Below are 72,089 nucleotides of genomic sequence, written 5' to 3' on the forward strand. Positions count from 1 at the left end.
ACTCTGAGATTTTGAAGCCCTGGGGCTTCTGTTACTCTACCAGCAGCTTTTTTCAGCTTTTTTTATTCTGTTTTTTCATCTTTTTTAGTAAAGCATACCAATTACTTCCAAAATGACGGGATAAGACAGTTATGCAGCGGTGTAAGAGCACTGTTCTCCATGAATCACTGTGAATACATTTTCTCTAGACAAAGAATTTTTGTTTTCTGACTTTGTCATTGTTTCTTTAGAAAGCCTTTTATTCATGTCCTCTCCTAAACTTCTACAGATATCCAGTAAAGCAACAGAATCACCTCACAAGATAATTTAGATACTTCTTTTTATGAAAATCTTGAGATTAAAATTATTCACATATACATAAATACCTATTTCATATCATACTTTTTAATGTACAGTTAAGTAAAACAAAACATTCCCACCTGCAGGGTGGTGAATTCCAGTTTTCTTAAACCCTATCCCAAAACTGAGCAGGATTATTCCTTTAAATAGCTTCATTTGCACAGAGAGGCCTTCTCTAACTCCCCAGTGTTGGTTTACTCCCCTTGCTACTAGCTCCCATGACATCCTAGGCTTATATTTACCTAATCACAACACTTAGCACACTTAGTAGTATCACTTGACCAATTGTGTGTATTCCTTGCTCTATTGTGAGTTTCATGAAGGTCTGAGTCAGGTTCTTCTTGTTTACCCCAACACCAAACACAAAGCTTGATACATGGTGGACACTAAAGAAAATATCTGCTGCATTTCAGTGGTTATCTAATGACTATGTGTAGGTACAAACTGACATCCTCCAGGTTTATTTAACTCTTGAAATAAGATATTTCAGAGTTGTGAACAGGAAATAAGATGACCTCTGAAGGCCTGGCTCTCAGAAGTCTAGTACTAATTATTTTGTAAGAACCTAGGCAATATTAAAAATAAGCAAAAACAAAACCCAAAATTGGAGAGGACTTTCCCGATATACTTTTCTCACTTAGAAGTTTTCCTTTAGCATACAACAATAACTGTTTACTATGTACCATTTCTTTTACCACTTAATTAATGATTTTCAGTTATAGATTTTGTTCAGTTTTGAGAGACGGGAAAAATGTGAATGGAAGACAATTGTAAATATATTAATTTCTTTTCTGTTTAGTGCATGTAAAAAAATTATCATTAGTGTAAAGAATAGATATAGTTTATAAAATTTTTATCAGAAGAAAGTTGGCTTCTTCCTGGCTCATTAATTAAATGCTGCACAATCACTTAAAGGTTGTTGATTGGAAGTGTTCCAAATGGTTAGCCTACCAGGACACCCACATGCCTTAGTATAGTCATAGCCCTATAATAATAAGACAGTGTGTTTGAGTACCCACAGTTTGCAAGTCCATGGCTGATCCAAAAATTGTATCCTTTCACTCATTCTTGATTTAATAATACCTGTCATGACCTACACTTTGAAGTTGCTAGACACTTAATGAGTTTATATTTTAACTCATACTGTAATAATTTTTCTACAAAATATTTTTGCAAGTTTAAACATTTCAAGTGGTAAGTAGTTCATTTCGACAACAATCAAACTCTATTATCAAGAATGGATTTCTGTTTTTCAGTGTTCAGAAGTGATTATTAATTTTTTTGTCCATAAACATTAAACTCTAGTTCTTGGCAATTTTCCTGGAGACTTAGGAAGATAGGATCTTATGTGTCAAAATCTCTAAAGTATATAAATAAATCTCCAGGTCTAAAGGGGTAATTTCAATGAAATGTGATACCTTTATTCATGTGTGAACTCTTAGATGACACAAATTAAGTTGATTTGAGGTTTGCGCCATGTCAAGTCGTGTATTTAATAAATGCTTCCAGAGAATATGACTACTACTCTGATGTTGCCACAATTCTCAGTTTTTCACAACAGGACTGTATGCTTTTCTAGCTAATGTTTTCTTCCTGTGCCCACATATGTTTCAAGTTCATTTGTGTGTGTGTGTGTGTGTGTGTGTGTGTGTGTGTTGCTAAATATTTTTTATTCTTCATACTGAAAAATATATGGGGGTTTTGTTTTTTTCTATGACATCAGTCACCTGCAGGAGAGGTATTAATAATTTGGTGCAGAGTATAAATACTAAGTGTAGAACAACTGGGAAAGAGATATAGCAAATGGCACACATCACTGAATTTTAATTGACATCCTCTCCCCTGGCAGTACTTATAAGTTCCTATATGACCTTCACAGAGGGGTTTCATGTTAAAGCACTTAGAGGAGGCGGTGATCAGGTTAGCAGCAGAAGCTAAAAATGCACTTCTAAGTCTTGGAGCCTACTTATATTTGAGTTGCTGTTTGTTGTAGTTTTATAAACTAAAGCTGAATTATATGTGAATTACATTATATTTATTAATTATATATAATTTTATAGACCTTTTACAACTTATTGAAGCCTTATTGTGTATGTGTATAGTATCTCCTTTTTTCCACAATAATGTGCAAGAAGATATGGATGTTTGTGTATATACATTTTATATATATATATATATAACATAATTATATGTACATATTATATTTATAAAATTAACCCCATTTACAAATGAGAGAACTGACACTTAAAGACATCAAATGACTAACCTGAAGCCTCATAGCTATTAAGGCCTATACACAACAACTTGGATACTTAAAATCTTGGTTAAAGCCTACTTAAGTAAATATATAAGAATTAAGCAATATGGCAACAAATAGAACAAATCTATTGGCAAGTATTTGCTGAGTGCCTACTGTGTGCAAAGCAGTGTAGGAACCTCATTTTCTCATTGCTTAGTGGCACTTTCTAAACTCCTTGGCTGTTTTATAGTTGCATTTTCCATCATTATAAAGGCATGACCCTCTCCTGGGCTTCAAGCCAAATACTGAACAGCATGAGATAATGTGCAAACCTTATTCTTATCTGATAATTTATAAAAGCAAAATTGTCCATGAGAAAGATCTCTATAAATATGCTTTATATAAAATCATGTGTAAGATTTTACTTTTTGAGTTAAACCACTTGTTTTCACTTATATTTTAAGATTGTTGATCAATGTGGCCTACTTAGTCGTTACAGAAGCAGACATTTCTAGTGCCTGCTGTTCTCCCTGGGAAGGCTTGTCACTTTGCAGGAACCATATTATCTTTTTGAGGCCACCTGGGGATAGTTTATTAATTTGTTGGTTTACCAGTCTCTAATTATCCTGAAATACTTAATGCCATTTCCAAAGGTGCTACAGAGAACAGCACTGTAAGTCTGATACATGGTAATTTTCACTTTGTGATATATTTCCATGGGAAATTCTAAATGCATATCTAGAAGGGAGCCATGGCTAGGGTTCTTTCTCCTTCACTTAATATTCTCCACTGAAGACAGTTTGTTTCCCTTGCTCAGTGAAGAGAAGAAATAACACACGAGAGTTATTGGCAGCAAAATAGGAAAATAGCAACATCAGAAATATGACAATTAAGAGGCCTGTAATGGTGCATATGTGTCGTAAACTGCCAATTAACCTTGATTATAAGAAATGTAGTCAACTTCAGTTACGAATATTCCTCTTCCAGAAGATCTTGACAACCGTCAATGGTCAGTGCAGTGTCTAACTTGGCTTTTGTTTCATTGGACCACTGTGGGCAAACCTTTTTACTTCACTTCAGAATTCTCATCTGGAGGTTACAGAGAATGTTGTTTCTAGTTATTGAGTATAATCCATGTATCTGCTTATTTGTACATAATACAGAACACATGTATAAAGCAATTGGTGAATTCATGAAGAAACATATGGAATATATTCCAAGACTTTTAACCTGATGGTTCATAAGTGTGCTTCAGCATTTCCAGAAATAGTCAATGTTTTGATTTCCTTTACATCAAATTTATTTCAAGCTTATTTTTTCCATCAGCTTCAATAACTCAAAATTTAGCCTAAAAAGAGAAAAAATATAGTTTGCAAAATGCATATCCTGTGGTTCAAATGTTCTGATAGTATGAGGACCCTTGAAATCTCTTGACCTCACATTTATTTTCCACACTAGTCTGCTACCATTCACAGCCCAAGGTTAAAAAAAGAACTGTTTACATCCAAGTTTCCATGTCCTCTTTTCTCATTCACTCTTCAGACCACTCCAGTCTGGCTATACATCAACTCTGAACCAAAATAGGTTTGATCAAATAACATCTTTTGGTCCTCTTTATTGTTGATCTCTCAGCAGCATTTGACCTCATTGGCTACTTTCTCTTTTCCTTATCTTTTCTTCTTATCTATCTCATTTCTTCTTTCAGAATTCCCTGAAGGCTTGTATTCTTAAATATGACTGTTAAATGTCAGTTTCTCAAGACCAATAACTCCTGGATGTAAACGGGCGAGGCCCCGATTCTAAGTAGCAGGCTCAGAGATTCAAGAGCCTGCTTGATATCTCCAGTTGGGTATCTCATAGATGTCTCAAGTTTAACACATCTATAACTAAATAAACTATAATAAATAAAGTATACCTTTCTTTTCCCCTCACACACACCACACACACACATCTCACACATCACACACACACCACACCCCACCCCACAAACACACAACCACACACCACACACTCCTTCATAGCCAGCCTTCCTCTTGTGTTCTGTGTCTCCGTAAATGGTATCCCCCTTCAACCACTGCGTCAGAAAACAGGAAATTATGCTGGGCATCTATCTCTTTCTCATATTCTTTATCTAGTTATAAATTTAAATTTCCAAATCCTCCTTGATTTTGCCTATTTCCAGTTCCCACTGTCATAACCCAAGTTCAGGTTACTTTCTTCTCTTGCCTGGGTTAGGATCTGCAATGGCCGATCCTCACTGAACTCCCTGCATTAATCTAGCCACTGCATTGCAGCCAAAGTGAACTTTTGAAAACATAGATCTATCATGTCCCTGCCTTACTTAAAACTCTGTGTTGTTTTAATGTAACACAATTTAATTATATACTATAATTATTAGGATAATGATCAAGTGTTTAATACATCCCAAGATACCCTACAGAATATAATCCCTGCTACCTCTTCAGCTTTATTCTGTGTCATTCTTCTCCTACGTGCCTTTCAGGGTACCAGGTTCCTTTCTCTCTCAGGACTTTGGCATAGCCCATTCCCTCCATTTTGAAAGCTTTCTGCACCCATCGAACCCTATCTCATCTCCCTTCACCCAGTAAATAACTACATATTCTTTAAAGCTCAGTGAAAATGTTGGTTCCTCAGAAGCCTTCCTGACCATTCAGAATCCTCTTGTTATAAAGTTTCCTTGGCTGTCCTTTTCTGTTGTTGAATCTAACAAAAAGATTAAATAATGGCTTAGTTAACTACTTGTTTGAAGTTTTTCTCACCTGCTGTAATATATGCTCCATGGGATCAAGAACTGTATTTATATTGCTTGTTGCTGCACAATGCCCAAATAGTACCTTGCCATGAAAGCAGTTTCATTTATGTGTATTTAATGAATGATCAAACGAACAAGTAACAATTTAAATGATAACTGATATTAGGAATTTCTAAAACACTGGCACATAGTAGGCACTTAATAAATGTTTATAAATCAATCAATGAATGTTTAAAAGATACCATTTTTTGCTTAAATAAAGAATGCTCCTGGTAAATATTGAAACCTGGCCAGATTATTAACTATACCTTTTATTATCAAAATGATGTTTGTTACTTTTTGCTTTGGCAGAGGGAGTTTTCTATTCTCTTAAAAGCATACAATTCAGAGAAGAGAACGTGGAATGCTTGGATGCCATCATACTAAAGCTGATAGTTACCATGTTATATATAGGAAGTTTTTTCCTGTCAGAGTCTACGTATTTCAGATTTTTAAAAAATGGGGTGGAATAAAATTTTCTGCAAAATTTTAACTGATTTTGTCATTATATTATTCCAGATGTTTTAAACTCACAAGACTTTACTGACAAACTCAGTAACCTCTGCTGAATTGTAGTATTTTCTTTAGTTATGAATTCAGGCAATACACACACTAGTACTAGCTCTAATTTTGACTCCATTACCTGTAGAAATTAAAAGCTTTTCATATATTAGAGTTGCTGCAGACATCTCAAATATCATTTTAAGTAATCTGTACTTTGAAATTATGGGTAGTTACATTTTGTTACTTAATGTTCTAATAGAGACATAAAATGCTATATTACGAACTTAATCATTTAAAATATTGATGACTGTATATTGGTTCCTTTGAAATTCTATGTGTTTTTAAAATGAATTTTAAAACATTACTCTGGAACGAGGACTTTAGGTTTTACCAGATTGCCAAGGATTCCATATCATGAAATGTAAAGAACTCCTGCGTTATACTATTTTTTGAGTTGTGTCATTCATTGTGTTTAGTGTTCATTCAGAAAACAGTTCTTTAGCGGGGAGACTCCAGTCTTCAAAAGAAGGGTCAAAGTGAAAAAGAATGCCACAGGTCCTACATTCAAATTCAGTTGTTAAAATCTTGGTTTTTCAAACTGTTTTGTAAATTTCTTGCTTTAACATGTAGTATGTTCTTTTCCATCCCTATCCTGTTTGAACCCAAATTCTACTCGTTTCAGGTTTTGAAGTAGAGCTGGGTCCCTAAACACTTGCCACTTCACACCTCTCTGCATGCAAGTAATTCTTTGGGACTAAATTTTTCTCTTTCCCTGTAGGGAATAAATACATGTTTGCTGACGATGAGAAAGAATTAACCTCAGGCTTACTCTATTCTGGGCCGCATAAGCCTACGGTTCCGAATGGAAGGAGGCTGCAAGAAGCATTCTTACTATTTTGTCACACTAAGGGGGGAGGAGTTGGTCAGTGATTGCTAATGAAAATATAGTCTAACTCAGTATTTCCACCATGCTGTAATGGCTTTAAACAAACTAGCAATGAACTGTCTGTTTTAGTGAACTTTCTAGGTAATTGTTGGATTGTTTTTGTAAATGTAGAAACTTTGATCCATATTATTTTATTGATCAGATTATTTATAAATGCATTACATATCTCCTTGCTTTCCTAAAGTGTGTTTGTGGATGTATATACACATATATACACATCCACACACACACATATTTCTTGCCTGCATTCTAAAAATGATTTAATTGTGACCATAGTATTGCATTCTGTTGATTATGGTTCACTTTTCCTGACATTTTCAGATTACCTATAATGAGAGCAAATGTTGGTATCCCGAAGGACATTGGCTTTGAAGCAAGACATCTGGGCTTGATTTCTGGCTCTTCTGTTCAACAAGCAGTTCTGTGACCATGGGCAATTTATTTAGCCACAGCTCAGCTTACTCAACTGTAAAAAGAGGGTGTTAATACTGCCTCATTAATTGAATGAAATAGTAGATGTACATTGAGAGGTACATATCTGGTACCTAATAAATGGTAGTGACAGAATTAGTGTGTTGTAAAATTCTATCTTCAGGACAACTGAATACTTTGTGCTTTTTCCTGTATGAAAGATCTGTTCTAGGGTTCTTTTGTCTACTTTTAGTGGCTAGCATATCACTGCTGAAAGAGTAATTGTACTTTCTAGCTCCTTCCTTATTTTTGCCTTGTTTTTTTCTTCCTCTCTTTGTAATTTTGGTTCATAACTTTTAGTGTTATGATTACCAATTCTTGCATTCCATAGGCAGGGTTAGCCATTGCACATACTTTTTCCATTTGATCAATGAACTAATGAATTGTACTTTGAAGCATGCGATAATTTTTTCTCACATATCCTATTGTCTTTTGGGAAATTTTATGTTGTTCAGAGGCTTTTCTTTTTCTTTTCTGTTTGGTCTCTTTTGAGATTATGGGAACTACCATGAATAAACAAATGTAATCTGAGGCTGCTTTCCTGTGTGATGTCCCCTAGGCTCTGCAAGTCATACATCTGGGGGATGCCACTACTCCTGCTGTCCCTCTGTTCCTGTGTATGCTAGAGATTTGGGACATTTGTCAGTCTCCTGAGTTGTGCAACCTACTGTTCTTTTCCTGCTCATTAAGAGAGAAGCCCACAACTCTTCAGTTTGCTCCCCCAGGAATATAGTTCTCCAATCATATGAAACTGTCCTCTCCAAGGCAGAGAGCAGCCATAGGGTGAGGTTGGAGGCATGTTGGGTCCTGGTGGGGTTGAGTTCAACCTAAACTCTATGCTTGGATTGACTGAACATTCTGACACCCATCTCCATTAGATGTCTCTTACTCATTGTCTCACCATTTTCCTTGAGAGTCTCGCTGTCTTCCTGTCATTCCAAAGTCATAATTCCGTCATCCCAAGTCCATCAGAAAGATGCTACTTCTGGAATAGGTTCAAATGTATTTCCTGCGGGGCCCATATTTAAGAATATTTTGGGACAGGAAGTTCATCAAACACTCACTAATAGAAGGTTTCCTTCTCTTTCTCCCCTCCATCCCAAACAAACACAAAGTAAAATTCTAATAAAACCTTCACCTCTGGCTGAGTTAAAATATGCTGTTACAAAAGTAATTCTGACAGATCTTGATGTTTTCAACATTTAGATATTTTGAAGAAAGGTTTTAAAACTCATTTTCATCCTGTGTGAAGCTTTCGCCATACATTTTTCCTATTACCCTGTCTTTATGAATTTACATTTTTAAGTCAACTTTTTTGCCATCAAAAATGTACTTAAATTATAAATAGTATTTCTATATTCATGGATTTTTCTTTTCACTAGCAAGCAAAAAGTCAGGATATCTTAGCTGTGTAATCTAAAAATTTTAGGTAAATTTGTGAACATTAGAAATTGTACTTCACATGAAAATATAAGGTTCATGTGGTACTTTTTTGAATTTAAAAAATATTATGGTATAATTCTTTTTCTTTGAATTCATGAATTGATTGTATTGGTGTGTTTTTCATCAACAAGTTAATCTTAGGAGAATGGATTTTCTTTAAAAGGGCTGTGGTAAATCTAACTTCAATGTTCAAGTGACCCATAATGTGAAGGAGATAAGCACATGGAAGATGCATCAGTACACAGAACAGAGTTTAGTCACAGGAATAAATTTGATAGGAATCACATTCGGCTGTAACAGGAATTTACATGAGGAGCAATGTAGCGAGGTAAATTCTTCACTGAAGGGATCAAAATGTAAGGCAGACTTACATAGCTTCTAGGTTTGCTGCATTATGATTATGCTGTTGTTTCATCATTCACTCCTAGGGTTTATTTTGTGCCTCAATGTGAAAGAGAGATTTTGTTTGTTTGCTTTTTGTGGGTTTTTTCACCGTTATTTGTTGTAAGCTGTTTATTTCTTCATTAATGTTTCACAATTTCATTCAACAAACATTTATTCCATTTGGCTTTTTCCACAGCAAAATCTGGAAAAAACTGTGTTAGGTTCTGTGGAGAAACAGAAATGAATAAGGTATGAATTTGCACTATCTTCTAATCTACTAGGGTAAAGAGACATACAGACAACTAATTCACACAGAGTGGAAGGAAATGAGAGCTGTGGCATGTATGCAGAGGGACAGTATTAAAGTGGATGTGGAGAGGAATATGTCTATTTCATGAGTGAATTCTTGAAAAAGAGGTGGGATTTATGGTTGCTGGGCCTAGCATTCAATTAATAGCCTATGAATAATATGGATTGTTATTAGAGATTTATTTATTTTTGTGTTCAAGCATGTTAGGTGAAAAAAGTAATAAAAAATTTTAAAATCTAAAAATTGTGACAAGTGAAAATGCATATAAGCATCCATGTCACATTTCCTTTTCTTTGGGGAGCAATATTAAGTCAAGTCAGAGAACAGGGAAGTGGCTTTATCTGAAGGGTTCTTTTAGGAATCACTAACATTTGAGTTAAAAGTAGATAATTACTTCAAATAAATGTAGTTTAAATATAGTTTTCACCCCAATGACTGTGTTTAAATCTTAGGCAATCTAGTCAACAGAAACATGAAGTTTCACATTGCTAGACACAGTTAACCATTCCACAACTGCCCTTTCTTGCCGCTGTGTTTGCAGTTTTGAACAAAACTGATTAACTAAATCCAAAAGTTTTTTTGTTCGTTTTTTTTGTTTTTATTTATTTATTTTGAGAATAAGTCAAATGGATTTTAAATGGCTTAGGAAAAGATACTTATTTTTATTAGAGGGCTTACTTTCCTGTAAGAAATTCAGCAAGTTTTATGGCCTTATCAGGGGCATATTTAGAAATCAAACAGAGAAAAGGTTTTAACAAAACCATGTTTCACAGTATTTGTCTAAAACTTCCACATAACCATTAGCTCAGCTACCAAAGCTGGTGCCATTTTGTGATGGTGGAACTTTAATATGTGCCCCTATATCCCTCTTCTAATTGTTAGGCCTGAGAAATGTATTAATTGTCTTCATACTAAAAAAATATGCACAAAATGGTAAATCATGTGGCTAAATCCAGAAAAGAAAGCAACAAAAAATATAACTAGAGCCATTCCTCAACATTCTCTCTTCCTTTCCTCAATACTGCACAGTTTTAGCATATTTATTTCTGTACAAATTTTATAAATCGACATGCTTTTTTAGAGTCAGAGCTGTCTTTGTGTTCCTTGCAACAGGTAGCATGGTCCTTGCCTATAAAAGACGCTTGGTAACTATTAGACCGAACCACATAAATTGCTCTTTGTATAGAGTCAGAAATAATCAAACACTAGTGATATCAAATGGTTCAATCTAAATTTGTTGAGTGAATGAGGAAATCAGTGCATGAATTATTCTTCCAACTCATAGTCTATGGATTTTTATCACATAACATAGAGCTTTCACTGGATAATGCACCGTACTGAGCCTTGTCACTCTAGAACATTGCTCTCCAAGCTCCTTTGATGACACACCCTCATTAATAAAACATGTTTGAGATGACACATCCAAACATGTATTCTTATTATAATCTATATACTTACATTTTATTACAATGCTAAGGTATTCTTGCAATTCTATGCACCATCTATCAGTTCCCTGGTGTATGCATGCCCCATTTTGTAAACACCATTCGTAGTTGAGCTTTCTGGTTCTTGCAGAGAACTACAAGTATGTTATAACTGATCTTTAAAGTTAATAACGTGAATAATTTCATCTAAAAATATAACTTCTGTGTAAAAATTTAATGATGGATTCCAATCAAAGTGGGAGAAGGGATATTTCTCATATACAGACACATTAATTAAACAACAAAGGGAGCCCTCATGCGTCCTAGCAGATTCCCCCTTTTAGGATTCTATTTTAATTCAATTAAATATGGCCACTTTTTATTCAAGGTCATGTTGTTTTCAATTTGTATCTATTCAATCTTTCATAAATTACAATGTATTCTACCTAGGAGTTATGATTTATACCATTTATACTGCCTCATAAAATGTCTTTAATACTTTAGCCTACATTTATTTCTCCTTAAAAATTCTGGTGGCATATATTGTCTAATTCAAACAACTGCAGTTATTACCATATGCTGTTTTTGTTGGGAAATCTAAGGAAGAGACAGAGGCTTGAAGTGGATGATCTGCTAAGTTTAGTTCTAAGATTTGGTGCTTCTGAGTTTATGAGAAGGCTTTTAGGACTTGAATGTCACCTTCCTCAATCTATACAAGAAATAACCACATAACCAAAATTATTTTTCTATTTTTTTTAAAAAAGAAAATAAAAAATGGATGCTGGAGGACAGTTAGAGAAACTGAGCCTCTAATTCGTCCTTTAAATGTGGCTCCTTTATTCAGTGTAAGGATCAACATCACTCACCTGTCATTTAATTTGATACTCTACTCTTGGCAAGGGTTATTCTCCATTAGGCTCAGTGGGTGATATTGTCACTGTCCATATGATTAAATGACACTTAGTAATATGGATTTTCCAAGTTGTATAATATCTTCCTACTATGTCATCACTATCCCTACTTTATAGCCAGAACACAGGCAAATTTGGCTCTACAGTGAAGGGTTCAGATAGATAAATACGAGAAGGGGAGGTTTTAATTTGGCGCTAGTGTTGTTTAGCATTCATAAAAAATTGTTTTACTGCCCAGATGTTGGAAATTTATTAATTATCATATTGGCTCTTGGGCCTAGTTCTTGCAAGAACTATAGTAGGTGCCAGAAGCTAAATAACCTTTTGTCATCTGCTGAATAAAGGATTGTTTGTGCTCTCCAGTTGATGAATTATCTCTGTGCCTTGTCGTTATAAAAAGAAACTCATCTTGTTCACTGGCCTGGCAGGAGATGAGAAGGCCCTAGAGAGAGCACAGAGAATTTTTTCCTTTCACAAATCATATGTAGGATGTATGCTGTGAGTCCTGTCTGGAAATGAAAGTGAAAAGAACGCAGGACAAAACATAAAACTTTCATTGTTAGTAATAGTTGATATATTATAGATCATTACAGATTTATAGGATTAAACATCTGCTTTTACCCATACTAAATTATTTCAAACTAGAAATCAGTTGTAGCATAGACAAATGTACTTTTACGTGTGCTTTGGAAGTCAAGGGAAATTTAAAATTAAAATTATAATGAAGCTAAGATAATACCAATAATTTTATGTTATTATACTCGTTTATGACAGAGATTTATGGAAACATTTGATTTCAGAGCATATCATTGTGTATTGAAGAGAAAAAGCTAAGTTATTCCTTATAATCATTATGTTTCCACTAAATAGAACGGGTCAAAACCTGCAACTGGATTAATTGCTTTGCTGTTTTTTCTTTTTTAATTAGTGAATAAACTTTATTTTTTAGAGCAGTTTTGGGTTCACAGTAAAATTGAACACAAAGTGCAGAGTTCACATGTAACCCCTGTCCCCACATTGATAGTGGGTGATAGATTCACCCACTATCAATATCCCACACCACATGGTACATTTGCTGTTATAGGTGAACCTACACTAATACACCATTATCACTCAAAGTCCATAGTTTACATTAGGGTTCACTCTTGGTGTTGTGCATACTTTGGGTTTGAACAAATGTATAATGAACATGTATCCACCATTATGGTATCATACAGAATAAACTAAGCCCTCTGTGCTCTACCTATTCATCCCTTCATCCCCACCCCCAACCAATGGCAACCATTAATCTTTTTCCTTTCTTCAGAGTTTTGTCTTTTCCATATTATTGAAAACATACAATATGTAGCCTTTTCAGATTGGAATTTTTTCACTTAGTAATATGCACTTAAGTTTCCTATGGAGGACTCTCTTTTTAAGGCTTGATAGCTCATTGCTCCTTGTCTGGGTGTACCACAGTTTATTTTTCTATTCACCTACTGAAAGACATCTTAGTTGCTTCCAAGTTTTGGCAAGTATGAATAAAGCTGCTATAAACATCCATATACAGCTTTTTGTGTGGACATAACGTTTTAGTTTTGAGGGGTAAATACCAAGGAGCACAACTGTGGATCACATGGTAAGAGTATGTTTTGTTTTATAAGAAACTGCCAACTGCCTTGCAAAGTGGCTGTACGATATTGCATTCCTACCAGCAATGAATGAGGGTTCCTGTGGCTCCACATCCCCACCAGCATTTGGTGTTGTTGGTGTTTTCTAGTTAGCCTGTCTAGAAGCTTATCAATTTTTTATCTTTACAAATAATCAGCTTTTGGATTTGTTGATTTTCTCTTTACAATTTCTTTGATTTTGGCTATAATTTTTATTATTTCTTTTCTTCTGCTTACTTGGACTTAATTTGCTCTTTTTTTCTAGGTCTTAGGGGGGAAGCTTAGATTATTGATTTTTAGATCTTTCTTCTTTTTAAATATATGTGTTCAATGCTATAAATTTCCCTTTAAGCACTGCTTTTACTGCATCCCACAAATTCTGAGAAATTGTATTTTCATTTCCATTTAGTTCAAAATATTTTAAGATTTCCTTCTTTGACCCATGTATTATCTACAAATGTATTGTTTAATCCCCGAGTATTTTGGATTTTTCAGCTATCTTTCTGTTTTTGGTTTCTATTTTATCTTCATTGTGGGCTGAGAGCAGACCTTGTATATCTATTTTTCCAATGTGTGAAGGTGTGTTTATGGCACAGAATGTCATCTGCCTTGGTGATCGTGCCATCTGATCTTGAAAAAAAATGTGTAATCTGCTGTTGCTAGGTGAACTGGTCTATATATGCCAATTTATCTAATGAAGTGATGATACTGTTGAGTACAACTGTATCCTTACTGATTATCTACCTTCTGGATCTGTCCATTTCTAATAGAGGGGTGTTACAGTTTCCAACTATAATCGTGTCTTTATTTCTCCTTGTAGTTCTATCAGTTTTTGCCTCATTAATTTTGATGTTCTGTTGTTAGCACATACTCATTAAGAATTGTATGTCATTTTGAAGTATTGACACTTTTATCATTTTGCATGGCTCCTCTTTATTCCTTATCATTTTTCTTGCTCTTCCACTGTGAGCTTGTGGGCTTAAATGAAGTAATGAGGAGGGAATACAGGAGTTAGAACGAGAGCATTATGGAGGTTTTAGTTGGAGGAAGAAGGCACAAACTCTTTTCACCAATCTCACTTATTCCTCAACCAAATGCAATTATGAATTCTGCACACATAACTCATTTATGAAATTACTTGTTCCAAGTCCAATTAACTAATATTTAGTCCTTATCTTATTTGTTCCCTCAACTGTATTTGACACACACAGACTACTAGACTACTCTCTTCTTTTGAAATATTCTCTTCCTTTGCTTTCTGTGATACTGCAATCTCCTTATTCTCTAACTTTTCTTTCTACTCTTCTCTGTTTCAGATATTTCATTCTCTCTTACCCTGCAAACTGTGGTTCACTTTATGACATTACTTTAAAGCCTCTTCTCCCTTTGAGTACTTTCCTGGAACAGATGTGTCCACTTCTATGGCTTAAGTTTCAACTGTTATAGTTATGACTCCCACGTCTATACATCCAGCTTAGGTCAATCTCCGTAAGCTACAGACCAGCATATTCAAGTGCTTACTGGACAACTCCACTGGGAAGTCTTTCAGACACCCTGAACTCAATGTATAGAATACTGAATTCAAAGATTTTCTCCATAACTCTAGTCCTTTTTCTGTGTTCCTTAACCTAGTGAATGATATCAGTCCACCATACCATGTTGCTCTAGCAGAGAAATTTGGGATAATTCTTAGCTCCTCTTTCTCATCTCCAATATACAGTCAATCATCAAATCTTGTGTATTTGAACTCCATAAAATCTCTTGAATCTATTCAATTTCCCCTATCTTTTTAAATTTGTGTTATTATCATAGTTGAATGGAATTGCCACCATTAGCCCCTAATTGGTCTTCCTCTCTCCAGTCTTTCTACTTATCCATTCTTTATCAAACTCTTTTTTTTAACATCTTTATTGGAGTATAATTGCTTTACAATGGTGTGTTAGTTTCTGCTTTATAACAAAGTGAATCAGTTATACATATACATATGTTCCCATATCTCTTCCCTCTTGCGTCTCCCTCCCTCCCACCCTCCCTATCCCACCCCTCTAGGTGGTCACAAAGCACCGAGCTGATCTCCCTGTGCTGTGCGGCTGCTTCCCACTAGCTATCTATTTCACGTTTGGTAGTGTATATATGTCCATGCCACTCTCTCACTTTGTCACAGCTTACCCTTCCCCCTTCCCATACCCTCAAGTCCATTCTCTAGTAGGTCGGTGTCTTTATTCCTGTCTTACCCCTAGGTTCTTCATGACCTTTTTTTTTTCTTAGATTCCATATATATGTGTTAGCATACGGTATTTGTTTTTCTCTTTCTGACTTACTTCACTCTGTATGACAGACTCTAGGTCCATCCACCTCACTACAAATATCTCAATTTCATTTCTTTTTGTGGCTGAGTAATATTCCATTGTATATATGTGCCACATCTTCTTTATCCATTCATCCGATGATGGACACTTAGGTTGCTTCAATGTCCTGGCTATTGTAAATAGAGTTGCAATGAACATTTTGGTACATGACTCTTTTTGAATTATAGTTTTCTCAGGGTATATGCCCAGTAGTGGGATTGCTGGGTCACATGGTAGTTCTATTTTTAGTTTTTTAAGGAACTTCCATACTGTTCTCCATAGTGACTGTATCAATTTAATTTACATTCCCACCAACAGTGCAAGAGTGTTCCCTTTTCTCCACACCCTCTCCAGAGTTGTTGAAGTTTCAAACACTTGAAACTTCTTTCAAAAAAGGTAATGGGTTTGCTCTCCTGTCTAAATGTGCACTCAGGTTGTTTTCCTTGAATGGAAGTCATTCTCATGACCAATTCCCTTCTACTTTTCTTTCTTGTGTAGGTTAAATGTTGCTTTCTCTTGAAATCACTTTATGGACATCCAAAGTGTGTGTCCAATATGGTCTACAAGTTCCCATATGGTCCTGTATACTCTGTAGTGTAAGACTTACTGCACTGTTTCTTTACTGCCTGAAACTGCCTCCCTTGGCCTGCAAGCTCCTTGACACTCCTTGGCCTTTTTCACTATTATGCCTCTGGAATCTAACACAGTGTTTGACATGGAATAGGTAGTTAAAATTATTTTCTTAATGGAGGAATAAAAACTAAGGCAGAAGAGAGAAAACAATATAAACAATAGCAGGGATTTTTGTTTGTTTGTTTGCACTTTTGAAGTTCTTACCCATAAAGATTTCTGATATTTACCCAGAGAGAAAGGGGAGGCTACATTTGAAAATGCTTGGAAGGAAAGGAAGGAAGGGGAGCAGCTGGAAGATGCTTCTTAGGAAAGAGTTGGGAAAAGTATTGGAGAGAAGGGATATCTCTTACTTTAAATATTTAAAATAGATTTTATTTATCTCCATGAACTAATTTATACCTGTTTTACAAAATTCAAAAGTACAACAGGGTGTATAGTGAAAAGTTAATTTCCCATGTTTCCTGTCACCCAGCCATCCTTTTACTCACCCTGGGGACAATCACTGTGATTAGTTTTCTTCTTTTCCTTCTATGTACAGTCTATTTATTCCTAAACATCTATATATGTTTATATGTATGTTTTTAAAAATATATTTTATAGAGTCAGCAGCATAATATACACTTTTCTGTGCTTTGTTTCTGCTATTATCTATCATCTGTCTGTCTATCTAAAGTATCTATCTATCTATCTGTTTATTTATCATGTGCTTATCAGCATAACCTTATTCTTTTTAAACTTTCATAGAATTCCATAATATGGATGTGTCATATTTTCTTTAATCTGCTCCACACTATGGACAATTAGACTGTGCTCTGTCTTCTGCAGTGACAAAGAGCATCACAATGTATACCCTATACCAGCATCATTTTGCTTACATGAAATATAAATACTTAACATTAGAAATGTCAGATAAAAAGGTAGAAGTATTTTTAATCTTGAAGGACTTTACTAAGGTGCCTTCATTGGAAGCTGCATTAGTTACACTCCCACCAGCTGCATCTTCAGTTGCCTTTACAGGCACTGTCACCAATGCAATATGTTGCCAGGCAAGTTTATTTTTGCCAAACTAATGGGTTAAAATACATCTCATTTTAGTTTTAATTTAAATTTCTGCTAATATAACTGAGAATACAGTGTCCTTTTCTATGTTTAAAAGGCATATGTTGTTGATTTTTTTTCTTTTTGGTAAACAGTCCATATGCTTTGCTCATTATTTTCTTAGTGGGCTATGAGTATTGTGATGATTTATTTCAAAGTTCTATATCATTATAAATATTTATGTAGCCTATAATTATATTTAAATATTTATAATGGTAACTGTAATTATTATATATGTATGCGTATATATATATATATATATAGCTATAGTTACATATCACAGAGATATATGTGTGTGTGTGTGTGTGTGTGTGTGTGCATGAGTATGTGATACAAATAGAAAATATTTCCCCCATTTATCTTTTCTCTTCTGACTTTGTTCATGAAGTTGTTACCCCTTTGGAGAATCTTTTAGCACTGCGTAGTCAGACTTATCAGTTTTTCTTTTACTGCTCCTCAGTTTTGTGTAATTTGGGAAGTCATTCCTCATTTTAAATTATATTTTAAAAATTCTCGGCTGTTTTCTTTGAGTAATTAATTTAATTTTACATCTAAATCGTTAATTCAACAGAATTTTATTTCATTATAAAATATGAGGTCATATCCAACTTTTTTTTTTCAGATAGTTTCCCAGATTGTCACAGTGTTGTTCAATGTATGATGCATATTTTCTTCACTGCTTGGACATGTTATTCTTTTTATATGTGTCAATGATGATTTGCTCAGTTTTCATATGTGATTTATTTATAGGGTTTTTGTTTGATTCAGTTTGATTCTTCTCTCTTTCTACTTCTCCACCAGATCAATTTTTTAATTATTGAAGCCTTATCTAATATATTTTGATATCTAATAAATAGTCTTTCTCATTAATCTTTATTTTTTTACTACCTAGCCTTGATTGTTTATTGTTCTATGTGTTCTTTAGACTAGTTTGCCTAGTTTTTACAAAATCTGTTGAATATTATCATTAACGCATATTAAAATAGATTAACTTACAGATACTAACAACTTAATAATAATTTTGTGTCTTCTGCAAGAACATGGTTTTTATTTGTTTTAGTTCTTTTATGTTCCTCAGAGGATTAAAAAATTTTTCTTATATAGAATTTGCACATTTCTTATTAATTTATTCCTCGATCTTTGATATTTGATGCTATTTAAATGGAATATTTTCTTTCATTATTCAGCACGATTGGTTTTTATATGCATGTATGAAAGCTATAGATTTCTGCATATTAATTTTTCACTTACTCATTGATATCTTTGAATTTCCAGATAAAATAATTTAATATAATTAATATATTAATTTAATTAATGTAATATAATTAATTCAATTAATATAATATTAATTGATTAATATAATTAAATCAATTGATATTTGTTTAATATATCAATATCAAATAATATATTTTTCAACTCTCTTCCAATTTGTATTTCTTTTCCCTATCTAAATGTGTTGGATAGTACCTCCTTACTTATGATGAAAAATGTTTGTAAGAGAAACCATCTCTATCTTGTTTCTGACATTAATGGGGGTATTTCTATTGTAAACTTATTAAACTCATGTTGTGAGTTTATGATTTCAGGTAAATATATTTATGTTTTATCATATTAGTAAAATAATTCTTTATCCCTCTCTTCTCATTAACAATTGTAATCATTATCAAGAATGGGTTTTGATTTACATAAAATCTAGTATAGTATAAAATGTAATATCTGTACATAATAATAATAATGGTATGATTTTTTTCACTTTAGATTTGTTATTATGGTGAATTACACTAGTGCATTTCTTAATATTTGGTTTCTTCACATTTCTGGGAAAAAATACCTACTTGGTATTTTAATATGCTGCTGAAATCTGTTTGTACTTAGACTAATATGATGGGAATAGATGGAAAATTATGTTGAGATAGGAATGAGCAAATGTATGCGCTATGTGCTTATTATTAATAACCTTGGTCATTTCACTGAAGTAAGAGGAATGATAATCTCTTTAATTACTAAACATTTTAAATGCCTATCCTAGAAGCTAGGATTGTGCTTAACACTGGGGTTAAAAAGATGATTAAGACATTATTCATATCTTCAAAGATCAGTCAGAAAAACATTCAACAAATCATAATGCGCTGCGTTCAGTGCTTTCATGATGATCGCGGCAATGGAAATTCAGAGGCTGGGACAACCTGGATGTATGGTGGTGTTGGGGAGGGTATCACAGGTGGTGACACATCATCTGGTTTGGAAAGGCAAGTTTAGGTTTTGCCCTAAACTTGGGAAGTGGAAAGAAAGAAATGCAGAGGGTGGCAGGTGGGACATCCTCAATTCATGATGATGTGCTGGAGACTGAAGTTTGATTTGAGGTGTACCTGGAGCAGCAACAGGGTGTAATTTGTTAGGAAACAAAGCGGAGATGGTTTCTGGTAGCCTGTACACAGAAGGAAGTGCCAACTTGAATTTAAAACATATGATTTATAGAGCTAAGTTTACAACTAGAATTATTATATAAAGGCTGAAAAGAAACTTAGGACTTATTTCATTTATATGGCTACCTTGGTTGACAGCACCTTTCTCTAGCCTGAGAGATGGTACTAAAATCACCCAGGTGTAACCAGGTGGTAGAATTCAATGTGTGCAAGAGCTTAGTGAGGTTCTGGGCGTAATGAGGATTTCTTCCAAAGAGGGGTAAGAATGATTGCACTATGTAAAGAGAGAGGCATTGAGAATAAACACATTCTGATGGTGTCAAGGAAAGAAATCAGCACCGCTTATTGAAGGGGGCATCTTTTCTCCACTGTATATTCTTGCCTCCTTTGTCTTAGATTAGGTGACCATAGGTTGCGTGGGTTTATCTCTGGGCTTTCTGTTCTGTACCATTGATCTATATTTCTGTTTTTGTGCCAGTACCATACTGTCTTGATTACTGTAGCTTTGTAGTATAGTCTGAAGTCAGGAAACCTGATTCATCCTGCTCTGTTTTTCTTTCTCAATATTGCTTTGGCTATTCAGGGTCTTTTGTGTTTCCATAAAAATTGTAAAGTGGGGAGGGGGAGGGAGGCCCAGGAGGGAGGGCATATAGGTATACATATAGCTGATTCACTTCATTGAACAGCAGAAACTAACACAACATTGTAAAGCAATTATACTCCAATTAAAAAAAGAAAGAAAGAAATCAGATGAGACTGTGTAGCTAATATTTAACAACTTCCAGCTGAATGCATGTCAGACACTGTATATGTAATATCCCCAAACCTCAAAGCAACCCTGAGAGATAGGTATTTCATAAGTGAAGGGTCAGATACACTATGTAGTGTGCTTAAGTCACAAAGCTGGTAAGTGACTGAGTCAGGATTAGAACCCATGTCTGCCTGGTTTTGGAGTATAGTGAGAGACACAACATCACAAACCTGAAGGGATGCCTTGAGAGGTCACACAAGTCCTGTGTATGTTCATGCCAGTGTCCAGCTTATGTGAAGCTAGAGATCAATTATGGAGAATTATGTAAGAGCTCCCTGGGGGACCAGCCTTCTATCTCTACAAACTGCCTACGTTAAGATCCCAGTTCTCCTTGTGGCCACTACGTGCCTACAAGTATTGAACACCCAAATGTGGCAGTGACTCTAAAAAAGGGTGGTAAAGCCTAGATTCAACATTGTGCTTATGGTCTGGTCTCTTGTTCTTCACTAATTTTTAAGGTCAAGAATTCTTGACCCCTTTTCTGACCCTCCTAATTGCATCTGCTCTCATAGAAAGTTTGACCTCTATACATTACATACAAAGTCCTATACATTAGGACTTTGTTGTTTCCAGAACCTACCAGCTCACTTATTCTGAGTCTAGTAATAATAATAATAATGATAGTGCTTATATAGCATTTATCATTTGCCTGACACTGTTCTAAGTGCTTTACATATTTTAACTTATTTAGTCCTCCCAGCAATGCTGAGGTAGGAACTGTATCAGCAAGAATTAAGCCACAGAGCTTCTAATGGCAGATGATTTGTGCTCAGACCTTAACAGTGAAACTAATTTATTAAACATTTTCTATGTGCCGAGATGCAGTAGGTGCTTTATTTGCACTGTTAGCTCTAATTCTCACAATAACTCTGTGAGGTGGATATTATTATCCCCATTTGATAAATGAGGAAAGTAAGCATCATAGAGGTTAAACAACTTGCTAGTAGGTGGTGGGTGAATCCGGGATAATTGAAACACAGGCCTGTTTGACTCCAAAGCCCAAGCTATCTCAGTCCATCCATGCCTGGAGCCTACCCGTCATTCTGAATTAGCTCTACTCATCCATGTTGTGTCCTAAGAGTGGGGAAGGAATAAAGGACACTGATGGATTCAATGTGCTGTCATACTGGATAATAAAGAGAGATGGTGGGGGGAATGAATGGAACAGAAGCTAAACTCACTTAAGGAAGAAATGTTCTCTTCCCGACAGTAGTAGATATTATCCTCATACACAAAAGATATTTGTGAGGGTAATTTCCAGAAGTGAGCTTAGTTGGATTACTTTCAGATATTTGAATGAAGAATTTCCATCATCTGTACTTAATTTAGCACTTTTGACTGAGAGCTACTGGTGTTGGTCTTTTGCCAGCAGAGAAAACATTACTGAGTTAATTGTCACTTAAGGCGTTAAACTGCTGGTTCTTTAATTTCTCATCTTTCTACTCATAAATCTGATTTGATGCTAAGTAAATGCCTGCTCCTTTGCTTTATTTCTGAAGATAGAGTCTAAATAATTACTTCATAGACTATTTCTTTACACTTCATCACTTTTCTTTTGTCAGTTGCTTAGTGTATAACTGTATTTAAAATATTTGGTTTTAGTCGATGCTCTTTTTTAAAAATTAGGCTTCTTGAAGTATTTTTGATTGTCTTGGGCTTTGCTTTAATTGGCATAACCTTCCAGTTCTCCAGCTTTTTTGAAACTTTCCAAATGTTTTTTTTACTTCCCAAATTCCTGCTATTGTTTTGGTATTCTGTGACCTATACAGCTCTTCACTTTTAACACATACTGTTACCCTATTCAAAAAATTATATATTAATCTATTGTGACACTTATTTTTCTTGAAAATAACATATATTCCATAAATTTTGTGTTCAAGCATATAAATCCAGAGAACTTTTGGATTTTGCCTTTATCATTTTTTTATTGCTATTATTTTTCCAAACACCTTGATATCAGGATATATGTTAGAAAATAGGGGAGAAAATATAGAAGTATAGTGCTTGAAGACCTTGATTTTTCAAGAATTGTGAAACTTGGTATAAACAGAAGAAGAGTATATAGGCAAAATAACATGGCAATAGGTATTGCAAAAACTTTTCTGGAATTTCCTACTATTGCTAATTCTGTAGGACATTTAAAATTACAAGTTTTTATGGTATTCAATTTTGTGAAAAAATTCAATTATTGTCTTTAAATTTTTCTTCATTCTTAGGCTATTTCTAGCTTATGTGATAGACTTGATTTTGATTCCTTTTTATTTTTCCTAAAAATTTTATTAATTTTTACCTGTATGGAAAAATACATACACATTTCTATAGAAATCATGTTATTAGACAGTCAGGTTCTTATCTTCTTTATTGCAGCTAAACTTCCAACTACCTATAAATCCCATGCCTCCTTTCATTCAAAGGCAAGGTAACCAATTATTTAAACATGTAATTCTCAATAGATCAAAGATTTTACCTTTGGTTGGCAGACAGTCTAAAGCTCTACCTTACATTTTCCTGTAAGCCTCCAAATAGGATATTTGATCCTTGGTCTAAGTCCTCTGCTATTTTTTTGCCGTGATGCCACTCATCTCCTTATAAAATCCTGCATTTCATTATTAGCTTCACGCAGATCTGCAAATGGCTGTTTTCTCTTATTAAGTTTCCTTGGGCTCTTCAGCCAAAATGGGGCTCTATTTTATAGAAATGCATTTCTACTCTTACTATTACTATATCCTTTTAGTCATTATTTCAATTTCCTCCTCACTAGATTTCTTTTGAATTTCCTTTAATTTGGTCCCTTAACTCATGAAATCACCAAAGCTATATTTCCAAATGTCACTAATAATCATTTCTTGTTAAAAACCCAAAACTTTCTCTCTGCTCTTGCATTTCTTTCACTCTTGATTACTTTAGACCCATTTAAAACTCTCTTTATTGCTTATATTTTTTTCTCAGCTCTAAGACCCTATGAGTTGTAGATGTTTGATGTCATCTCTTTCATATATGTCTTTCAAACTTTTAAAAGTCATTTATATTATTTGGTCTCTTGAGGACCAACTGTGGACATTTCAAGGTATAACTCTTCTATTTTCAGGAACTGGCAAAGTGAAGGATAACTGGAACTACATTTACATTCCTAATGCTTTTTTTCTTCAGTTTTCACACTGTCCAGAGGACATATCCCCTGGAATAACCCATTGCCATCTTAAAGCAAACAAGAATTTACCAACTCTTTCCTATTTCTAAGCCATTTGTCTTACTGTGTACATGTATATGTGTTTCTTGAAGGAATCTCAGTGATTAATTAGATACTATATATTGTCTGTGTCATCATAATAAGCAAAATCTGCTCTAATACAGTAGTTGCTAGCCATGTTTGGGTGTTGAGCACTTGAAATGTGGCTAGTGATTAACTTCACTTGTTTCTTTTTTATTTTTAAACGCAAATGATATATTTTCTATCTATAGGGATAAAAATTAGTAAAAGTTTCACCTGTTTCTTTTTGCATTTTTAAATGTGGCTACTAGAAAACTTAAAATTACATATGTGGCTTACATTTTATTTTATTGGGCAGTTCTGGGATAGGTTATGCTACAGTTACAACTCCCAAATCTTAGTGACTCACAGCTACAAAAGTTTAATTCTCACTCATGCTCCATGTCTGTTGCAGCTTGACTGCAACTTATGCTCTAAATCTCCTCACTTTAGAATCCAAGTTGATGGAACAGCCACTATCTCAAAAGTGTGTCAGTCAGTGGGATAGAAGGAAAGGGAACTCCAGGGGTCTTGAACAAATAATGAAATGCTTTAGCCTGGAAGTGACTCACTTTACACCTCTAGTTTTGATTCATTTATCAGCAAAGGTTGCATGGTCCAACACAGCTGTAAGATCAGGAAGTACAGCACTACTATGTCCAGAAGGTAGAAAGCCAAAACCATATAACAAATAGCATTAATCTACTATACAGTCTTTTGGAAAGTTCTTTCTGATTGTTTTTCTCCATTGATTTTAGTGTCTTTAATGCAAAATGGCCTCAGTTGTCTGTTTTCCTTTCGTTGCCTATTTGGAAATGCTATTTTGGCAATCATACCATTACATTTTTTATAGAATAATGGAAGTAGTTATTTAATCTTCAGAGGTATCTTGAATTATTTTCAGTTACTGATTAGAACTTAGTCATTATTGGATGTCTCATACAATTGTTATAGTTCAAATTAAATATGTATTAGAAAATTTAGAAAAGTAAATATTGGCAGTTTTCACTTATCCTCTTTGTTTATAGATTATTTCCTCATGATTTTTTCCCAAATTAAAGGACTTTTATATTTTTCATAATGCTACAGAGATGTGTTTCCAGTTTAGCAGAGACTTCATAGCAATTAACACACTGTCACGAGCTGTAATCACTAGAAGAACAGAAAATATTGAGTTATTTGTTACCCCATGATCATGGGGGCAACCATTCTTTCTATGAGACACTGCTGGAGTTGGTGTCACCTGGTTCTTCTGGAAAATAAAGCCTGTAATTTTATTTATTCAAATTCACCTTATGCTTTTTTCAGAGAGTTGATGTAAAATCCTATATGAGATGCTCACTCTCCATGAAAACGACCAAACTACATTTTTGACACAATCACCACAAAAGATCCCATAAGATGCAGTTATGCAGAGAGGTGAGGGATGATAATGAAAATATCACAGGCTTTGGAACACAGACTTTTTAGCCAGGAAGCATCTCCATGTTACCATTTGCTAACTGACCTTAATTAAAGTATTTAAGCTTATTCAGCCTCATCTGCTCTGGAAAATGGGGGTAGTTCTTACTGTGTAGGACTGATATGTGTCTAACTGACTTCTGGCATGTATTAATTTCCCAGTAAATGCTAGTTGTTATGAGAAGAGCTATAATGTAGCCTCATATCCTAATTGGTGGCAACAAAGAGCATATTACTTTTCACAGATGGATTCCTTTTGCAGTAGAAGTGTTCTCATTATTAGTTTCTTCTCGATAGCTTTTTCATTTTATTTTGAAATTATACAGTCTGTTTCAATTTGTCCTTCAACCCTGAGTCTTGTTGTACCTTTACTATGTGTTCTCAAACACCTTAGGTAGCCCTTCATTTAAATCACCAGAGGCTTTCCTTCAAGTTGGCCCCACAGCTGGGTCTCTGACTTTGAGCCTTTCTTTCTGCACCTTTCCCCACTATGCTTATGCCACTTTCATAGCATTTATTACATATGCCCTTCTACTATAGCCTTGTGTATAAGAGTTATTGCTCTATAAATCTTAGGCTTTTAAGGGAGGGAATTTTCACAGTAAGAATCAATTAAAAGTAAATGGAAAACACATTCTGTACTAAGCTTTCCAATGCCTTTATCTCAATTTAAAGCGCTAAAGGACACAAAAAGGCAGATGCTGTGTTATTCCTGTTTTATAGACAAGGGAAACTGAGGCTAAGACAGTAAGTACCCAAAGTAATACTGATAGGGAGGATTCAAAGCCAAACTCAGGTTCTAAACCACTGCGCACATTTCCTGCCCCACCTCCGCTCGACTCCTGTGGACCTCTCCACTCCCTGTAACACTCAACATACTGTCTTGATTCATGCTTTCACTTGATTAATAAATAAATTTAACTTTTCTTAAACATCATTACTTTTATTAGTAGTCAACTCATGTTATTCATGAAAACCGAAGGGATCAAAAGCATCAATAACTTAAGAACTACAGAAAGTAATACCTCTCTCTTCCATTATTTTAGATAAAGACCAGTCACAGAACATGCTGAGAGGGCCTGTTTCAACTGGGCAGGAGCTAACTTCTAAGCTTAGGGCCACAGTTTTGAGCTTCCTTCATGGTGCATGGTTCCTCTACACTCTTGATAGCATTTCCTTTTCTATCTCTATTTATTACCTACTTATTCTACTTTTTTAGCCTACGTTTTGAGATAGTTCATAAAGATACAATTTAATAGAATTACAGTGAAAAGATGGAAAAAATAAAACATGGAATAAAGGAAAATAAGAATAGAAAAGCTAGATGCCAGGAGTATGGTTTGTTCACAAGGATATATCATAAGGCCCTAGACAGCTAGGGGGAAAAGACTGGAAATTTGTTGCTGGTCTTCTTTACACCTAAGTAAAGTAGAAATGTAATCAAATGTGAGGTTTAGTGTTTCTAATATGGAAAGGACTGCTTGCTCAAGGGAAATTTAACATATGCAGGCATGTTTTGGTATAGTGAATAATATCCTTTATTAAATACATTACATTTTCCATGGCTACTTGATAAGTTTTGCTTTGTGTCACAGCAGTGCAACAGAACTCGCTTATTAAGTGGTGTGTATTCTGTCTTTCCACCAGATGCCCATCTTATTCCCTACTACATTTAGATATCAGGCTGCAGGTGGCAGTGGCAGGACTGAGGAGGGAACTATGAGTCTTAAAATATACATATAAAATGAAGGCGAAAATGTAGGTAGGATTGTATTTAGGCTACCAAAATGAACAGACTCCAAAACTGGAGTGAGATGGTCCCACCAGACTAAACAATGACCACAGATGTCGACTCACTTACTTTTGATGATGATGAACAAGACCTATTTTCAGTAATGATTTCACGTATATTTAGTACTTGCTCACATTTCACTGTTGTTTCTTTAGCACCCATTGCTAGCTTTTGGTTTTCTGCTGTCAAAATAAGTGGGAAAAAGAGAAGGTCAGGGCTTCCCTGGTGGCGCAGTGGTTGAGAGTCCGCCTGCTGATGCAGGGGACATGGGTTCGTGCCCCGGTCTGGGAAGATCCCACATGCCGCAGAGTGGCTGGGCCCGTGAGCCATGGCCGCTGAGCCTGCGTGTCCGGAGCCTGTGCTCCGCAATGGGAGAGGCCACCGCATTGAGAGGCCCGCGTACCGCAAAAAAAAAAAAAAAAAAAAAAAGAGAAGGTCAAATGGATATGGCGTTTTTTATTCCAAAATAGGGCATAAGATTTGAGTATAGCCAAGGACACGCACAGATGAGTTTTGACAAAACTAAGAATACTTTCACAGTCATCAGGTCAGCTGTCATGATCTGAAACTGATTAACTGATTTACAGAGTCATGTGGCAAAAACGAAGCACTGTGACTAGGCAGCAGAAGTGAGTTGGAAAATATAAACCAAGTTGCCTCTTGGAGTGATCTTTTTGAGTGGTGTTGACGTCTCCAGGAATTTGACTGGCTTGGTGAATCCCTTTCTCTTTGACCCTCCTCTGCCTCTCCTGGATGTGTCTGCAGAGATGGGAAGATGGCCATTGATCCAGTTGATATCTTACCAATCACTGAGCTCTTCTGAGAGGTGACCAAGCATGACTCTCTGGTTTCCACTCTGTCTTAATCACAGCCAGTTCTTGAGATGGTTAATCTTCCCTGATAATGAGGATTTAATAATGTTTTAATTGTGATTTTTACTTCCTCCCAGTTTCCATTTCCATTACTTTTTTCACTGAGAGTTAATCATTCATCAACATTTGAAGCAGAAAGTAAACAATCTTTTGAACTTTAATGTGTAAATAGTAAAACATTAAGGTAGTATTCTCAAAGTGTGTCTAAGGGCTACCCATATCAGAATCTCTTCATGTGGGGACTTCCCTGGTGGTCCAGTGGTAAAGAATCCACTTTCCAGTGCAGGGAGTGCAGGTTCGATCCATGGTCGGGGAACTAAGATCCCACATGCTGTGGGGCAACTAAGCCCACGTGCCTCAACTAGAGAGTCTGCGTGTCGCAAGCTACAGAGCCCACGTGTTGTAAGCTACAGAGCCCACGCACTGTGGAGCCCACACACCACAGTGAGAGAGAGAAAACCCGCATGCCAAAACTAGAGAGGAGCCCCAGTGCCAGGGTCCCACGTGCCGCAACTAAGACCCGTCGCAGCCAAAAAAGTAATTCTTACTTACTCTTCACTGTTTTAATTATTTAAAGGTATCATAATGCTAGCTATCTTTCCATGAGTTACCATACTAACTCCTGTGGGGACTATGGTTCTCAACTGGTGTCCCACAAGGAATTAAACCCTAATGACTTAAGGCATCTGTTATATGTAATGAGCTTTTCTGTTATGCCTCTAGAATGATACTAGTTATGTAGCAACTTCCAGAGAGTGGAAAAAAATAATCATTCAGTTTTCCATGTTCTGAGGTTCAGAGGGGCAACCTTATTGAGAAGGAGAATTAAAATCATTTTATTGAGTTTATAAACTTGGCATTCTCATCCATTAACAAAGACATGATATTTATGTTACTTAGGACAAATCAGAAATTGGCAATGTCTTTTGATGTTTCAAAATGTCTTATTATCAAAGTAAATCATGCACATGTTGAAAAAAGATCAAGTAGCGTTCTTCCTCTAACTTTTGCTGCAGTGAAAAGCAACTCCAAAATTGCATTGGCTCTCAATAGCAAAGGCTTATTTCTAGCTCATACTGCATATCTATCCCAAGTTGTCTGGGGGCTAGCTCTGAAACATGTATTCTCATTCAGAAACTTGGGCTGATGATTAGCCACCAGAGTTTCTGATTAATGTTACAAAGAAAAAGGGAGAGGGTGGTGAATTATGCACTGGTTCTTAAAGCTTCCACATGTCACTTTCACTCAGCTCCATTGTCAGGAAGTTCAGTCCTGCCATATTCTCACAGGGCAGAGACTGGGATTATTTGGTGAACAGCACTAATGATTACAAGTTTACTGAAAAGCAAGTTTATTTTTAATCTCCTCCCTCCTCCCAGGCTCCGTCCCCAAGTGACAATCACTTCTGTTTCTGTGCTTACCTTTTCTGATGTGTATTTTTAAATGATATGTTTATATCTCTTTTTAAAAAAATATACTTACACATAGTATATTGATTTCCTGCTGTGAAAGAAGAGTTTAGTTCATTCACCCCATCAACCTCTCTGTTCCCTGCCCCTGACCTGTCCCCACCTATCTTGCCTTCTTTGGAAGTGAATTGAAGATGTACTATAGTAAGAAGAAGTTATACCAAGGAAGATGAATGCATGTCGAGGAAGGAGTGGGCTTAACTTAGAAGCACAGTCACATGCTGTCCTACTATGATAGCTATACTGCTGACTTAGAGAAGAGTAGAACAACTGATTTTGGGTAGAAGACTGGAAAATAGGAGTCTGTAAGATACAAAGAATGATTTAACAACTTGCACAAAATTATGAATATGGTAAAGGCATTTGGTGGAGGATTAAAAAATGAGAATTCATTCTAAATGACACAAAAAAGTATTTTCCTTATAGAAATCTAGGGGCTATTGGACTTAGATGAAATAAAATCCTAGTATATGATTCAAGGTTGCAACTGACTATACTTGCAACAGCAGCATCACAGTAGTAACAATTACTAGGTTTGAGAGTTTGGAACTAATCTAACTATATAAATATAAAAGTAAATTTAAGGCTGTCAAAGCTTAGGTAGAGCAAAAAAGAGGGTGAGGAATGGGTGGGAGCATTAATATCCTTTCTCATTCTGCAAAATGCGGAGTCAGTGCGTATTGTCTGTGATTCCTGACATTTGAAGTGGAGGTTTGAAATTTCAAAGGTATCAATGAGGAGGCTGAGGATAGTGATTTAATTATATGTGAATTGGAAGGTTAACTTCCTGAGAAAGGAAGCAAGAGTGGTAAACTTTCTGATACTTTGCATACCTAAAAATGCCTTTATTCTACCTTCATATTCAACTGATAATTTCATTTTACATAGAATCTTTTTTTTTTCATTTATAGTCCATTACTTTGAAGGTTTTGCTCTAATTTGTTTTCATACTTCCAGTATTACTAGAATCCAATCTGATTCATGTTTCTGCATTGCTGACCTATTTTTTTTCTCCTTAAAAGAATTTGTGATCCCATCTTTGAACTTGATGTGGTTAATTTTTACAAAGATGTATCTATACGTGGATTTCTTTTTTCATTCTTTTTACTAGGTACTTGATGAGCTCTTTCAATTGAAAAGTCATATCCTCCAGCCCTGGGAAATTCTCTTCTACTATTTCTCTGATAATTTTTCCCCTACATTTTTTTCCTATTCTCTCATTCTTGAATTCTGGTTAATCAGATAATGGACTTCCTTGTTTGACCTCCTGCATTACATATTTTCTCTTATTTATTTCATCTTTTTAATATATTTTTACTCTTTCTAGAATATTTCCTTTAATGTGACTTTCATTTCTTCTACTGAACATTTATTTTGGAAATTTTATTTGCCTTTTCCAAGAGCTCTTGTTCTTTTATTGTTCCATTTTTGTTGAATCCATTTCTTATTTTATGCATTCAATGTCTTCCTATATCTTCTTCCCAGATACTAATGAAAGCCTCTTTTAAAGTCTTATTCTGTTCTCTACACTTTTTCTGTTTTGGAGTTGATTTTTCCATTTGCATAGTTAGGCCATTTTTTTTCCACATTGCTTTTTTTTCCTTAATGATTGGTTACCTTTTATGGTTAGAAATGAAGTATATAAACGTTTCCTAGAAGCTTTATAGATGTGGACAGAATTGATCATTAGTTTTCTCTTTATGGTGAATAGGAAAGAGGCCAGCCCTTATACTGGGGTTCTGTAAATGTCAGATACTGAGTTTTCTTATATTTTCATTAGAAAAGAATTCTCTGTTTATTGTTTGTTTGTTTGTTTATTTTTGACCTGGGATAAGTGATGGACTATTGGGTATTTTGCGGGATCAGGAATTTTATTTAGACTTCCGTTTAATCTCCCTTTTTTCAGTCTCATCCCTCAATTTTAGTGTTATTTATATAGAGTTGTCCTTTATCTTTAAATATGTTGTTGCTGCAGGTGTCAACTATTACTCTAAGAGCGATTAAAAATCCATGCTACATGTCTGTTATCCCTTCCATTCCAATAACTATAAAATACATATTTTTGTTCAAATAGCTGTAGCTGGTGTGATTTTTCTCCAGAGTCCTGAATATTTCCTTTAACTTTTCTACCTCATCATACTCACATGACCTGTCTTCAACTTTTTGTTTGCAGTAGGTGGTCTAGTAGAATGTATTGAAGAAAACTCAGTATTTACTTGCATCATTTTATCTAGTTCTCTTGCTACCCTGGCTTTAGACAACTCAGGTGAGCATATTACCTAGCTTAATTTTGTCCAATTTCTTAATTCTGTTTGAAACATCCATTATTGGTTTTATTTTGGGTTTCTTGGGGGGTTATTTTTTGTTTTTGTTTTTTTGCACTAAAATGTCAGAAACTATGTCATTGAAACAGAACTTTTCATCCAGAAAAGAAAAATCATTGCTTATATAGCTTCCAGCTAATTTCACAACATATGTTCAGATTTTCTACTTTTGACTATTATCATAGCACTTAACAATGTTCTACAAAGATAGCAAAAACGGATGTGCTACTAATGAAATCTGTCACTTGGATGTGGGGCTTCCCTGGCACAACTTAGTAAAGAACTCAGAGCTTCTTCAAGATAATGATTAATTTTAGCACTAGTCTGCCTTTTCAAAGCAGTACATAAACTCCTGATGTATATACATATGACATATTCATTAGGATAAAACCAGTTCTTGAATAGTCTTGAAGTTTTCTGATAATTTTGACAGTGTCCAGTGAGTTGAAAGTTTATCAGAAGATAGCAAGCATATTCTAATATTATCTTATATTCTAAAACATGACTAAAAGAGATTAAATAAAGTCAGATATCATAAGTTAAATTCTTATAAGAGTAGCCAAAGAATCTTGGATTTCTGAGACTAAGACATCAATAAGATTGATGATGATTCATTCATTTATATATGCAATTAAATGTTTATTGAACTCAAAATCTGTGCTAGTCACTACACTGAAAGCTAGAAATAAAATGGTAGAGAAAATAGATGCAGTTCTTTCCCTCATAAAGCTTAGAGATAAGTAAAGAGAGAATTGTAATACAATGTGATAGTGTAATAAAATATTGTTTGTCATGGGAACACAGATGAGTGACAGTAAACAAAGACTTGGGTGGAGGGATGGAGGTCAGGGAAGTTTTCTCAGTGAGAATAATGTCTTAGCTGAAATCTAAATGATGTATGGAAGTTAACCAGGTATATAAGAGGTCAGGAGTGTGTTTTAGAGAAAAAGGACATGGAAAATTCTGAAGCATGGGTATACTTGAGTACCAAAATAATGTTTAGAGTGACTGAAGGATTGTGTTGAATCATGCGTGAGAGTGGAATAAGGTGGTAAGTCATAATAGTGTGCTAACAGCAAAGGAAACCATAAACAAGACCAAAAGACAACCCTCAGAATGGGAGAAAATATTTGCAAATGAAGCAACTGACAAAGGATTAATCTCCAAAATTTACAAGCAGCTCATGCAGCTCAATAACGAAAAAAAAAAAAAACAACCCAATCCAGAAATGGGCAGAAGACCTAAACAGACATGATAAAAAAAATAAGTGTGCTAAGTCATAATAAAGACTTTATTATCTTAAAAGTAATAGAAAGCACTTATTTGGTTTTAAGTAAGAAAGTGCCATGATTACTTGTGTGTGTATGTGTGTTTATTACTCTGGCTTCTGTTGGAGAATGGTCTAGAGAGAAGCAGCATAGGACGGTAGAAAGACAAAGGGCTATGCCTTCAACTGTGTAAGAGATAAGGACATGGCAATGAAAACAGAGAAAAGTAGATGTCATAGAATTTGTACGTTCTAGTAATTTATTGGATATAATGAATGAGGAAAAAGGGCTCAGGAAGCACCATATTTCTAGCTTGGGCAACTAAGTGGTTATCAGTACCATTCCCTGAAAAAAAAAAAAAAAAAGGAGTACATGGAAAGAATTGGGTTTGGAGAAATCCTTGAGATAAGTTTGAGATATATTGAGTTTCAAGTACTTGTGGAACATCCAGAAAGAGGTATGTAGTAGATAGTTAGAAAAATCGGTTTAAAAAATATTTGACATAGATTTGGAAATTTTCCATATATTGGTGGCAAACTAAGCCATAGAGTTCATGACACAATCCAGAAAGAGACTGCAGAATGAAAAGGGAAAGGGTCCATAATAGAAAACTGAGGAACCTCAACATTGAAGGGATGGGAGACCAAGAAGGCCCTAGAGTTAGGAGAAAAAAACCGGGAAGGGGTATTACAACAGCATCAGGGAAAGAAAGTGCTGTGACATGGAGGGAGAAAGTAATCAAGAATGTGAATTGATACTGACAAGTCAACACATGATAAAGAGTGTAAGTTATCTGTTAGATTTAGCGGCAAGATAGTCATTGACGACTCTGCAAAAATTTTATTGTCAAAGATGAACTGACGCCTAAAAGGTAGTGTAAAGGCAGAGATAGAAACAAATATACATCCCAGAAAACTTGTAACTCTAAGAAAGTATGTGAGAATTAGCTTTCTTTGAAGCCCTGTCCTGCAAGAATAGAGATTAAGCTAGGTAGACAGATTAATTTTAAGTAAAATTTGAGACTTTCTCACAAGAGTAATAAAAGAAAAATGCATATGAATTAGATTTCACTAGACCCTCTGTCTGGTACGTATTGGTATGATAAGCCTGGGCAGTGGGTTGTGCTGTCAGATCTCTGCATTATTGTTCAACTGACAATGAAATGATAACAAATGTTCAATATCATCTCTTTATATATACTTGTACTTATACACATAAGTTGAGCAATACTCACAAATCTGCAAACAAAAAGTATTCTGCATCTTGAATGAAGAAGAAAATAATTCAGTATCTTACTAAATTCCTTAACAAAAAGAGCAATGCTCTTTTGAAATACTGTTGTAAATTAATACATGCACATGCTTTTTTAAAAAGAAAATACTGGGCTTTCCTGGTGGCGCAGTGGTTAAGAATCTGCCTGCCAATGCAGGGGACCTGAGTTCGAGCCCTGGCCCGGGAAGATCCCACGTGCCGTGGAGCAACTAAGCCCATGCGCCTCAATTGCTGAGACCACGCTCTAGAGCCCGCAAGCCACAACTATTGAGCCTGCACGCCACAACTACTGAAGCCTGCATGCCTAGAACCCATGCTTCTCAACAAGAGAAGCCACCGCAGTGAGAAGCCCGCACACCTCAGCAAAGAGTAGCCCTTTCTCGCTGCAACTAGAGAAAGCCCATGCGCAGCAACGAAGATCCAACACAGCCAAAAATAAATAAATTTTTTAAAAAATTTTTTTAAAAAGCAAATACTGCTCAACTCAAAAGGTATGAAATAAAAATATAACATCTTAGATTAAGTCCCCGGTTTACTCCCTGGAGAAAACCATCTTTTCAGAACTTTTCCCTGAGTCTATAAGTAAGATATGCATTTTAGGGGAGGCTTATCCACTTTGGGGCACTTGTTAACTGAATTTGGGACTAGAGTGACTTGCATTATTTAAATTGTTCTTGGGTACAATTACTATTTTCTCTTGTGACTATCTCAGTGCATACCAGTCTGAATCTTTCCAAATCTTATTTTCATACCAGAGGCCACCATCAGCTGTCATTTGAGTTCTCTCTCATTCTGAACTACAGTCTTGTAAATTTTTTATTCACTCAACAGGATTATAGCCCATACTTTGAAAGGAGTACTTCATTCTAATTAGTTCCACAGGTGCCTTTCTTTTCAAAAGGAAATAGTTTCCACACTGTCTCCAGAAGAATGTTCTTGGGTCATTATCCCTTTGATAAATGAACTCATTGCTGAGCTGGGGTTTCCTTAAAGGGTCTCTGTGATGCACAGAAATGCTGTGTTATAACTTTTGATCCATGACTGCTCTAATTTTCTCAATTTATCCAATATTATATCCAGATATGCAATCCCAGATCTCCAATGAACCACACTGATACTTCCTTGTTAATTTTATGTACTTATTTTTTCTCAGGTTGCTACTAAACATAAGTTCTTCTCTTCATACTAGTTATCATGTGTCAGCATTTACAGAATTAGGTTGTTTATGGCATTGGTATGAGAATAAAGTATTTACAGACAATGGATTAGTGGTTTGAATTCTTCCCATGCTATCAGTAATCAAAAGTTGTTAGTACTCTCTTGGGGTCTATATAAAGTGAAGGTGGTCAGAGTACAATTCTAAGGCAGGAACAGAAGTCTTGGTAAAGAGACCAGATGTCTTCTTTGAATAGCCTGTTAAAACAAAACCTGAACATGTTTGAATTTTTTTCCCAAAAGTTATATCCGTGGAGTAGCAATAAAATGTTTCATTCTCTCTTCCCAGCAATTTGCTCATACTATAGTAATTTATAAATTTATTAACTTACCCATTTACTGCTTTCTCCAACGGTAAAAGCTCAAAATGTTCTTTGAGATTGTTTCTGTTTTCCTTGTTCCAAACCAAAGCCTGCCAAAACCAAACATCTTTGGTCCTTCACTTAACACCTGCAGCTACCTTATTACTGATGTTTCTCTGGATCTCATAGTTTATCATCCTGTCAAATGATGGCTGTAAATCTATCCTGCGTCTCTAAAGTTAATGGTTGGTCAATATATCAAAGAAGCTTTATGTACATTTAACCAAGTCAAACTAGGATACAAAAATATATATAAGATGATTTTTAAATGCTTCTATGATATCAGCCAGACTTTAAAGTTTTGCATACCTTAATATAATAAAAAGGTGAAAGAGAAAGCATTGAGGAAATCAAACTGGAAACTGTGCTTGAAATCTAGAATGTTTCAATGCGCCTAAACTTTTCTTTCTAGATCATGTGATGCTTCTGAAGTGGTTACAGAAATAATGTGGTCTGTCTGGAGAGCTAATAGTGGTCAGTATGTTTTAAGACAATTTTCTGAAGGAAAGTACAGTATATGATTTTTGTTTGATAATAAAGACTGGACTTTGATATTATTTATTGAAGAATTTTTCCATTATTTTTAACTGTGGCCCGCAAGACATGTATTATTTTATATTAGGATCAAGTATACACAAACACACTGACACGTGTGTGTATGTGTAAATATATATATATATAAATATGTTTAGATTTGTATGTGCATGTATATGATATGGAGCAGAGATTTTATTAAACGATTCTTACTTTACAATGTGCAATGCTCTCTGATATATTCTATTCTCTTCTACTGTGTACCATTAAAAAATAACTAATCATATCCCATTAGATTTATTTCATGCCCGATTAATGGGTTACACACTACAGTTTGAAAAACACTGCTCTATTGTGATTCCTTAAGAATTGTGAATATATATTTCTATATTATGTTCTTCCTACCACAATTGCTTTCATTTAAGAAAAAGATTTGCCATAAGATATATTTATGTGTTAGGGAGTTTTTTAAACCACTAACTCTGAATTTCTGTTAGATTAAAGGTACCACATGTTCTGAGGGAAGACCACAAGTATGGTCACTATCATTGTAGATCAAAATAGTCCATAACTATCCCTCTTTCACACAACTAGATAGTAAATCCAGGTAAGCTATGTGTTTAAAAGGAGTATCAAGTGAGAGAGTGGCATGGACATACATACACTACCAAACGTAATATAGCTAGTGGGAAGCAGCCGCATAGCACAGGGAGATCAGCTCGGTGCTTTGTGACCACCTAGAGGGGTGGGATAGGGAGGGTGGGAGGGAGGGAGATGCAAGAGGGAAGAGATATGGGAACATGTGTATATGTATGACTGATTCACTTTGTTATAATGCAGAAACTAACACACCATTGTAAAGCAATTATACTCCAATAAAGATGTAAAAAATAATAATAAAAAAATAAAAGGAGTATCAAGGTTTTTCTTTTCACTTGTGCTTATCTGTTCCCCGAATAAATGAAAGCCTGCTTCCTAGACTAATATTCCAGCATACTTACAAGCTCTAAATATTCTTTAGCAAAAGACAAAAGTAAATATTTCAAATTTTGGTTGAACAAAGTAATTATATAATATCTTTCACTCTGTATATCTATTTTAATATAGTTTCAGTGAACCATACATGTTTTTTTTCCTGTTTACTGATCTATGCTCCTCTGTCAACAAAAAAGTTGCCTATCATTTTATACTAAAATTTACTTTCTCCCTGAATGAAAACAATGCTTCCTCTTTTTTTATTAGATTAAATTATTTACAGGAGGGATGCTAAATCATGCAATGCTTGTTATAAAAATTGTTTGAACCAGTTCTTTATGATGCTTACATTCTTGGAGAAGATGACTGTGCATATTTCTGAACCAAATTTAGCCTGCTGACAATGTTAACCCTTAAAATTTGGAGGACAAAGCAATCCTTTGTAAGTTATGTTCATATTTCCTTTGCCTGCAAGTCGTCCAACATTGTTCACTCTATTACAGAAGTCAGTCACATAGTCTCTCCTAAAAGCTAACCCTTCCCAGTGGGCCGTGATTGGTGACATAACCTTATCTTCTACCTCAGTGATTAATTCCACAGGTCACTGGCAGATGATGGTTTTCAAAATGCAGAAAGTGATGAGGAGATTATGAGGATATGTGTCACTTGAGTTAGACTCTGAAAGCCTGAAAGGAGTCATGAATTCTATTGTTGGCTCAGTCAAGGTTTGACTTTTAATATCTCAGTTGAACTTACCCTTTTCGCTTTTCCTGCAGAGTATTGCAGTTTGTTATAATTTTTTTAGCAATCTTGAAGATTTTTTACAAGTGGAATGTGAAAGAGAAGTACATTTAGGCAATTAAGATGGAGAAAATTTTGCTTTTAATAAATACATGCAGAGGTTTAGAGCAAATATCCGTGTAATTGGGTATCGGATCCAATATATGTCATGTTTTGATAAATAGTGCGTTTAGGCACATGTGCCTGGTGTCAAGGAAAGATCTAATGCTTTTATGTCCTTCATCAGTCTTCACAAACGACTGAAGTTTAGGGAGAGCAGGAAGAGTAAAAGTAAAGAAAAGAGGGCTTCCCTGGTGGCGCAGTGGTTGACAGTCCACCTGCCGATGCAGGGGACACGGGTTCGTGCCCCGGTCTGGGAAGATCCCACATGAGGCGGAGCGGCTGGGCCCGTGAGCCATGGCCGCTGAGCCTGCGCGTCCGGAGCCTGTGCTCCGCAACGGGAGAGGCCACAACAGTGAGAGGCTCGCGTACCGCAAAAAAAAAAAAAAAAAAAGTAAAGAGTCTAAATGAGTTAATCAATAAGAATAATGTTAGATATTTACCTTATTATTTCCCTTCAACACATTCATCACACAGAATTTTCGAATGACCTGGGAGTCATCATAGTCATCATATGGCTTCTGGGTATTTAGTATATTTCCTAAAACTACTGAAAAAATGTTGAAAGTATTTGCTAAATTCTTAAAGTTCACAAGCCGCATTTGTAACCTGCGAAGCCTTTGTGAGACTATTATGCTAATATTTAGTGAAATTAATTTTACTAACATAAACTTTTCTCATAGACTAGCGACTAGAACAGTAGAATGTAAACTAAGATTTTATCATGAAACATCTTAGACATTGAGAAGTTCTGACTCATTAAAATATGCACTACAATTTAGTCACTTATAGCTATATCCTATAAGAATATTTTTAATTTAAATTCCCTGACATTCTTCCAGTTTTTTTCCCTACACATATGGTCTTTTTTCATCGCAAACATTTCTATAATCAGATTTCTTCACTGCACTATCACTTTAATTGAAAAACTTCATTCTGGTTCTTTCTTCTAATCACCTCCACTTTTGTCTTACCCTCATGTGTAACTTTTGCAGCAGAGGAGTCACAGATTGAGTTGGGCTGGAGTTGCGGACAGGTGGTGAGGTGATGACTACAGAAAGCAAAGGAATATCAGTGATGAGCGGTGTAATTGTCAGTTTCTTACCTGAGTTTTTTCAGAAAAAGACATAAAGAAGTAAAAAATGGAATTGAAGTGAAGGATCATCACATCTTGGGAAAAGAACACAAAGTTAAGCCAGCTCAGTGCTAGCTTGAACTACACATCGGAGATGTTAGTTCTGCTACTGTCTATATTATGGATTGATTAAATTGGTTGGATACTCTCCATCACTTAGTTAACATGCAAGATTTAAACGGCTTAACGGCTGGAGTAATTGTTTTGTGTTTTTGAAAGTATTGTGTTCGACATAATTTTTTTTAATGATCTCTGATCCTAAGAAGGGTTGTATTTATGCCCTGAGGATCCACCCTTTAAAAGATCCTTTTGCCTTTTACATAAACTTTGGATCTACTTTGATGTAATCTCTCAATTTTAAAGATAATTATAATTACTTTCTTCAACAGAAAATCTCTTTTTTAAACACTTTATTTTATTATGTTTTTTTAGCTTTTTATCTGATATTAGAGCATAGCTGATTAACAATGTTGTGATAGTTTCAGGTGCACAGCAAAAGGACTCCGCCATAGATATACATGTATCCATTCTCCCCCAAACTCCCCTCCCATCCAGGCTGCCACATAACTTCAAACAGAGTTCCCTGTGCTATACAGTAGGTCCTTGTGGGTTATGCATTTTAAATATAGCAGTGTGTACATGTTGTTCCCAAACTCCCTGACTATCCCTTCCCCCCATGCTTCCCCACCCCAGTGTGGTTCATTCTCTAAGTCTGTGAGTCTAACAGAAAATCTTTTATGCATCAGTATGAAATCCCTTCCAGAGGCAGGCAGAGTTGCACTGTGATCGTGGAATCAAAGCCATCCGGCTCCAAACCCCAACTTAACTATTTACTACTCAGGTGACCCAAACCAAGCTCCTTCATATCTATAAACTTCTGTTTCTTCATCTATATAATGGTACCAATTGTACTTACTTATTCAGAATTCTGTAAGCATGACCAATGACAGTACTTTGCAAGAAAAAGCCACTTAAAAATGGTAGTAGTAGCTGTTTTATTATTGTTGTTATTAACAAAAGCTCTGTATATAGTTCCTAGGCACTATAGTAAGTTAGCAGTAATTACAACTTATATAGTTGTAAATTACAGTGATTCCTATCAGCAAATTAGTAGACAACTAAGTAAAACAAATATATCCAAAATGGTAGAGAATACTCTTTGTAAGCCAGCCGTAAGATGATGACTGTTAAACAATGGATGATCCTTTCCTTAGAGAAGAGAAAATTATTTATTCCATATTGAAATAGATGCACTGTGTAAAATTCATGCTGTGACACATGGGAAATTTTCTGTAGAATGTGTGACTAATCCACTGTATAATAAGTTCATTTTCACCTTTGTGAAAACATGGAAAAGTCTTTTTGATGGCAAAAGTGAGAGCTGGCTACCTGGGAAGAAAGGAAGTCAGCCTATAGAAATCAGATTCTTAACAGGTACAGGGTCAGAAAAGTTACGGTGGTTTTAAATACAGCATGACTTTTGAGCAATTATTGGCCTCTAAATAATCCAAGATAATTTGAAAGAATATTTTTTTCTTAGCTCAAATCATCCATACTTCAGATAATAATTGTTGGCAGTGGAGAATTAATGTGATAGTCTCTAATTTTTCCTACACATTTGAGATTTTTGTATTAAATAGCATCACTTATTTATATATATGTACTATTGTTAATGTTTTGCCTTATTTATATGTTTATATAATACAGTAGTGTAGAAAAGCACACTATATTTTTGAAACTTAATGATTTCTATATAAGAAACTATTTAGATATTCAAAATGTGATCTGTGGACTAGCAACAAGGAAGCTTATTTAAAATGCACACTCTCAGATTCTGCCTCAGAACTATTGAATCAGGTATTGTGTTTTAATAAAATTCCAGGTAATTCAGTGCACATTAAAGTTTGAGAGGCCTTGGGTTAGATCCCAAAGTTATTCCTGACTTCGGAGGTCTTTATATTTCCAAATTATAAATACTTGCAAATTAGTCCTGCAGATCCAAATTTCCAAAGTGATGGGAATTACCATAGTTAAGTGGTTCATTAAGAAAGAAATCCTAATTAAACAAACAAAAAAAATCTAAGTGCACATAGATATGTATGAAAAGGAAATTACATTGTTTACCAAGGCTGATACCAAATCTAAAGCAATGACAAGAGTCTCTAAATATATGAAGGGCTGTTCACCAGAAGAGAAATTGAAATGACTCCATGTATTGTATATGCAGAGAGAATTACTAGCATCAACGAATAGAATATAGAGGAAAAGAGATTTTGGTGACAGGTAATTGAATTGTGCATATGTGCATTACATTCCTTCACAAGTAATATGTTTATCTCCCTTCCCCAAGCATAGGTTACCCAGTTATCTGTCAGGAACACTGTTGAAAGAGCTTCTTGGGTAGGAGGTTTAAACTGAAACACCTCAGAAGAATGACCTCCAAGGTGACTTTCAACTTTAAAATTCTAGGATTTGTCTACTCAGGTACTAAAAATGCCTGTGAATAGTTGGATATATGTGACAAGTGAAAAGAGAACTGTTTGAATGAGCATAAGTAGTGGTTAGGTTTAACAGCTAATAAGAATAATCAGCTACACTGCCTGTGTAGATTTAAGAGGCAAATTACATGTTTAACAAAGCTGACTAACAGAGGTGCTTCAAACTATTTTGTGAAGACTTGGAAATTCTCTCACTGAGCCCTCTGCTGGCTGATAAGCAGGGCAGCACTGATTTTGGGGTAGGAAAGGAGACAAAACTTCCCCTCTGGGTATAATGTTAGCCGGTGTTTGTACATAAAGAGAAGTACAGAGAAAGAGCAGGGATCAGTTGATTAAGATGGCTCGTGAGAGTTGCAACTTGTTTGACTCTTGGAAATTTATTTTTGATTATCTTTGTTATAGCAGTTGATTCAGTTGGTGCCATGTGGTGACACCAGTAGATGACTTATCAATTTTTAAATATTAAAACCAAATCTATTTTCAAAAATTATGCTGAAATTTATAATTATATAAAGCTTTAAAAAGTATAATTAATAATTGGCAGTTTCCTAAATTACGAGTGAAAGATAATTCAAAATTACTTTAGAAGAGAAACAAAACTGTATAAAGGTCTACCCCTGCTCCAATATGTTTAAAACTAGGTTTGTTTAAGACTGAATCAACAGTGATGGTTAATTCACTATCATTTTCAGGATGCAGTGGTGCTATTGAGGGAGAATCCAACACATGGGGGGAAAATACCCTAATGTGGAATGTTTCCATTATCCCCCAAAGTTCTTGTTGTACTTTTTTTCCAGTCAGTCTCTAACACCTATTTTTCTGAATTGAATCACACTTTAATCAGCATAGCTTAGCATTACCCATTCTTGAACTTCAGTGTATATGATTTACGTTTGGTTTTTTTGAGTCTGAAAGATTCATTCAGGTTTTTGACTTTATCAGTAGTTTGTTCCTTTTATTTATGAATAGTATTCCACAATTTATTAGTTCTCTTGATGGTGGACATTTAGCTTGTTTAAAGTTTTTGGCTCCTATAAATTGTTACTATGATTTTTTTTTATTTCTCTTGTGTAAATAGGTAGTAGAATTTTTACTCCTAGGGTAACTGTGTAATTATAAAAAAACTAACAAACTGTTTTTCATAATAGTCAAACCTTTCTACATTCCCACTAGCAATGTCTGAGAGTTCCAGTTGCTCCACATCCTTGTCAACACTTGGTATTTTTAGTATTTTAAATTTTAAGCCCTTCTTGGCTTTGGGGGGTGGTGATTATGAAAATGTATTTCATTATTCTTTTAACTTATTTTACTCTAATGATGTTGAACACCTTTTTGTGCCCTAATGGACCATTTATGTGTCTTCTTTAGTGAGTGGTTTGTTCAAACTTTGGCTATTTTTTATTGTGCTGTTTATCTATATATTGTTGATTGCTTAGTGTATTTTAGATATAAGTCCTTTATCAGATCAAGAAAAAATCCTGTTATTGTTGGTTTGCTGATAAATATTTTAAAATCACAAATGGGTATAAAATTCTATAGTTATTTTTCATCAATTGAGATGTTTATATAATTTTTAACATTTAATTGATGAATTACATTGAATTATTTTTGCATGTTAAGCCTGCCTTGAATTAATGGGAAGCTACAAATTGAAGCTTTTCTGTATATTGCTGTATTCATTTTACTAATATTTTGTTAAGGACTGTTACTCCTATGTTCAGAAGGAACATATGTAGTTTTGTGTTTGATCTCCTTGTCACGTTTTGGTATCAGGATTATGTAGCGTTCATAAAATGAATTGGGAAGTATCCCATACTTTTCTAACGTAAAGAGTTTTTACGTAAAGAGTTTTTTAAAGATTGAAAGATTGACATTATTTATTCCTTAAATATTTGATAAAATGCAACAGGGAAGCCTCTAGGCCTATAACTTTTTTGTTGTTGTTACTTTTTTTTGAGAAAGATTTTTAATTATTAATTCAGTTTTTAACATAGATATGGGGCTATTCAGATTTTCTCTTTTCTCCACTACTTTTGATAGGTTGTGCATTTCAAGCAATCTATTTATTTTATTTAAGTTGTCAAATTTATTGGCATAGAGTTCATAATATTCCTATGATTTCCTTCTATTATCTGAAAGTTTTGTTTTTACTTGATCTTACCTCTTTCATTCATGATATCAGTAATTTATGTCCCCTTATTTTGCTTGACCAGTCTTCTAGGTGTTTTTCAATGCTATTGATCTTTTCATAAAAACAACTTTTGGTTTTGTTGGTGTTTTAAATTGTTTCTTTGTATATATATACATATTTGGGGGTGTTATTTATTCTCTTTCTTCTAACATTAATTTATGGCTATTAATTTCTATCTAAATACCATTTTAGCTGCACCTCACAAATTTTGATATTTTATAATTGTATTATCATCTACTTAAAATGTTTTCTGAATTACCTTGTGATTTGTTCTTTGATCAATGTGTTTTCAGGAGGGTGTTTTTAATTTCCAAATATATGAAGTGTTCTTTTTTAAGATTTTTTTTTTTTTTTTGCTGTTGAATTCTAAGAATTAATTGTGGTCAGAGAAAATACTCTTCATGATTTTAATATTTAAAGGTTTTAAAACTTATTTTGTGCCTCAGCATATATTACATCTTGGTAAATGTTCCATGTACATTTGTAGTTTTTGTTTGAATGAATAAATACATAATAAATATGTAAATAAATAAATATCTATTAGTTCAAGATAGTTGATACCTTAATCCAAATTTCCCTAGACTTAACTGACTTTTTAATATGCTTGTTTATTAGTTATTGAGAAAGTAGTGATAAATTCCATAACCCTAATTGTGAATGCATTTACTTCTTCTTCAACTAAGTTTTGAAGCTCATTTATTAGGTATATACATATTCAATTTTTGTGTCTTCCTAATGAATTGACTTTTTATCATTATGAAATAATGATAAAATTTTAATCTCTCATAAAACTCTTTATCTTAAAGCCTATTTTTATGGTATTATGATAGCCACACCAGTGCTCTTACAATTAGGGTTTGCATGGCACAGGTGTTTCTATCTTTTTTATTTTTAACCTATTTGTGTCTTTATATTTGAAGTGTGACTCTTGTACACAGCATATAATTCATCTCACTTTTTAACCTAATTTTAGTCTGGTCTTTGAATTATTTAATCCACTTACATTTAATATAATTATTATAAGATTGTGTTGAAGTCTCCTATCTTCTTTTATTATTTTCTGTTTACCCTATCTAATCCTCTTATTTTGTTCCTGCTTTTTTATATTCTTTGAATTAATTGAGTATATTTGAACATTCCATTTTATATCTTCTGTTAAAATTTTAGCAAAACCTCTTTGTTTTGGTGATTGCTTTAGAATTTATAATATGGATTATTAACTCATCAAAGTCTACCTTAAGTTAAGTATTTATTACTTACCACTTCATAGAGCCCCCTCCCTTATATTTTGTCCTATTGCTACACTTATTTCTATATTACTAACCCCTGACACTTTGTTATCATTCTGCTTTGTTTTTAAACAAATTGAGAAACAAACTGCAATGCAACACCCTCCTACTTCCAATATTGTAAGTTCAAAAAGGCAGAGGCATCACTGATGGTAGTTGGTACACCTAATTGTAGATGAATTTAATCTAATTAAATATGAGTGCCATTGCCAGATTAACTCAGCCTGCAAGGATGCTGAAAGAGCAATCCCTCATATTAACTACCAGAGAGAGGAAAGAGCTTGTACTTTCAGATATTTGGGTTTATTTTGGATTGATCCTTAGCAGAGCCCCCAAATCTGAGGTGCTGGGAATACTGTGCAATCTCTCAACTTTCAGCCCCTCCTCCACTGCTGCTTTCTTGGAAAGATTCAGGAGGGAAGAATTGATGGTCCAAACAATTTGTTCTAGCATTTGGGTATCTTTTAGATACACACACAACCTACATGCCCTACACTGTTATCTGAGGCATGACTGATTTGCCCTTGTCCTTGAAAAGTCTGTCTATGACAGACCTAGTCTCTCTCTGCCCAGATCAAGCACTTAACCCAGTGTGTAGAAGCTGCTACACTCATGGCTCACCTATTAAGTGCCTATTCTTGTCTGGAATTTGGTTCATCAAGGCTTCCTAGCATCTACCATGCTTCATTCACCACACAGAATGTTATGATTTTTTATTTGTCTAGTTTTTCCTTATTATTACAAAGGTAGTGAAGGTGTTTTGCACTCCTCTACGTCCTATTTGGAAGTAGAAGACTCACCAGCAAGTAAATACTTTAAATCAATACTCTCTTTCTCTGCAGATATAACTAGAGATAGAGATATATAGAGAGATAGAGACAGATATACAATAGATTTAAAGAAATGTTTTAGCTTAATGTATGCTTTATGCTCTGTGAATGCTAGAAAGCTTTTTATATATATTTTATATGGCTAGTTAAATGAGAGTTATATATTAGTAGACTTTAAAATAGTGTATGAAATATTCTCTCCCATGAAGAGAATACATCTGATCATTAATAAAAGGCAGTAAAGTATATTATCAATTGACTTCAGTGATAAAATTACTTTATCCAGATCAGCTTTGCAGTAAATCTGAGCATTACGACTTTCCTTATAGTCCTAGAGATGTAGAATTGTAATGAAGAGAGAGAGAGAGAAAGAACAGGAAGAAAGAGGGGAGGGAAGGGAAAGGGAGATGCTGTGAAAAGTATAGAGATTACTTGAGACGTTATCACTGCCTGGTTATTTACTGCTGTAAGTTTAAAGCAGTCAACAGAGTGATTTTTTTTCCTTGTTCAAATACTCACCAGTTTTAGGTCAGTGCCCGTTTTTCTGCAGGCCTTTACATTTTGGACTAGATTCTTAGATATATTCTAACATGTTAAAATTGCAGAGGTTTATAAAACTTACAGAAAATTTTAGTTAGTTGCATTTACCCCAAGATAAAAAGGCAAATATTAGAGATGGTGAAATTACTCAAGATTAACTAAAACGCCAAAATAACTTATATGTATGCATATCTATATCTACCTACCTATCTATCTATCTATCTTTATATATATTTGTCTCTGGAAAATTCTTCTCTTCAAGACTGTAAGACTGTTCAGGCCTGGATATTCTTGGGCTTTCACAAGGTAATATAGCCATACCTTCTCATCATTTGCATCAGTGATAAGGATTAAAATATGTTGAAGAACACAAGATCATATACTGCTATAAGCTATTTAGCTGAAAAATCAAGATGTTAAAATATATAACAGTTTATCAATTATCATCTATACAATAAGGTTTATTTTATTTTGTTTTCTGTTTGTTTCCTTAGTCTTATATCAAAGAGAAGCCTAGATTGTTCCTGTCAAGAATTGTCTACAACACTCGAGAATCAATAAGTACTTCCTTCTGGGCTTAGATTTCAGCCACTGCAAAAAAGTTTGTCATTACTTGACGGAAGCTTTAGGTGGCCTCAGCTTAGGGATGGCTGCTCTCTAGGAAGGTTATCATTGGGTCCTGCTCTAGCAGGCAAACCATCAGAGAATTTCTATCTGAGGAAGCATCGCCTTCACTTTCAGCCTCTTGTCTCTGCCCTGAACACATTGGTTGCTTATATGGTTGTGATGTTGACTTCTAAGATCTGTGTACTCCATTCCACATTTTTCCTAGTCTTTGTTTTCAGATCTCATGTCTCCCTAGGTCTTAGCTCAAAACCCCATCCAAAAGCTTTATTATCTTCTGGCAGAAACAGGGGTGTAGGTCACTATGGTTGTAGATATACCTCTCACATCAAGATCCCCTGAGGGCCACAAACAGCACAGGGACTTCCACCTTCAACTTAAAAACACAATAGCAGGCATTACATATGTTTGGCAATAATATAAAATTAATTACAAAGAGACCAAGTACTATATCATAAGAAAAATATTAGTTGAAGACTTTTTGCTGCAAAAGAAGTAAGACATTGCTTAAAACAAACATATGTATTACTTTATTCATTAACTGATTCATTGGATTACTAGTTAATTCATTGAGCCCATATGACGTATTAAGCATTAAATTAGATGCTGTGAAAAGTATAGAGATTACTTGAGACATTATCACTGCCTGTAAAGAATTTAGCCGTCCAGTAAGAGAGATGAAATATGTACATTAAAAAGTATAATGAAAGGTATAATCTGCTGAAGGCTATACGACATTCTGGGAAAATGCTTTAATGGTCCAATTTCTTTGAAGTGTTGTGGCAGAAGGATTGAAGAAGTTGGGTCATGGAAGATCACAGTTGGACTTTTTATTTATTTTATTTTAGTTTTTTAATTAATTTTTATTGGAGTATAGTTGCTTTACAGTTGTGTTAGTTTCTACTGTACAGCAAAGTGAATCAGCTATACATATATCCCCTCTTTTTTGGATTTCCTTCCTATTTAGGTCACCACGGAGCACTGAATATAGTTCCCTGTGCTATACAGTAGGTTCTTATTAGTTATCTATTTTATACATAGTATCAATAGTGTATATATGTCAATCCCAATCTCCCAATTCATCCCATCCCCCCTTTCCCCCTTGGTATCCATACGTTTGTTCTCTACGTCTGTGTCTCTATTTCTGCTTTGCAAATGAGATCATCTGCACTATTTTTCTAGATTCCACTAATATATGATATTTGTTTTTCTCTTTCTGACTTACTTCACTTTGTATGACAGTCTCTAGGTCCATCCACGTCTCTACAAATGACCCAGTTTCATTCCTTTTCATGGCTGAATAATATTCCATTGTATATATGTATGTACCACATCTTCTTTATCCACTCCTCTGTTGATGGACATTTGGGTTACTTCCATGTCCTGGCTATTGTAAATAGTGCTACAGTGAACATTGGGGTGCATGTCTCTTTTTGAATTATGGTTTTCTCTGGGTATATGCCCAGTAGTGGGATTGCTAGGTCATATGGTAGTTCTATTTTTAGTTTTCTAAGGATCCTCCATACTGTTCTCCATAGTGACTGTATCAATTTACATTCCCACCAACAGTACAAGAGAGTTCCCTTTTCTCCACTCCCTCTCCAGCATTTTATTGTTTGTAGATTTTTTGATGATGGCCATTCTGACTGGTGTGAGGTGATACCTCATTGTAGTTTTGATTTGCGTTTTTCTAATAATTAGTGGTGTTGAGCATCTTTTCATGTGTTTGTAGAGAGGCAGAAGGGTAAAGATATTTCAGACAGTAAAAAGAATGTGAGCCAAGAATAAAGGGGAGCCACTGAGAAGCATATGCTCAAGGAATGAAAAACAGTGCAATTTGAGCAAATGCTAGGGAATGTGGAGATGGTATAGCTGGAGATAATCCTAGAGAAGTAGACCAGGATCAGATGTGTATGTGTGTGTGTGAATGTGTGTCTTGGAAGTGGGTAATGATGTAAGGGGGCTTACATCATTAATTCAACCACTAAAGACTGCAGTAACTAAAATATATATAGCAATTTACATTTATATATATCATCTTATTTAATCTGTCCAGCAATTGTCGTCACTCAGTTTCCTTTGTTGGTTACTCCACTTCCTCTAGACATTTTAACATTGGAGTGCTCTGAGGTTCAGTTCTTGGTTCTCATCCTATGTGTTTACATTCACTACCTCTGTTATTTCATTCGGTCTCATGGCTGAAAGTAGCATCTATACGCTATAGTTTTTCAAAGCTGCATCTCTATTCCAGGAAGTTCTTTTGAATTCCAAATTTTTATATAAAGACACAAGTCAGTACTGCCTACTGGACACTCCACCAAGATGTCTCATAAACTTTGCCTAACATATCCAAAGTTGCAATCCTTATCTCTTCACATCCTCCAAAAAAAAAAAAGCCTATTCCACCTGCAGCCTTGCCACCTGAGATAATATTGATTCTACCATTCCAGTCACTCAGCTTGTAGTATATGTTGCAATAGTAGAGAAAGGTGCTTGCAGTATGGGTCATCTGAAGACATGAGCTGGCCACAGCACAAGCCTGCAGCTTTGCAGTCATCAAACATTGTGTAATGAGAACACAGTGTGCCTGCTCAGAGTGAATTGCTGTTCGATAAAAATTCGAAAACAACTTGGAATTATTGATAATGTACATGCATTTGCTAGTTGAAAAACATCAACGGGGCCTTTTAGAGATGCTCCAAACTCACCTGAAAAGATATTGCATGAGAAATTCAGAATAAACAAGTATATCTGTAGGAAAAGCTAAGGGAAGTTAAATATAGGTAAATGGGTGCCAAAAGCCAGGAATGATTTAAGTTTATTGACTATCAAGAGACATTTATTTACATGAAGTAGTAAAATTATATTACTAAAAAGATAAGAAAAACAACAACTTTATCTAATTAAGAGCCTCTAGCATTACCAGGACTCTAGATTCTCTCCAATCTGCTTGTATATGTTTGCTCTCAAACAGATTTCTATTTTACTGAGATCTTCGAAAATATGATAATGTTATGCAACAAGGTCACAGACCTTAGAGTCATCCTTGAGTCATTTCTTTTTCTCACTACCTCCTATATTCAGGAAATCTTCTTGCGTCTACCTTCAAAAGATACGGGAATCCCACACCTTTCTCACTACCTCCATTCCTGTCACCCCAGTGAGAGCCATCATCATCTGCCATTTGGATTTCTGCAACTGGCTTCTCACTGGTCTTCCTGTTTCCACACTTGCCCCTCTACATCCATCTTCAACACAGTAGGAGACTGAGTTTTTACAAAATAAAACTTATTTTCCATTCTCATGTTCAACATCCTGCTAGGGGTTCCCATTTCTCATAATAGTCAAAATCCCTATAATGGCAAGTAAGATCCTATGTGATCTGGACCTTATTACCTGTCTGACCTCATCTTCAGTCTCTTTCCCCTTTCTCTCTGCTCTAGCCACACTGGCCTTGTTGCTGCTCCATGAACAAAGATACCAGGCACACCAGGTACTTACTTGCTCTTCCATCTGCACAGAATGTTTTTCTCCCCAAAAGAAGTTTGCTTCTTTGAGCACCTTCCACCTGTTGTAGCACAGGTTTCTGTTAAATACCTCTGCTTTTTCTCTATGCCCTTTATAAACCTTAGTGAAGGGAACAACATAGGGATATAGGATTAATAATGAAGAGTGCAGGTTTCTATTTATCCTACTTGTTCAAGTAGAAAGACATTAAGTAGAACTATGCTGATCCTACTGAGAAATGGATGCTTAAGGATATCATCCCATCAACTCTGAGCTCCTGAAGAGATGGAAGCATCACAGGATGGTTCAATCCTCATTCCCTGAACTCTTCAGTGTCTATAAGGACTAGAATCTCTACTGAGTCATGTTGTGCATGCCATGCACAAGAAATCAATCTTTATTGTTATAAATAACAGGGATTTTAAAGTTGTTATTATAGCCCAACCTAATCTTTTCTGAATAACATACTATTGTTTTAATTCACTTATGTTTACCACGGTTACAATTAAGAGTTCAGAAAGCTAACAGGAATGGATGAGGAAAATCTTCCATTCAGTTAATATGTGTTAACCACCCCTATTTTCTGGATACTGGGAATATGGTGATAAGTAAAATTTCCTGTCTTCTTAGAGCTTACAGTCTAGGAGAAGTTGGAATCAAGTGTTGGGTAGAGGAAACTAAGAAGCAAATGTCCTGCCAAAAGGGAATCCCAGCCCAAGGTGATGAGGATGAGGAGCACAGGGCAAAGCTGGACGGGATGTGGAGCTAGATTACAACCATTTTAAGTTGGGGAGGTCGGCAGAGGACCATTAGAACTCAGTCCTGGGAAATGGGGAAAGCGAGCACTGTGAGGATGTGGAAGAGAGCAGGCAGCCAGGTGAGGAATTCAAGAGAGTAGTCACCATATAACTTACTTTGGTCATATGGGAAGATGTTAAAGGTATGCTGTTTGTACATCTAAGAGCCAGTGTGCAATTATCCGTGCTTTCTTCTCCTTTGTGAACTCTGAGCTCATGAAGAGACGGCAGCATCCCAAGAAGTCCCCCGTGTAGACTGAATAGAGTAAGATAGGCTGCAGGCTGCCTTACAGATGGAGGATAAAGTGGATGCCAAGGTGAGAGCAAGTATTTTGCAGTGGTGCAGCATGGGAGTGGGAAAAAGGAGATTACCCGAAAGTGACTGGGATTTGGTAGCTGAGCAGCAAAATTATATTTTGCAAACTCTAGTAAATCCCAGGATCTGGGCTGCTGAATTCTTACTTGTTCTACTTCCCTGAAGCCAGGAAAAGAACCAGAGCGCATTTAGAAAGCTGGAGCCTTCTTCTAACAATTATGATGGGCCTAGGAAAGGCTAGGTACTAAAAGATGGTGGATGTAACATGGGCAGTTCTTCAGAGAGATAGCTTTATTTTTCCCATTGCATAGGGAAAAAGAGAGAAGTTGTAAGATATCTGTCACCACAGAGAAAGGAGGAAAAGTTCCAGAAACATGATTTTGAGACATGGCTCTTCAGATTCCTAGTTGTATGTAATATCACATAAAGATAAACTGATTCATACTACCACCAAGGTGCTTTGACAGAAAGAAATGCTCTGACAGACTTGACAGTTTCAAATTCAGAATTAATTGGAGTGAAGATGGAGCAGATGTTACAATGAGAATTTTATTAAGACTATAGATGTATGTATTGAAGAGCATTTCCTTTGAATGAAAGAAAACAATGCCAATTAAAGCTGTTTTAGGCATATTAGAATTCAGTGAATTAAACTGATTTTTTCATTAATTGTGAATAGAGGTTTAATCCATCACTATGTTCATCCTCTTCAAACTCAAAGCAAACAGAATTATTCATAAAGAAGAGGGCCTGAGAGAAGTGGGATTAGGTAAAGAATGGGCTATAAGGGGTGAGGTATAATGGAGAGATGTAAGCCTATAATTAATGGCACTGAGAGCGGCTGATGTCAGGCAGTTATTACAAAATAGTACTTTATTCTTTCAAATTAGTCTAAAGAGGGCTTGAAAGCATGCATCACCGTATCTTGTTAGTTAATAGGTTAACCATCCACAAATTTCATGCGTCATGATTTCAATAGGAAATAGCTTTAGGATGGAGATTGAAGCTACAGATTCTAGCTTTTCCCCTAGGCTTTTAATTGTTAGGCATTGTTCTTGACCTTCCCTCACCTCAACTTCAACAGCATTCAGACAAATTAGTTAATTATATGGGTTAGTAGGTCACCAAAACATGTATAATTGAACAAACCATATGCAAATCAAGACTAAATTATTTGGGAATTAAATAATGCTTGTAAAATTAGATTCTTTAGTGACACTCATTAATAAAGTTCTATGAAATCCTTAAATTCCGAAAAAGAATCTGCATTCTAAAACAGTATCACTCTCTGCCCTACTTTATATCTCAATACTAACTGATGCTCATCTTCCATACTTAGCCTTTCTCAAGTATTTTTCCCAACATCCTCTATACCCCCATCACACAAATGAGTAAACATTTTCTTGTCTATGTGCTATCGATAGCTCTACTTCAGCAGTTATCTCTTTGGCTCATACCTCTTTATTTTTAAAAAATAAATGTATTTATTTATTTATGGCTGCATTGGGTCTTCGTTGCTGTGTGCGGGCTTTCTCTAGTTGCAGCAAGCGGGGGCTAGTCTTCATTGCGGTGTGCGGGCTTCTCATTGCGGTGGCTTCTCTTTTCGCAGAGCATGGGCTTTAGGTGCACGGGCTTCAGTAGTTGTGGTACATGGGCTCAGTACTTGTGGCTTGCGGGCTCTAGAGCGTAGGCTCAGTAGCTGTGGTGCACAGGCTTAGTTGCTCCGTGGCATGTGGGATCTTCCTGGACCAGGGCTCGAACCTGTGTCCCCTGCATTGGCAGGCAGATTCTTAACCACTGTGCCACCATTCCTAGACTGCAAATCCTTTAAGGATAAACTGTAACTTAGGCATCTCTTTATCTCTAGGGCTTGGTAGATGGCCTGGTACATAGTGTGTCTTCAAATTTTTTTGGTTAAAAAAGGAATGAACAAATGAAACGTAAAGAAGAATGTTCCTGCAGTTTGAAAACTAAAAAAAAAAAAAAGATTTATCACCCATAAGTCAAATATATAATGAATTATTCTAATATCAAATGGTGTCATAAGATGACACTAATGTAGAAGAAAGGTTTGCAATGAGTTTCATTCTATGACCCCATAGGACCTTAGGAAAAATTTGTAACCCCTTTACCTGTTGAAAAAGGATGATAATACCTATAATACCTACTCCTATTATCTATTTTAATCTTTGCTTTGAAGATAATTGAGAATTGCATAATCGTGTGTGTATGTGTGTGTGTAAGTTCTGAAAACCATGATATGTTAAAACATGTAAGTTTCCACTGCTCCATTAAAAGTAGTCACCTTCTATAAAATAAGATAAATTAGAAAAGGCATTAATCAATTTCAAGAACCCCTATTTAATATTAGGGTTGAATGTATGAACCATACATATATTTTACTATTAATTCTAAACTGAATCTTTTTTTTTTCTTTTGGGGTACTCTTTTTTTTTTTTTTTGCGGTGTGCGGGCCTCTCACTGTTGTGGCCTCTCCCGTTGCGGAGCACAGGCTCCGGATGTACAGGCTCAGCGGCCATGGCTCACGGACCCAGCTCCGCGGCATGTGGGATTTTCCCGGACCGGGGCACGAACCCGTGTCCCCTGCATCGGCAGGCGGACTCTCAACCACTGCGCCACCAGGGAAGCCCTCTTTTGGGGTACTCTTAATCTCACTAAGTTTGAGATATTAATGGGAAGGATGGAAAATTCTGTTTTATTTTTCCTTTTTAAAAATCCAGTGTACTAGTTTTATTAAAATAAATAGAAATAAGGGAGGTATACATTGATTCAAATAAATCAAATATTTTATATTTTTGTTATCCTTCAAATCCAAATGTTTACATTTTTATATAATTGAAATCAGAGCAGAAATTTAATTTTGAATACTGTTTCCTTTACTTGCATTGTATCTTGAATGTTTTTCCAAGTTGCTACAGAATTTCCTAATAATATTTATCAAGCATATTACCATATTTTACTTAAATATTTCACTAATTCTGGATATTTTGATTGTTGCTAATTTTGCTATTATAAATTATATTGGAAGGAACATCTTTCTGTAAATAGGTTTTCCTTCTTTGGGATTATTTCTTTGGATTAAATTTCTAGAGTAGGGATAAATTAAACCACTCGGCTAAGTTTACCTCCAGTAAACACCTAATAGGAAAGGGGAAATATTTTCCTTCTTAATAAAGAATTCTTCTGTTGAGCGTCAAAATCCTGAAGCTAAATTAAATGAATGACAAATAAGAATTTGAGATATGTCATGAATATTCAAAACCATTACTTAACAAACAAAACTAAAAAAAGAAATTGGGGAAATAAAGGTAGCTTCAGAAAACAAAAAAAGATTCCAGGACTTATTTCTTCAGCACTATGTGTTTGTTTTGTCACTACTTTTGCCTCAGGTGAAAAATGCAAAATTACAATGGAAATATTATGGTTCTTAAAAAGTTCAGTAAAATTACTCTCCAAAAGTATTTAACACCAATAATGTACTAGTTTATCCTATCAGTTTTGTGAGAGTGTTTTGTACTATGGAAAATATGTTTTATTAGACTTAATTTTAATAAAATTATTGTATTGTTTACCTTAAAAGCAAAAGAAGTAAAAGAAACCAAGGGAAAGCCCAAGATTGTGAGCCTTCATACAAATGTTTCTTCACAATCTATTATGTATTAGATTTTAAAACGGAGATTTTTACTTCATCTTCAGTTTATGACTTAATCTGTAGCCATGTTCATTTGGTTACTGAGGGCTTCTATTAAATTTTTCATTTCAGTATTTAAATTCTATAAGAACTCATCATTCTTTTATAGGTATGTTTCAGAGAAGCCTATTTTTGTTGTCTTAAAACAGTAGTCCCTTGAGTCTCATTAAGAGTAACAGGTTGGGGCTTCCCTGGTGGCACAGTGGTTGAGAGTCCGTCTGCCGATGCAGGGGATACGGGTTCGTGCCCCGGTCCGGGAAGATCCCACATGCTGTGGAGCAGTTGGGCCCGTGAGCCATGGCCGCTGAGCCTGCACGTCCGGAGCCTGTGCTCCGCAACGGGAGAGGCCACAACAGTGAGAGGCCCGCGTACCGCAAAAAAAAAAAAGAGTAACAGGTTAAATGAAAAAAAAAATTTCCTCTGTTTTCTTAAATATATATTTCCCCACCATGGTTTTCTTTCTTTCCCTTTTTTTCCCTATTTATTTGTTCTTTCTTTTTAATGCTATGGGTTTTCCTTAAATGCTTGCTGGTTTTCTGTTCGAATTTTTTTTTTTTTTTTGTTCGAATTTATGAATAAAAGATTAGATTGTTTAACATAGGTATCTGGCAAGGTTTTCCTCTCACGGTAATGGAAAGTTTTAGAGCTGTGAATTAGGAGCCGCTGAGGAGCATGGCTGCCCTATTTTCTGGCAGTGTGATACAGTATATGCAGAAAGTTCAAGTGAGGCCCACTTCTCTGGAATGTATACCACATTGTCCCACATTCGTGCTTTTTGTAAAAAATTACTTAGAAAATAGCATTCATTCTTGCGTTTTTTCTTTCAACAAAATTTTTTGTTGTGACACGGAATAAGTTCAAAGTGCTTGTGAATAAAGGTGACTCTCTCCCTCAAAGAGCAGTTAGTAAAAGTGCAAGTGTGGGGCTTCCCTGGTGGGGCAGTGGTTGAGAGTCCGCCTGCCGATGCAGGGGACACGGGTTCTTGCCCCGGTCCGGGAAGATCCCACATGCCGCGGAGCGGCTGGGCCTGTGAGCCATGGCCGCTGAGCCTGCGCGTCCGGAGCCTGTGCTCTGCAACGGGAGAGGCCACAACAGTGAGAGGCCTGCATACCGCAAAAAAAAAAAAAAGTGCAAGTGTGATAAGAGAAAAGGAAAAGTAAAGGTTGACTAAAATTCCTCCCTAACCCAGATTGGGAGTGAGACCAGAGGCTGATAAGAGGTGGGGTTGGGTGGAGTGAGTGGTGTCATGAGCTCTAGAGTCAGTGCTGACTATAGTAATATTTAATGGATCTGTACAGGTAAGAAAGGTGAATTGGTTGAGAAAGAGGGCTTTCAAAGAGAACTTTCGAGACAAAAGAAAAGTCACGTGAAGAAGTCAAATGCTTAAGAAAGGCCACGGTGAATTTGAAAAATCACAAGTAGCTCAGCATGCTTAGAGAAAGTAGTGTGTGCAATGGCTGGACAGGAGGAATCAAGAGACATGACGTCACTAGCTGGATGAGCTTATCGGACGAATCGCTTGAGTACTTCGTTTTCTTATCTGTAAAAGGAGCAAGTGGTTTTCCAGTGGTGCTCCAAGTTGCCCTCCTAGGGGCTGGAGGAGCATGGTGGGCAGACCTCTTGGTCCCCTGCCTCGTTCCCTTCTACTACATCAGTTCTGTTTTCGTCTGAAATATTTGACTTATAATTTCATGTAATTTTTTTGAAAAACTTATCACCGCCAAAAATATTTTGAGAACTAAAAGACTAAACTATTTAGGTCTTTCTGCCAATTTAGGAAAAATAGCAATGTGTACTGTTAGAAAAAAATGTCAGACTGGGAGTCCAAGGTCTGATTTCTACACTTGACAAACCCCTGCGTGACCATAAGGAACTCAGTTTTCCTCTTAGTCAATTTCTTCAGTCATAAAAAGGAACAAATATTATCTGCTCTCATCTCAAAGGTTTTTTTTTTTTTACAAGTCAAATAAAATTAGATATGCTAAAGTACTTAATACTCAAAGTACAACCATGATTGATATTCTTAAGGAAAATATCACCTATACTGAAAGGTCTTTCTATGTGCAAGAATCTGTTATATCAGAGATGCTCTTGGCATGAAGGATTTGGTTATTTAAGGGAAGTATCACACTTTTTATGTCACACATTTCTTGGCTCAAATTCCTTTACCTAGAATTGAGATAAAAATCTCTGTAGTGGACAACTTTCTCCACAACTTTCAAAATATATCAGAATGAGTTTTATTTATTTTAAAGTTTTATTTTAATAAAATTTAATATTAATAAGCATTATATAGTTCATTGACCAGTGATGGTAACCCTGTATCCCAGGATTTTTCCTTTTTTTTTTTTTTTTCTTTTGGCTGTGCTGCACAGCTTGCGTGATCTCAGTTCTCTGACCAGGGATTGAACCCAGATCACCGCAGTGAAAGCACTGAGTCCTAACCACTGGACTGACAGGGAATTCCCTTCAGGATGTTTCCTTGAGTTATACATTCCCTCTCCCAAGTATATAGAGATACTATGTATGAAATAAAATGTATCTGTTGTTCATAGTACATTCCTTACAAAGCTCTGGAGAGTAGGTTTAGATGTTTGGTTTTCTTGATTGTTGGCGGTGTTTTAGTAGAGCATTTACAAAAGCAACAAACCTTTCTCTTATTAATGCTGATCATTCCCAATAACAGAACTTAGACATGTGTTAGGTTAAGAGACCTTTCTCTATCCAAGGTGAATAGGTGAAAAAATTGAGGAAAATAGATAATTCTGCTTTTCCACAAGTAATGTGGCCATTTCAATATTGCACATGAGGAAAGAGAAACTCAGAGGGAATAAAGTGTCACTAGCAAGTGGAACACTTAAGAATTGAATCCAGATCCATTTGATAGCAAGCAAATCCTGTGCACATCACTCTGTGCTAGAAGGTCCAGTTTAATTTAGTTAAATATATTTAATATTATATACACTTATACATTATATATTGTATTATATGTATGTTAAAAGAGAGGTAGAAGGGAGAAAGAATGAGAAAAGGAGGGAGGCAAGCTATTTTGAGACTGTATTCTGTTTTCTGTTATTATTGCTATTATTATTGTTATTATTTTGTCTTTTACATTGCTTCCTGGTCTGCTTCTTGAGGTATTCAGGGAACAAGAGGATAGAGAAAGATTTTTTAATTTCACCAATATTAGGAGTCAAAAAAGATGAAAGAACATTAGCATTATATCATAAAATTTCATTTCAAATGTATGTAGCCAAAATTAAGATTGATATTGAGTTGTAGTTTGACTAGTTTTAGATTTGGATTAATTTTGAAGCTTTTATTAAAAGCACTCTATTTATAACCCAAAGTTCTTTGTAACTCAATTAAATGCTATCAATAAGAAATACCTTTTGAGTATGGTGTAAGGTAGTGTTCTAATTTCATTCTTTTACATGTAGCTGTCCAGTTTTCCCAGCACCACTTATTGAAGAGGCTGTCTTTTCTTCATTGTATGTTCTTGCCTCCTTTGTCATAAATTAGGTCCCATATGTGCATGGGTTTATCTCTGGGCATTCCATCTTGTACCATTGATCTATATTTCTGTTTTTGTGCCAGTACCATACTGTCTTGATAACTGTAGCTTTGTGGTATAGTTCAAAGTCAGGGGCATTGATTCCTCCAACTCCATTTTTCTTTCTCAAGATTGCTTTGGCTATTTGGAGTCTTTTGTATTTCTATACAGATTGTAAATTTTTTTGTTCTAATTATGTGAAGAATGCCATTTGTTCACTTTATTGTACAAAAGAAACTAACACAGTATTGTGAAGCAATTATACTCCAATAAAGATATGTTAAAAAAAAAAAGAAATACCTTTTGATAAAAATATGGTTGATTAATTAAATAGAAATATTCACATAATATCGATGAGTAAACCAGAAATAAGGAGACCTTACTGCACTAGAAGATAGAGCAAGATACTAGATGTTAAAATTTGATTAAATAAAATTAAAATTCAATTTGAAATTTAATATTTAAATAATTTATATCAGGCTTCCTATAAATAAGTAGTTTGAAAAAACATTATTGGAAAGCATATTTCCAAAAGCACTTGATCATTTTAGTTATTCTGTTTTTAAAAGTGTATGATCCAAGGCAGGCTCCTACCAAAGTTTCTCATTTATACCCATCATTAGACTAATTTGCTTAATGGACAGTCTTGATTACAAAACAAATTCCTTTGGAAACTTTAATCCTCAAAGAAAGGGAAAAGAGAACAGGTCATCAAAGAACATTCATTGGATGCCACAGAGAATGATTGTTCAACTTTCAAAGGATCTACTCAACTACTCCATCATTCAGCTTCAGAAGAAAATTATGAGTGGTTTTTATAAAAGGCCTTGGATGGAGTCAGGATAAACAAATCGAGCCACATTTTTGATCTGCCACCCCAGTAATTCTAATAAAAAGATTTTATTCTGATTTGTCATACACTTAGTGAACACATGTGAATGTGGGTTCTAGAATTTCAGTTAATGTCCAGAATAGTAAACTTCAGTTTCTGGAATTCTGTTTGAAAAACAGGACAGTTAACAATTTTCATGGCATTTTTCCATGGTGACTCAAAGATAATAGATATTAGTTCCCAGAACACATCTTCATGTATTTTTAGTATCCTATTAGGTAATTGATTTACACTTGGAATCTTAAAACTAATCTAAATCACCTTAGGCTTTCTTACCATTTCCTGACCATCATATTCTTTTCTAGTTTGAACATCATTCTTCTCTGTGGAGAAATTGGAAGCTAGGGTTTCATGGTTTGCTTTTCTATTGGTCGTTTGTTCATATTACCTAGCTGGCCCCAAGCAATGTCATTCTTATCCTATCCTTGGTTATCTTTTTGCTCTGAAAATATCAGAGAAATTTCTTTTCTTATATCCTTAGCATTTTTCACAAACATCAGACAACTCAGTATTGTTGGGTATTCATATTCTTCTTTCATGTTATGTTGTTCTTCCTTTCCCAGTTTTTCTTTTTAAACATACTTCTTAAGTGCAAAGTTACAAGAAAATCGGCCATATAATCATCCTGATTTCTTTAGATTCCTTTATGATTCTTAATCTAGATTGTTATAGATAAGAGAATATTAGAATGAACTGTAGAATAATATATGAATTTTTCTTTTTAATTTGTTTCTTACTGTCTGATGCTGCACTGTTAAATGTGGTAGTCACTTATATGTGGCTTTTGAGCTCTTGAAATGGAATTGGATACCAAGATGTCCAATATAAAGATTAGATTTTATATTTTGTATGAAAAAATTATAAAATATCTCAATAATTTTTAATAGTGTTGCATGTTGAAATACTTTTAAAAAATATATTGAGCTAAATAAAATATTGAATTTACTTTCACCTGATTCTACTTCTTTTTAAAAAATGTGTTAGAAAATGTAAAATTGCATATGTCACACATACTTGTTTCTGTTGGGTAGCATTGATTATTCTCAGAATACTTCTGATATTTTTAATTAATTGTATTATCTTCCTATTGCTGCTGTAACAAATTACCATAAATTTGGTGACTTAAACAACAGAAATTTATTAATTTGTAGTTCAGGAAGTGAGAAGTCTAAAGTGGGTTGGCAAAGGCTGTCTTCTTCGGAGGCCAAGGGAGGAATCCATTTCTTTGCCTTTTCCAGCTTCTAGCGGCTACCTGTATTCCTTGGCTTATGGTCCTTTCCTCCATTTTCTAAGCCAGCAGTGTAGCACCTTCAAATCTCTCTCTATTTATCTCCCTGTGATCTCTGCTTCTGTTATCACATTTCTTAGTCTGACTCTGACTCTTCTGCCTCCTTCTTATAAGGACCCTTGTGATTACATCAGGCCCATCTCAAGATCGTTAATCACATCTACAAATTCCTTTGTGTCATATAAGGTAACACGTTCACAGATTCCAGAGATTAGGATGTGGATATTTTTGGAGGGCCATTGTTCTGCTTATTATATTAAGTACATTTAATGTTATGCATCCTTGGTTTGTTTGTTAATTACAATTTTTAAAATTTAGTTTAAGAACAATGACACTTTAATATAAGCAACCAAACAGAAACAGAAATAAGTCTGAAGTGGCATGGTGCAATGGTTTCTCATCTATCAATGCCATGGACCACAGTGTGACCTTAGTTACATCAGTCATTTGCCTTCTTGGGCTTTTTCTATTTAGCAAAAGGAGATTTGGGGAGTCTATGCAAGGACTATAAAACTGTAATTCTTGGGGTCACAGTTCAAATATACTCTACTTTGTTTAATGATTAGTTTGAATCCTGGTGAAACTAATTTCAGCTATTTTTCCTGTATCTTTTATCAGATTTGTGAATGAGAATATGAATTATGAATTGGTTTAATGTATTGCAGATAGCAATTATACTTGCTTCATTGTATAATAGGTAAACTCCATTTTTCTAAACTACCTTATAGTCTGTTAATTTTGTGGCTTATAACAAATCTTGCTTTGAACTTTTTTGACATTATCTTCTCTGCATAATGTACTTAAGCAACTACTTTTTAAAAATTACTATTTTCTCTTTCCTTCTCTCCCTCCCTTCTAGTAAACTTAGATATAAGTGGTCAAGATTTCATTTTTAAAATAACAAAACATCATTTATTAGCTTGCTTATCTCTAGGGAGGTTTGGGAAGTTTTTAGAGAAAAAACCAAAATGCTTAAGCTGAAGGTCATGATTTTTAGAATGGATGGTTGGAAGGTTGAACAACTTCTTATGCATTGAGTGTAATGTGGTTTTATCATTCTATTTGATTGCGTCATTCTACTGTTTGTTTCCAGGTATCAGAAATGATTTTATTCACATACAATCAAAAAACAAGCTCTAAATCCAAATACATGTGATTTTAGAAAAACATCCTTTTGAAACATTTGTTACATAATTCCTAGTTCAATGTAAATAATCAAACATTAACTAAAGAGGCAGATTTATGTATTCAGAGATCCTGAGAGGGAGAGACAGACACAGACAGAGAGAGAGAGGGAGAGAAAGAAAGAGATGAAGACACACAGAGAAACACACAGAAACAGAGAGAGAGAGAGAGAGAGAGGGAATATCCATTCCTTTTTAAGATGTAATTTAAAGGTCTCCTTTATTTAATGTTTTAGGAAATTATGGAACTAAATATTTTGGGAGGTAGATGATGCTCATTAAATCACTAATTGAACAATAATGAAAATCCAGGCTAGTGTTTACTTTTAATTGTGTAATTGGCATAAAATCCTATTCAGAGAAGAAAGAGTAACCAACCCATGTGCGTGAAGTCAATGAGATGGCAATGCCATTGGGATAGAACTAAAAATTTTTTTTCCAGCTTGAACTACAGAACATTAATTTTCATGTGACTTTTCCATAGTTAGGTCAAATTTTACAATAAATTTTATTAATACTGGAAATAAGACTCAAATAAGCTAATATACAATAAACTTTAATGGATGGTGTACAATAGGATGGTTTCCTGGTTTCCTGGTTGTATTTATTTGGTACTAAAGGAATACTTTTAATACTTATTATAAAATACATTTTAGACTGCACTACAGTGTATTAAAATTAATCATGGTATGATGGAGTCAAAAGCAGCTAAAATATCAAGAGAATCTGCTGTGACAGTTATGAGAGGGTCAGCATAAATACTATTTAATCTTACAAATATATAAAGATCTGCAATTTAAAATAAATCAGATATTCCACAAAATGATAATGTATTAAGCTATTAACTAAAATCTTTGAAGTTGAAAAAAAAAATATATATATAAAACATCTTTATTGGAATATAATTGCTTTACAATGGTGTGTTAGTTTCTGCTTTATAACAAAGTGAATCAGTTATACATATACATATGTTCCCATATCTCTTCCCTCTTGCATCTCCCTCCCTCCCACCCTCCCTATCCCACCCCTCTAGGTGGTCACAAAGCACCGAGCTGATCTCCCTGTGCTATGCGGCTGCTTCCCACTAGCTAGCTATTTTACGTTTAGTAGTGTATATATGTCCATGCCACTCTCTCACTTTGTCACAGCTTACCCTTCCCCCTCCCCATATCCTCAAGTCCATTCTCTAGTAGGTCTGTGTCTTTATTCCCGTCTTACTCCTAGGTTCTTCATGACCTTTGAAAATGTATATATTTTTAAGTAAAGAATAATTGTACCAATTAAAGATAAGTATCAATAATAGGTATTTTAAAAAAGAGCTCCTTCAAAAAGAAATGAAACAGATTCTTAATTATTAGCATATTATTAGCATAATACCACAAATATTTGGAAGTTTTTAATAGATCAAAATGATTTAAGCTTGATTTGAAATTTTGGATGTATTTCTGACTAAGTCCCTGAGCTTTTCAAATATGTTTCATTATCTCATACAACCCTTGATGAAGAAGCCCCATTTCTCTATGTAATAGTTTCATCCTAAAATATCTAGTCTTGATCATTCCTTTTTTGGTTTCCATTACAGGTCTTCAAACCAAGAAATATAAAGATGCATCTGGTAAATTTAGCATTCAAGCAGGTGTGTTCTCCCAATACATACCTGAAATATTCAGTATCAGTCAAGTGTTTTAAGTAGTCTTTTCTAATTAAGCAGGCTTATGTGAGCAGATTCTTTCCTGTAGAAAGAACCTCTTCGTAAACAGCCACCTTTGCAGTAGTTAGACCTTGTAATGTTGCAACATTTTTTATTTTTATGCCTTTCATAATCCCCAATTGCCATTCATTTAGATTCAAGACTTGAGCACTTAAAATGAGGTTGCATCAGGGGAGTTCTGAAGATGGTAGAGGAGTATTTTTTCCGAAGACTTGCTTTTGAAATATGTTTTACAATATTTTATAAGGTATTTTTTTTTCAGACATAGACCAATCTTTCATAACATCCTAAAATGTTTACTACGAGGCAGAACTTGATTGATTTGACCTGGTCATAAAAGTGTGCTTTTATATCAATTATCCAAAAAACAATTACAGTTCCTTTTCATCATGACTTTTGTATTAAAAGCAACAATTAAATACTTTCTCATCTAGTTTTTCATAGAACCATGCAATTTATTTATATGATCCATTTGGTATTAATCATTTTTTTAATTTGTTTACAGTAAAGAAATTGAAATAGGATGTGTAATCCTACCTACTGTGGGTTTTTTCAGCTGAAATTTTAGTGATGCAATCAAATTAGAATCCCATATTCCAATTGGCACTCAAGTTTGCCCTTCTTGGCCCTTCATTTCCCATTATTGTTAGTCATAGTAATTTTTTACTTCCCTCCTCTATTTCATTCTCTGAAGAGAGACTAGTGAGCCCATCCAGCATAGAGAATAAATTTGTTTTCTTCATGTACTGACTAGTTTCACTCTTTGATCTATTGAGTCATTCATTCACTAATCATTTGCACTATGAGGAATAAAAAGATTAAGTAAGTTTCTATCATCTCTGTAAAGTAAACCATCAGGGAAAGAAGTGAATTTTATTCATGTTTTATTCTCATCCTCCTACTTCTTCTTTTACTTTTCCACCTTCAGTGACTCTTTCAACCTGTCAAACAAGTTTGCACTTAAACACACTAAAAATGAACCTTCATTTTTATATTAATGTCTATATCTCTTCAGTATGCATGGTGAAGTATCAATTCAGAATAACTGATAACCATTTACAATCAACAAATCAATAATCAATAGCAAATTCAGGGTTTGTGGTGGTTGTTTGTTTTAAAGTCAGGTCTTCTGTGATATGCTTTGTACCGTGCCCAGTATGCAAGAGGTATTCAATAAGTGGTTACTGAAAGAATATGTGAACCTCTCCAAATTTCAGAAATATTGTATCTGCTTCTTGTAGACCCCTTGTCTGCTCTATTCTCAAAGGAAATTAAATTGTTCTCTTACTCTTTCTTTATAACAAAGCTTCTTTGCTTATTGCCCAGGAACACTGTTCTGAATGGTTGACAATCTATTGTTTGACGATTTGTCCAGACATCTTTCCTGAGTTCACTGTGAGTTGAGAATATTAACTGCTAATATAGCTCATTTTACTTCTAAGATTGGGCTCTAAAGAATTCTTCCCGAATATTTGGTATCTTCTCCTATTTTGCATTAATTATGAAAAATACTATCTAATGACTTTGAAATGAGATTTCCAGTTCTCATATTTCACATCAACAAAGTCTCCTTATTTGAATTCACATGTGTGTTTTAAATGTTCTGGAAGAATCTTCTTTTGTGTTGTAGTTTGGCTTGGGGCTACTCTGAATTTGGTGGTTTCCAGTTAACTGGTCAGAACTGAACATGATCAATTAATTGCCTGTTTCACAATTTCAGAGGCCCAGTTGCTATATGTAAGATCAAAGGAAAATACCCGCCCCCAAAAAGCTAGTTAAGCATTACTTTTTCCCCCTATTTCAACCATATTTTTCTCATTTAGGTGGTGATTTTTGCTTGCTAGTTGGAAATTTTTATACCCCTTGTAGAAATAAATAAGCATCTATGCATTTCCAGTTCTTAGAAGTATAAAGAACTACAAATTTTAAAAAATCTATATAGACTTCTATGCAGACAGTACATTATGAAATTCTGAACTCTCATATTATTTTTTTCACTTCTACATATACTTATTCTAAACAGAAATTTTTCTAAAACTACAAGCGTTCGTAGAAATCATCTAATTTAAATATTTCATTTTAAGAAAATGGTTCAGACATACAAACACTTTACAATGTGATATTATAAATACCTGTGTGGTCAAGATTCAGTATGAGAAGGAAAGTGCTGAACATTGGGTTGAGGCTCCCCACAATGTCTTTCCAATTTCGTTCATCCCAGAGATAACCTATGCCCTGAATTTCATGCTTATCATTATCATGCATGTTTATATAATTTTGCTACATACACATATGCTCAAAAACAATAGATATAATTAGATATAATAATGTTTTAAAACTTGATATATAAATATATCATCCCACAAGTACCTTTCTGCAACTCTCCTTTTGTTGTTGCAGCTCCACATTGCACTTTTGAGGTGCAGTCATGCTAACTCAAGTAGCTATAGTGCATTCACTTTTCTTTTTACTGCATCTAATATTGCAGTATGTGAATATTCTATAAATTCCTTGTTCACTAATATATCCAAAGATGTTTTTATTTTTTCTCTTTCAAGTAATTTTGCAATGGGTATTTTCCATACATGCATAGAGACCTAGAGAAGAATGCACGAGTGGAGAGACTGGATTTTGGGATAGAAGAATCTTTATCGCTCAACTTCTCTTGAAAGTTGTACTATTACCTGTTCTTCACGGTTTCTCCACATCCTCATAAATACTTCATATTGCTGGACTTATAAAATTTTGCCAATTTCATAGTTGTGAAATTATATTTCATCATTTTAACTTGCATTTCTCTACTAACTAGGGAAATTGAATACCTTTTTCAGATGTTTATTGGACATTGAGAATCCTCTTCTGTCAACTGACTGTTCATCTTGTTGGCTCATTTCTTTTCTATAATATTTTTGTCTTTATCGATTTATAAGAAATCTGTATGTACTTGGATACCAATCCTTCTTTGGTTATATAACTAGAGATATCGCATAGCAAATATATTCTCTCAGTCTATGCTTTGACTTTTTGTGTGTACATACATTTTTTTCATATGCCTAATCTATTGTCTGAATAATTCATCTTTCCTTACTGCCCTCTAATGCCACCTGGTATTTATAAAGTTTCCATAAATGTGGGGATATATTTCTAAGACCTCTATTTTGTTCCCCTGGACCAACTTCTAGCTATGAACCAAAGCTCCATTGCCTCAATTACTGTCATTATATATTAAGCCTTAATAGTCAATATAGAAATTCCCCATACCTTGTTCTTCAAAATTGTATTGACAAGTTTTGACCCTTTCCTCTTGTATAAACACTTTAGAATTAACTTTTCAAGTTCTATGAAAAACTACAGTGGGCTTTCAATAATAATTACTTCAGTTTTATAGATTAATTTACAATTGAGTCTTCCATCCAGGAGCAAGTATACTTGTTAGTTTATTTGAGTTTACTCTTTAATTTTAATAGATAAATTAACCCTGGGTCAGAAGTGACTGCTCAAAGTCACATAGCCAGTTAATAACAAAACCAGTGGTAGAAGGAAGATCTCTTGACTCCTTAGTAGCTCGTACACTAAAAACGTTTTATTATTTAGTCAGTTAGGAAAGAAGACCTTGGAGTCCTTGCAGCTACTGCACCCACCAGCAGGAAAGTGAATTCAACTTCCCGAGTTTACTAGGCCCTTGATAAATCAGAGTGTAGTCAGAGGGCTTGCTAGAAATGCAGAATTTCATCCCTTCCCTGGTCCTACTGAATCAGAATCCTCATTTTTAAAAGATCCCTGGGTTATTGGTAGGCACATTAAAGTTTATGAAATATTGCTTACCAAACAATCCTGAAATTCATTGCATTGGTTGTTTTTCTCTAAAACCTGCCCAAAATGAACACACACACACACACGAATATTTCTTTAAAGGAAACAATGTTAAGGGTTTTTCTAAAAACAGCATATCTCAGGAATACTGAGGCTTCTTTTGATATCTGTAGTTATTCAGGAAACAAATACATTTGCTTTGAAATCACTAGCTGCCCCAAATTGGCCTTTTAGCTACTATAAGCCATTGGGGAAAATTCTGTAGAAAAAAGATGGAATACTGCAGAGACAGAAGCACAGAAGATTCAGTCTTTAAAGTAAAACAAAGAAGAAAGATCAGACGATTTTTTCAAGTAGTCACATACTATTCATGTTAATCTCTGTTCAGCCTTCTTCTTGTTTCACTACTATAGCAGCCAGTTATCTACAGGGGGGGAGAGGGGAGGGGAAAAAAAACGGTGAGGAGACAGGATTAAAAAAAAAAAAAAAAAAAAAAGTGAGATCCCTGCAATATCACGTCAAGCCACTAGGGGTATCTTTGTACCATTTTTCATCCTGCACTGATTTGGAGTAGAAACCTATATTAGGGGAAAACCAGGGTCCTCGGCATTTTTTGCGAGCAGTGCACCCAGAATCCAAAAAAGACTTTAAAAAGAAAGAAGGAAAGAATCCACAGTTCTTTTGGTCATCTGAACAGGGCTACGAAATCGCTCTACTGGACATCAGCACCAGGGATTCATTTTTGAGGTCAATTTCCAATCGAGATAAATCTATTGGATTAGTAGGATTATCTGATTGCAGCTGAAAGAAGTAACGTTGTTTGATCATTTGTATTTTTCGCCTGATGGTCGGATTTACATGGAGGTGGCTTTGAGTCTCAAGGATTCTGGATCGTGGTTGCATCTGGAGAGAAAAAAGGATCAATCGACACGTTTTGGAAGTGTCCGTGGGTGAATAAAAAAAAGAAAAAAAAAGGAAGGGGGGGCGCAAAACTGAGGTTGCGGCTGCTTAGAGAAGAAAAAAATAAATAAAATAAAGGAAGCATCTTGAATTCTGAAACAAGAATTAACCGGGTGCTCGAGATTCCAAAATAAGCGTCTAGGAACTGGTAAATACTTAGAGCAATTCAGCTTGAATTTGACGGCGAAGTGTTACAGAAACTGTCTCCTTGAATTATTGGAAGGGGTCTGGGGGAAGATGAGGGGGCTCCTTCTGTGGATTTATCTTACTGAGGGTAAGTGTGGGGTCTTTTATTGGGAGGGGGCTGCCTGGGTCTGTGTGCCGCCGCGCGGAAGGTGCTGCGGACACGGTGCCTGTGAAATGGAAAGAGAAGTGGGGGATGTAGACCACCTCGCGCATCTCCGGTGGATCGCTAGGGAGCTACCTAGATCGAGCTTAAAAACCTTATTTTGTGGCGTCGGTGGGGAAGCCAAGCAACCCTCCAAGCTCTCAAGTTTGCATTGAAAATCTCTCAGTTGGGAGATCCCTCTTGGATCTAGTGCTTTCTCCTAGTGATACTTTAAGGAGAGGCGGCAGCGATGCCTTGGAAAACCTGCATGTGGAAGCGGGGGAAACCCAAGTAGAAATCGCTGCTGCCTTGGCCGCGGTTTTGGTGGCTGTCTTGGCTTCCAGGGGGAATTTTGCAGGGGGAATTGGCCGTTTCATATTGTCTCTTTCTCCCTCGCTCTTTCTTCCTTCCCCTTCCCGCCTCTCCCTCCTCTCAGAAACACCAAAGGGTTACAGGGTCACTGCATCGGATAGAGACAGTAGAAGTGGGTGACTGGCCACACATGTTGTTTTGTAATTCACTTGCTCGACTTTGCATAATACAGTCCGAGGTAACTTTCTTCGAGTTGGACGAGTCCAGGAAGGCGTTGCAGCCTTTCTGCCAAGGGCCCAGGCTGGCAAGTGCGCCAGGCAGCCGGCTGCATTTCTGATGGATCCCTACCCTGGCTCCCTCGCCAGTTACTGGCTTTTCTTTCCAACTGAGCGGTGCGCGCGTTTCCAGACATTTTCTTGCAACTGAATTCAGGGATTTGTTTTTTCTTTTTCTTTAAAAATGTTATTTCATTGCTCTCAGCAAAAGCTCGTCTTTATTTACAGTAGGAAAATCAATTTCAGCAGATATAATTAAAATTAATCACTCAAATGAGTGAATATTAATTGACTTAGAAAACTATAAGTTGCTTTGGAATCAGAAAAGCATATTATTCTGAACCAATTTTGGAGTCCACATAGGTTCAGAACAATTACATATAAAAAAGTGGTTCGTTTAAAATATGTAGATAGATATGTTAAATAAGTTAATGCACTCCCCTCCCTTTATAAGCTTCTAATACCTCAGCATCATAGTTTTAGTTGGCTTTTCCTATTTAAGGCCAATTTGTTAAATTTTAAACCTCAGGCATTCAGCTGTATTAGAATAAAATGGAGATATATAATAGTTAAACTACAAAATAATGTATTTTCTACATTTTAATCTTTTAAAGAAAAGCATCAAATATTTTTTCAGGGGTTTCTGTTTGTAGATTATGAAATGTGACCTTTATGGTTTTAACATTGAAACCTCTTCATTAAGTGTGAACTCATTGAAAGGCAACTCTTCAATATCATCTAAAGCACTCATCATCCCAATACTTATTTCAGGAATTCCAGATACATCGGACATTCAGGTATTAAAAGAGGAGCCTCACCAAACTTTCTTCCTGGATTTGTGTGTGTATATGTGTTTCGTAAATCTAAACACTGAAACAAGAACAATGCCATTCCTTTTTTAAGATTAAATAGTAAAATATGAAACTCTTGCCTCCCAAGGATTCTACAGTGGAAAAGTTACTTATTTCTGCAGACTTTGCTTAAGTTTTTCTAGAGATGATAAAAACAGTAAGAAATAGTTTCTACAAGCCTAACTGTTAGTTTTAAGAAGATATCTGAGAGGTTGGGTTTGCCTTTTTTTAAAAAAAAAACGCAGCTCTAAATCACGTGGTTTATGTGCAGCAAGAACTAGAAGAATGGATATTCTGCATTTTGGTACATTCTAGCCACTGATGCTGGCCACATAGTCCACTAATATTAACATCTTTTTCAAAGTTTAAGTTAAAAAAGACAGCTAGCAAGTAACATATTAAATGATAATAGTAAATCAATAATGAAGGTGAATGGGAGATGGGCTGGGATTCCTCTTTTTAGACTAGTAGAGAATATAATGTTGATACTATAAAAGTAGATGGAGAATATGAAATATGAAAAAGGAAGTCATTTTAAAATTTAATTTGCATATTTCACAACCACTGACCCAGTGGTCATGGCATGTGCCATAGTGCTAAAGCCAGAATAGTCAGCTTAAAGTGCCTTTGTAATGGCTGAACATTTTCGTTTGTCAAGAATAATCAATACTTAGTAGTCCCTCGTTCCATTTTCTTTTGGCAGTAAAAATGAAAAGGGGGAAACTTTGGCCCACTCTATGGTTTCTACAAGGAGTTCCTACATAAAACTTTGGTAAACTTTGTAGGTGGTAGATCCACTTTGGAAGGTTAATAATGATAGAAATAAAAATAAACAAAATGATACACCACAAAAAGATTTTAAAGCTGTAGCCAGTAAATGAAGAGCAAGTTACCCAGTTACATAAAAGTTCTCTATTACTAGAGTGGATGACTCTAAGAACTATTGAAAAACCTGAAGAGTTCATTTAGAAAATTAATTACATTTGCTCTACTTTATCCAAATACATTTTTTTGGGTCATGATTATTAAAAAGAACATGGT

Source organism: Neophocaena asiaeorientalis, unplaced genomic scaffold (assembly GCF_003031525.2).
Source record: "Neophocaena asiaeorientalis asiaeorientalis breed wild unplaced genomic scaffold, Neophocaena_asiaeorientalis_V1.1 scaffold365, whole genome shotgun sequence".
Lineage (NCBI taxonomy): Eukaryota > Metazoa > Chordata > Mammalia > Artiodactyla > Phocoenidae > Neophocaena > Neophocaena asiaeorientalis.